A 72,089-nucleotide genomic window follows, 5' to 3' on the forward strand; every position below is an offset into this window, starting at 1 on the left:
GGATTCAAAGATGATGTTAATGTTGTTTAGTTATCTTGTATTTATGGGGATTTATGGGTCACATGACTAATTCATAGACTATATAGAAAGAAGCCAGAAACATCCTCAGACACCACCCCGATGAAGGCAACGTAGTCAACAATGTTAGGTGAATGAAGTGTGGTATGCTGGAGAAGAGTTTAATTTTGAGTTGGGAAAAGGATGCAAATATAGAAATATGATGGGTAAAATGTTATGTATGGTTTGTAAAGCTACAAAGTGTAAAATTTGTCTTGACCACACCAACGTGCTTCGCTTTGCTTGTATTCGAATGCTAGTGAGCTTGTCATGTAGGGAGCCATCAGATATACAGTTGTGTTTTAAAAGACCCGAAGGACTTTCTGTGATCTGGACAAACGCTTTTAAAGTTGCCCATCAAGAATAATTGAGTTATTTCAAATACATGTACATGGGCCCACAGGCCCTGTAACTGCTATTTGATCAGACTGTCTTCTAAATACCTGTGAGAAGATTTCTGTTGGGATTTCAACGTGGTATGATTTAATACACACTTTAAATTTGCAGTGTTAGTGAACCATACAACAACAGCTTTCTCTTCCTTTAACAGGACTGAAAAACATCATCAAAAGAAACAGAATTACAGTGTGGCGCATGTTGCCAGTGGAACCTACTGATGAAGCTTTAAGATTCCCTGGACATATAGGGAGCCAATCTGGCCTTGATACTAATCATCAATTCTAATAACATTCAGTTATTTCGGTCCTCAGGCACATCTCTGCAAAGCAAACAAATAAAACATCTTCAGACACAATTACCAAGCACTTGAAATGAGGCAAATCACACGGTGCTTCACTGGATCGCAGAGGCTCAATGAGCACAATCAACTGTTTATTGAAGGACACATTGCTGGAACTGAGGGGACAAGGTTGTTCGCATGGACACACTGGGTGATGTTGAATGGTTTTTCTTCTTGCATGTATCACAGAATAGACGGTGAGCAGAGAAGAGGTGACGGGGAAAATATCTGATGGTTTTATTTGGTGAGTGTTTGGGATGTCTGCTGCTTGAACTTGACTCGTGGCATCAGAGATTGCATATAGCCACCTCAGCAGCAGTCTAACTATGTAATGGTTGTACTTTAGTGTTGAATTAGAATCAAGGAGACCTGCTGACAGTGAGCTCTGTGGCTCGTCCTGAGTCACTGGGACATGGTTTTCCAGAAAGAAATGTTGTGTTTGTTTTTCAAAGCGGTAGATGTAGATGTAAATATCACTTGAAAGAAGTGGGGAAAATATGTTGTTTTGTGATGTGTGTAAGACATTGCTTTTTGGGTAAAATGTTTGGCTTCCTTTTCTCTCTTGACACCCAGAGCAGTATCAAAGCTTACTTCAGCTGCCAAGATTCCCAAGATGATCAGGTGTGCCTTCGATCCCTGATGGGCCGTAAAGTTAGCATGCACGAGGTGACTGATGACCTAGTTGCACAACATGTTTCATGCCAGTGGTGCACAATAATTTGAGATCTGTTTGCTAATAACCAATGCAACAATAGTGAAAACCCAATGTAGCAGTGATGTGGGCTGTCTGATCACTACAGTCTGCCAACACATTTAATGCACCATCAGTAATATACTGTATGTAAAGTGTTGCTTTCAAGTCCCTGAAAAGGCAAGGCAGGTTTATTTGTATAGCACAGTTCAACAGCAGGGTGATTCAAAGTGCTTTACATAAAACAGAAAAGCAACAAAGGGCAATATAAAAAGACATTTAAAAACAAGAAAGAAAAGAGTTCAATAAAAACCAGATGCAACAGGAGAGGAAGCTTCAAATCATTAAACTCCCCCCTGCACTCAAAACAGTGTTTGCCTGGCTTAATGTTGGTTTACCTTGCTGAGCTTGTTGTCCCTGTTTTTAGCTGTATTTATGTCTATTTCAGTGTAAGTACATTGAGAGCAACAAGAAACTGCAGTCAGTTCCTTGGATGTCTGAGCTGTGCACAGTTTGACACTAGAGGGCTGTTTTCACATTCATCCGCTGAGGGGGAAGCTTCTCTGTGCTCACCTCGAATCTCAGTTTGACACTTGTGTACGAGTGGGATTTTGTGACGTCACAGTTTGGAAGCCAGTCGTGGTCCAGTACACAGCTTACACAAGTATGATGTGGAAACTCCAGTGCACATACACTAAGACTGGACATTTCAGTAAAATAGGAGATATCTTGTATTAAGCAGATAAAACTTTGAAATGAACAATATTTGCATATTCATAGATTGTGGATTTTTGAACAAAGGAGAAGGAGTAGATGTAATTTTAAGAATTTGTAGCAAGGTAATTTAACTTCTTTGTGGAAAAACCATATGAGACACAAAATATTATCCAAAACAAGCATTTTTACGTCTTAAAACATGTCTGGAGGGGATCTTTAAGTATTTCTCTATTGCATGTGTTCACCACTAAATAAGCAATAATCAAGTAAACTCAGCTCATCTGCTTCACCAGGACTGTGTGGATGCATGTGCACATGGTTTGGCGCTTGCTTCCTCACTTGCACTAATAAGCCCTCAGGATGTGTGTTCTACTTTTGTTGGTATAAGCCTCAGGACCAGAAACAGAAATTAAAACTGTTCGAATGTTGATATACAGTTGTATGCAAAAGTTTAGGAACCCCTGACAATTTCCATGATTTTCATTTATAAATATTTGGGTGTTTGGATCAGCAATTTCATTTTGATCTATCAAATAACTGAAGGACACAGTAATATTTCAGTAGTGAAATGAGGTTTATTGGATTAACAGAAAATGTGCAATATGCATCAAAACGAAATTAGACAGGTGCATAAATTTGGGCACCCTTGTCATTTTGTTGACTTGAATACCTGTAACTACTTAGCACTGATTAATTGGAACACACAATTGGTTTGGTGAGCTCATTAAGCCTTGAACTTCATAGACAGGTGCATCCAATCATGAGAAAAGGTATTTAAGGTGGCCAATTGAAAGTTGTTGTTCTCTTTGACTCTCCTCTGAAGAGTGGCAACATGGGGGCCTCAAAACAACTCTCAAATGACCTGAAAAAAAGATTGTTCTACATTATGGTTTAGGGGAGGCTACAAAAGTTATCGCAGAAATATAAGCTGTCAGTGTCCACTGTGAGGAACATAGTGAGGAAATGGAGGACCACAGGCACAGTTCTTGTTAAGGCCAGAAGTGGCAGGCCACATAAAATATTGGAGAGGCAAAGGCGAAGGATGGTGAGAACGGTCAAAAACAGCCCACAGACCACCTCCAAAGACCTACAACATCAACTTGCTGCAGATGGTGTCACTGTGCATCGTTCAACAATTCAGCGCACTTTGCACAAGGAGAAGCTGTATGGGAGAGTGATGCGAAAGAAGCCTTTTCTGCACACATGCCACAAACGGAGTCGCTTGAGGTACGCAAACACACATTTGGACAAGCCAGCTTCATTTTGGAATAAGGTGCTGTGGACTGATGAAACAAAGATTGAGTTATTTGGTCATAACAAGGGGCGTTATGCATGGCGGCAAAAGAACACAACGTTCCAAGAAAAACACTTGCTACCCACAGTAAAATTTGGTGGAGGTTCCATCATGCTGTGGGGTTGTGTGGCCAGTGCCGGTACTGGGAATCTGGTTAAAGTTGAGGGTCGCATGGATTCCACTCAATATCAGCAGATTCTTGAGAATAATGTTGAGGAATCAGTCACAAAGTTGAAGTTACGCCGGGGCTGGATATTTCAACAAGACAACGACCCAAAACACTGCTCAAAATCTCCTCTGGCCTTTATGCAGAGGAACAAGTACAATGTTCTGGAATGGCCATCCCAGTCCCCAGACCTGAATATCATTGAACATCTGTGGGGTGATTTGAAGCGGGCTGTCCATGCTCGGCAATCATCAGACCTAACTGAACTGGAGATGTTTTGTAAGGAGGAATGGTCCAAAATACATTCATCCAGAATCCAGACACTCATTACAGGCTATAGGAAGCGTCTAGAGGCTGTTATTTCTGCTAAAGGAGGCTCTACTAAATATTGATGTGATTTTTCTGTTGGGGTGCCCAAATTTATGCACCTGTCTAATTTCGTTTTGATGCATATTTCACATTTTCTGTTAATCCAATAAATCTCATTTCACTACTGAAATGTCCTTCAGTTATTTGATAGATCAAAATGAAATTGCTGATCCAAACACCCAAATATTTATAAATGAAAATCATGGAAATTGTCAGGGGTTCCTAAACTTTTGCATACAACTGTATATCACTGTGCTGAATGATACTCCTCTGTATCTATCCAGGCTTGTCTTTAGCTCGTACAGAAGGATTTCATGCAGGGACGGTTCATTAAAGCCTTAGTAACAGTAATATTTGTTTTATTATTATCATATTTATATTTGAAAAGTTATTAGAACCCATTCAGAAGCCAGAGCAAGTAAAACACTCTAATGAAATTCATCCAAAATGTTTGCGAGGCGAAAACATACAAAATATAGTGGATATATTTTACATCGTCCCTGCGGTGTTCAAAATAAACCAGAGTGAACGCCAGGTGAAAAGTACAGCAAAGGAGGAGGAAGCCATTTCATGCTCTCCACCTTCTGTGATAACACATATCACACACTGACCTGTGAAGGGGCTTCTTGGCAACGAGCTGGGCAGCTCCCCCGGAGGATTTACTGTTACTGGCTGTAATGATGGTCACTGGTATCAGACATGATGGTGGGCATTACCACAGAGTCAGGGCACCTGATGATAATGAAGCAGAGACACAGTGAGACGTGATACAAGGAGAAATAGAAGGGAATGTAACATGTCAAATAAGAGGGAAAGGAACACCGATAGAGAGGGATTCAATGAGAACACGAGGGAGAGGACAGAGTAGGTGAAAGAAAGTAGAGAGGCTGAACAAAAGGAAGAGGAAAGAGGAGAATGAGCTTGCCAAGCACTTCATGCAGGCCAGTATCCTAGAAATTTCATTGATACTGGACAACTCTGCACCTCACAAGTTGCATCTAGTGCCAGTGTTCAGTGTCCTTTATGCAGAGAGCTAGAAATTAAGGCTGTGGAGGTCGGGGAGGTGAATAGGTGTGTAGTGAATCTGAATGTCATGCAGGAGACCAGAGATGTCTCAATATGGACCAGGAATGAATGTTTGCCTTTTTATTAACCCTGACTGTGGTTGTTCACAGATTGTGGAAAGCAAAACATTTAAAAACACATCCAGCAGACACAGAGCAATATTTGGATGAATTTTTTCATTTGTTGTGTTTGTGTCCACCTGGCAAATAAAAGTCCAATATTCACGTTTTTTGTCTCTAGCCAAACCTGACCACTGATGAAATGTTTAGCTGCATGTCTTCACTCAGCTGCTTGCTATAGAGGTGGTGTCCAGCTAATGATGTGGGCTTTGTAGATAATTGGCAGACTTTCTAGGAAAGACCTGGGGTCTCATTTATAACCGTTGCTTATGCACAAAACAGTAGTTTTTAATAATATCTTCGAATACTCTGCATAGACCTATATCACCAAGTATGATTTTAGTTTCATATAGTTTTTGTGTGTAAAATCGCTGCAGTAAACACGACTGCTGTCAGGCACACAGAGCGTGCTGGTGACACTGTGGTGGCATGCACAAATTCTGCCTTCTCAACCAGCATATTTGGCACCTGCATATATAGATTGTGTAAATTAGCAAAGTCTGGAAATAAAGTGACAGCTCTCGCACAATCGCTACACTCCATATCCTCAATATCAGTCCTAATCATAATGCAGGCCAAGCATAACAAAACCAAAATGTGTTCACCTGTCAGACTTCCACCTTCAAATGATATCCCTGGGTGGGGGATACCGCTGATTGACGCAATCATTTTGACAAGGTGTGACGTAATCAGTATGATTGGTGTAAACATATAAATACTGGGTGACACTCGTGCTTAATGCTGCATGATGGATGCGCTGGCATTGGAGAGGACAACGCAAATGGAAGCATTAAGAGGGAACAAGTCTTCAGGGACCACAAAATATTTCCTGACCCATGATGATGACTGGCTAATAGACCTACGGCAATTTAGTTTCCCTAGAGCTGTGCTCTTAGATCTATGTGCTGAACTGGGTCCAGCATTAGACAGACCAACCCGACGGAACCACGCCATCCCGGTACAAATACAAGTAGGCTACTAACCACTCTGGGGTTTCTGGCAACCAGCTGTTACCAGCAGGAGTTAGCCGACAGGTGTGTGTTTGATATGACAACAATATAATGTTTACCTTTCTGCCTGAAGCCCCTTTTGAAAATGATATAATTTAGTTAAATTTGCTGCATTTCCTTTAGTTTGTGACCCCGCTGCTGTAGCCATCAAACAATATGTGCTTTCTGACTTCCACCTCACAAGCACCTTGATTCTGTGTCAGAAAAATGTAGTTTTTTCATCTGTTGTTGCCATGATTCACCGTAAGAAGGCTCATTTATATGCATCAGTATTCATGTGGTGCTTTGCATTGAATGTGGGCATGTAGAGGGCGAGATATGAGACTGATCCACCAGCACACATTTCCAGGTGGACTGTGATTTTATGAGTTTAATAGTGGACGTAAACCATGACAACCTAGAGCTGAGACCAGGAGGCAGAGCTGCAGTCCTACATGCTTCTCTGTGCTTCCTGAGCAGTTACCCACCCAAAACTCCTTAGTGATGCCCCCAACCACTTAAATGAATAAAATCAAAAGTTAACAGAAGAGGAGTTATACATAAAACCTAAACAAAATTACCACAGCTGAACAAAAAAAACAGGAAAATGAAATGTGGACTCTTAAACATCAGATCTCTGTCATCTAAAGCTAGTACTAGTACTAGTGAACAATTTAATATCAGATTATCGTATTGACTTATTTTGTCTTACTGAAACCTGGCTGGGTCATGAAGAATATGTTAGCCTAAATTAATTCACTCTGCCCAGTCATATTAATGTCATGGTTTTGGGTTTTTGTCCTGTTATTTTCTGTTTCATTTTGAAGTGTTCACTTCTCCTCGTGTCTTGTTGTTTTACTTCGTGTCTTTAATTGCTTTTTCCTCAAGTTTTGATTGTTTGCCCCGCCCTAATTAGTTGCACCTGCGTCTCGTCTCCCCTACCGTAGTGTATTTAGTGCATCTGCTCTGCCTCTAAGTCTGCGTTTGGGTCCTATTCCCTCATGTTCCTTGTTTCCCTGCGTGACACCCATACAACAATACGAACTGACCAGCATGGACCCAGCAGACTTTAAATCTCTTGCGGAGGAGTTTAGGGAGGTGACCTCTGGCATTGAGAGACTTGGTACATCCATTAAAGGCTCTGTGGACATTCAGCGCAGACATTTCGTTTATTCTCTAATGGAGAGAACAATTTTGTCTAGGCCCTGGCTCTTGCATTTTCCCATTTTGGCAGAGAATTTAGCAGTCATTGGCCACCTCGAGCAAAGCCTCCAGCATTCACTCCAGTTTGCTATGCCCTCGGGCCATCCACCTGAGATCTTCCGCTTGGCCCTTGAATCCCTCCTCCGGACGGCCTCCACCCACCCTGACCGCGCTCCTGGTCCTTATTCTGAATTTGTATCTGAATTCTCAATTTTTTATCAAGTTTAGTCCTTGGACGTTGATAATAATAGCCTTAGTACTGCATTTATCTCATTATAAGATTCGATTGGCTTCTGTCAGAGTGTACATGAGACAACTCATTGTTTTAACCCTTGACTTTGTTCTGGCATATGGCAATAAAATTTAACATTTAATAGTCTTTCCACAGAAACCTTCTTTATATGACCATTATTTAATAACTTTGAACTCTATGGACTCTCGGGACTACATGCCATTAGGCAGCAACTCCTACACTGATAGTGCTGTAGCTAAATTTAAGGAAGTGATTCCATCTGTATTTAATTCAATGCCATGTCTCAATATAACAGAGGACTCCTATGTTAACTTAAGTCCCTCCCAAATTGATCATCTTGTTGATAGTGCTGCAGGCTCACTGCGAACGACACTCTACTCCCTTTAAAAAATAAGATAATAAAACAAAGAAGATTAGCTCCATGGTATAACCCCGAAACCCACAAACATTGTGAAAACCTGAAAGGAAATGGCATTCCACCAATCTGGAAGAATCTCGTTTAGTCTGGCAAGATAGTCTTAAAAAATATAGGACAGCCCTCCATAATGCCAGAGCAGCTTACTACTCATCATTAATAGAGGAAAATAAGAACAACATCAGGTTTCTTTTCAGCACTGTAGCCAGGCTGACAGAGTCACAGCTCCATTTAGCCATATATTCCTGTAGCCCTCAGTACTAACGATTTCATGAGCTTCTTTAATGATAAAATTTTATATAGAGCCAAAATTCATTATGTCCTGCCCTCAAGTGGCAACGATTTATCCTTAAAGAGAGGAACCTTAGAAACAGCTGTATAACCTGATCTATATTTAGACTGCTTTTCTCCTATCGACCTTCTTCAACTAACTTCAACCTGTCTCTTAGACCCCATCCCAATTAGACTGCTTAAAGAAGTTTTACCCTTAGAGGATTTTCAGTCAGGAATTAGAATTGCATCACAAAATGGACTTGTCTCTATATCTGTCTTGTTAGGTCTTAGTGCTGCATTCAATACTATTGAATGGTGGCTAACAGGGCGACTGTGGCTTAGTGGCAGAGCGGGCATAGCTTCCCTGCACTGGCTCCCTGTAAAATCCAGAATAGAATCAATGTATCATAAAGAGCTCATAGTACCTTATAACCCCACTAGAACTTGTGGTTCCTAGAGTCTCCAAAAGTAGAACAGGAGCCAGAGCCTATAGTTATCAAGCTCCTCTCCTGTGGAATCAGGTCCCAGTTTGGGTTCAGGAGCAGATACCATCTCTACATTTAAGAGTAGGCTTAAGACTTTCCTTTTTGATAAAGCTTATAGTTAGGGCTGGCTCAGGTGAGTCATGAACCATCCCTTAGTTATGCTGCTATAGGCCTAGACTGCCAGGAGACTTCCCATGATGCACCTCTCTCCTCCTCTCCCTCACCACCTGTACGCATTCTTATCTCAACAATGCATAATCCTAACTCGACATCTTCTCTCTCCTGTAGTTTTGTTCTTTCTCCTACATATGATCTCTTTCTTCCTGCTCTCTCTCAATTAAATTTATTTAGGCTTTATTGGCATGGGAAACAAATGTTAACATTGCCAAAGAATGTGTAAAATAAAAACATACATAAACAGAAGAATTGTGTTATTAAAATATATACAGATAAGTAAGATATGATGATAACAACAATAATAATAATAATAATAATAATAATAAGTAGACGTGTACAAAAAGTGAAAACTGAACACTGCAGCATTTTTGTCTGTGTGTGTGGGTCATTCATTGTCCCTCAGGTTGTGGCATGTTGATATGTATTGGGCAGCAAGATGTGCCCTGTCTCCTCCTCTAAGGAGTATTTTTCTTTTTGTGATGGAAAGCAGAGGGTCATCCTTGTCAAGGTGTTCATCTTTATAGATGCTTTTAATCTGCTTCCTGAGCCGATGCCCTCGCTGGACACATATGCATAATTGCTGCACAAAGTATCTTTCCAGATGTAGATGGAATCTTCCTTCTTTTTGTTGTGCGTAGTCAGTGAAGAGGACCTCTGGGTTTTCACGAGTGTCTTCTCCTTGTGTTTCTCTCTAGCTGCACTTGTACATTCAGCATGGTACTGAATCTCCTTGCTCTCTACTCTGAGAGCTGTGCTGTGCTGCCTTCTGATCGGTTTCCATGGCAACGACTTGTTTACTCCAAGGGGAGCTAGGCTAACTATTTACTTTGATAGCTGTTCTAGCCTACAAACACCAGCAAAAATCTGAACTATGTACTGTTTACCAGATATATTAATGTTACCAACAAGAATCCTTTAATTTTTCTTCTTGTCTTTATAAGATACCTCCTCTGTTAGCTTCTTCAGTATAATTTCTCCTTTGGAATGTTGGTAACAGTTAACAGTTGTTAGCTATCTTGACTGTTAGCGAGTTGTTTTGATTTAAGAAATATATCCAAAGATGATATTTCCTCTTCCTCTGTTCTTATTTGATTAATGTAGTTACCTCTTCTTTTGAGTCCTTTCTGAAGATTATTTGAAGGTAATTTTGCAAAATCTTCAAAAATGGTCCAAGTTTGAGATGTATTCAGGAGCTCATCTTTGGTGCAGCTACTCTCATGGAATTATCTCTTTCTTTCTCAGTTTCACATAAACAGAAGAATTGTGATATCAAAATATATACAGATAAGTAAGATAGGATAGTAATAATAATAAATTGTAGACTTGCAGTTAAAATACAAATACAAAAAGTGAAAACATTTCTTTATGAATGTGTGTGTGTGTCTCTCTCTTTCTCGCTCTCTCTCAACCTGACCCGCAGCGGCAGATGGCCGCCCACCCTGAGTCTGGTTCTGCTCGAGGTTTCTGCCTCTTAAACGTTTTTCCTTGCTATTGTCACCAAATGCTTGCTCATGGTGGGATTGGTTGGGTCTCTGTAAATAATATTATAAAGAGTACGGTCTAGACCTGCTCTATAGGAAAAGTGCAGTGCGATAACTTCTGTTATGAATTGGCGCTATATAAATAAAATTGAATTGGACAGCTCAAAATTTGTTGGTCATTACACACTGCATAGACTGTCTCTTACAAAACAGTCAACGTTGGTGTCTTTTTACTCTGACCATGATCTTGCCCTAACCACATAGTATTATACAAGACACTACACAATGCAAATTCAACGTACTTTGGACCCATTCATGTGAGACAACTGTCACAGATTAATCTCGAGTTGTCACTGGTAGCAGAGACTCAAGTCTGCATTGTGGTTCTGTACACTTATTACACTAGGCCTTTTTAAACAGGGATCCCACAATACTGCCGTAAAGAAGACCCGTCATTACGGCAGCTTTGCTTTTTTACACTTAACCAAACAACACTGGCATAATGCTGCCCCAGTGTTCCGGAAGCAAAAGAGGCGTGACGTGTAACACAACAGCGTCGGTGTCTATAGTGTGACGTATAACATACGCGACATTGCTTTCTAAACAATAACAATGGCGGGTGAACTGAGTGTTCAGGTGCTTTTGCTAGCCGTGCACATTTATGTCACACTGCAAATGCAAGCAAAGTTGCTGCTAGCTGTTTTTTAATCCCTCGGTGATGGGTTGCACACATAAAAACGTCATCTAAATGTTACACCCCTGTCCCGTCCTGCTGGGTCCCCCATTTCACATGGGGGCTCTGTTACTTGGTCCGGACCATTACCACGCCGACGTACACCTGTGGTGCGGTGAGTAGACGGAGTCGGCACACCATTTAAACGGTGTCTCAGACGCCGCATACACCGGATGCCCCAATTCAAGCGGCGTGAACGCCTACCTTAACCACATGGTCCATACAAACATAAACAAGTCAAGGGAGCTTGATAAGACGGAGAACTGATGATTGTCATTCAGGCTTACATAAAATCATATTGTGAACACTACTGTCCATGCTGGTAATTAATCGTCAACCAGGAAAGCTAGCATGGCTTTTACCCTGTAGGCCAACAGTGTTGTTTGTTTTGTCAACTGATAATTACATGGTTGCTACTGCTGGCTGATGTACTCCATTTAAACAGTTTTCCCTGCCCTCGCCGTTATGTGTAAAGCGGTGCACCGGTGCACTGAAATGGAGTGTATTGTTTCCTAAACTTAACCTTAAACCTTGGGGTGGCAGTTTTTTGTGACTTTTGACTTTTGTCGGCAGATGTAAGGCTTGTTAGTTTTTTATTTACCTCAACATTCTGAGAGAAGTGTACAGAAATCACAGGAGCGATTGTAACCACCATGTCTGGCACCGACTATCACACCAAACTTAACATCACTTACACCATGTGTCGTGCCAATTGTAATGTTTAGTCAAACACTAAGTGAACCTCTTGACTCTGTCTGCATGAATCATGTGGCTGTAGGCTCAACATAGTTGGAGGAGCTGCCTGTTAAGTGGCTACTGAGTGCACATCATAACTGCATTAGGAAATGTCATAATACACAATTCGTTAAAAAGTTTCATAGTCTGGCTTAAACCTTAAACCTTTGGTTTATATTTGAATTACTGATTGGGCCTTTATTTCATGCGCAGCCGTGCTGAGAACTGACTCATCCTGAGGCTGACGTGATGTTGGTCGATTTGACAGAGTTAAAGAGGATACTGTATCTCTCTCAGTCTTAGTACCACATCATTGTGGAGCTGGATGAATTAAGTTACAATCGGACGGAGTGTTGCGTTCGTTCTCTGAACCTGATCTTCCTGCTCTGGTTTGCCTCATTCTTATCTTACTGCTGTCAATACAGACCACTGTGGAGGCCTGAATTGGGTTAGAGTGACAGTTATGAATAGATCTTGTACTCTGTAAACTATTGACCTGTCTGGATCCACATCTTTAAATAAGGTTTGGTATCACTTAGTGAGTGAGAAATGAATCTTCCACATGAAGAAGAATTGCCTCAAAAAGATCAGGACCTCCAGGTGCTGTTAACATCAATGGAGGTCTGTTAAAGCTTGCTGACAACCAGCGGTCAGAGAGCCGGTAAGCTCCCAAACTACTCACTGCGCTAACACTCCTTTCTTTCAGGGTCTTGAGTCCTTCTATTGTTTCAGGTATGTCTTGCTCTGATTCTTATTTTAGCCAAACAAAACTGAAAGCTGAATTTTACACAAATAATATTTTCTCACTATACACAATATTTACCTAGAAGTTATTTTCTAATACCCCAGACTGTGAGATGACATGAAGTACTACCAATTAAGTATGTCATATGTGTTTGTAACTTACAGAGGTGGAGTACATTAGTACATTCTGTGGAACAAATCCCTCCAGGCTGCTCACATATATTTTGGGCCCCCTGACAAAAGATTACTTGGGGCTCTGAAACAGCAAATATCTATAGAAATAGTTTTTCTGTATTTTAAAAAATTCCAAACAAAATTCAGAAAATCAGTTATTCAGCTCAGTTTAGGTTTGTTCTTGCAGCCTTTATTAATGCACACAGAAAGTGTGAAAAAAAGAAAACACACAAAAATGACATAGCAAGGCAAATGATCCATGGATCGGAAGGGACTGGAATTTGATGAAGGGCACCTTATGGGCATACAGTAGACATCGTTAAATACAGCCTGATGTTCAGGGGGCGGGAAGCCCTTTTTTTTCGTCTTTTTTTTTCTTCCCTGAATCCCCAATTACCAAATGGTGAGAGTTTGGGGGTGGGGGCATCAGGGCCCCAGTTTCATCTGCTTTCATATCTGTCTCTGCTGTCCTCAACATCAAAGGAGACCCGCAGCAGCAGAGCAGAGCTTACCTCCATTCTTTGAGGAGGAACAGAGGTCTTGCTGAGAAGAAGAAGAAAAGGATGTGACTAGTGAGCTATTTCAGCATGACTGATGGGTCCAGGAAAAGGTAGATGGAAAGATGGCCACAATAGGACAGCCTCAGCAGGACACAAAGACATACACCGCAGAGCATGTCAGTCTTAAAATGGGCTTTCATCCTGCATTCAGTTATTTAAAAGGAAATTACACTACTGCACCGACAGACAGGTACGCTAGAATAAGAACATTCTCTTTTGCAATGATATAGTCAAGCTTGTTTAAATGAAACTGTCTAAAAGCAGTTTAAACATGATGATTATTTCTCAAGGCTAATCATTCTAATGAAATAACTTTCTTGAAAGTAGGAATTGTATCTGTCAAAGCATTAAAGGATGATTCCAGCTGATTGGCTTTTATCTTCAGGATCAGAATCAACCCAGATAAGTACATGTATGTTTATATATACAGCAGGAATTTGACTCTGGGACAAATTTCCAGGAGGATACAAAATACAGATATACAGCAAAACGAGATAAGCTAATCAAATGTAAGCAAACTTAGACATATAGCTATTATATACAGGAAAGAGCTGGACAAAAAGTGTATCTAAATACAGGTCCCATTGGTACTGTACAGAGTTGTCGTACAAGTGTCCATGGCAATGCAAAGAATGCTAGAATAAATATTGTATGGATAATAAGTTACTATATATGCATAGGTGGTTTTGATGGAAGAGTATATGTACAGTATGCAGTCTGCTTAGACTTACTGTATATATGACAATGAAAGGATATTACATATACGCTATTGTACAATGTGTATGTTACACTATTAATGCATAAAAATACTCGGTTGTCAGTCTCCATTGTCTTACAAGAAGGTACTTTATTACAGAACTGGTACCAGGAAGCCAACTCCACACATTACATACAGTGTAGTGTCAGCTTGACAACAACCCGTCCACTAGCATAGTTATACCCACGCTGCCATGAGAACAAGGTCATAAAGAGTGGCATTTACAGCTCTTTTTAGCTAAATTGCCTTTTCCTTATCTGAATCGAGGGTCTAAGGATAGACTTTGTTGTATGCTGTACAGATTGTGAAGCCACTTGAGGCAAATTTGTGATTTGTGATATTGGGCTATATAAATAAAATTGACTTGACTTCTTCTCTAAACACCAAAATCCAGTCAGAAATACAGCCGCAAGCGGCAATTCCGGGGTTCAGGCCAACACAGACCGTTAGAAGTTTAAAGCTTTTGATCTGGACTTGGTCAGATGTGGCCTAGAGGTGACAAAAGCAGTGAAATCTCCTCTCTTTTTTGCATTTTCACAAATAGAATGAAGAAAACAAACAATGTCTGATTCGTATTCTGATTTGTGTTATGCCACGCCCATTTTTTTGCATTTGTAGCGCCCCCCAGTGGTTGATTTGAAAGAAACTTTCAGGGTATGTTTCAGGTACTTCTATGGACATATCCTGGAAGTTTTGTGATGACTGTCCCAAACTTTATTGACTTTGGTCTATTTATGTGGTGAGCCACGCCCCTTTGGAAGTTCATTGGTCAATATCTTGAAAACCAAATAAGATATCAACAAGCTTTATACAACTTTTATTAAGCGTCATCCAATGATGGTCCACTTTGGGGCTTGAACCCCTAACCAGTTTCCAAGCATATCTCAAGAAATTGAGACACCCCAAGGTCTTCTAATCTTTATGACTGGACAGTCTGTACCTTCTCCTGTACCCCTTTTGAGTTATTCAACAGATGATTTAACAGTGATTCAGCAATTTCACATAGACATTTCAGTCATTTTCTACCACAACTATAATATCTGTATAATATGATTTAGTATTGCAGGGTTACTGGTTTTAGACCTCTACTGTTTGTGAGTGTGATGCCTGAGAAAAGAAACTGCTTGTCTCTGATTGTTTTGGCATACAGTGTTCTGAGTCTACATGAGGGGAGAGGTTGGAACAGTTTATGTCCAGGGTGTGATGGGTCTGCAATGATTATCCCTGCCCATTTCCTGACTTGGGAGGTGTACAATTCCTGGAGAGTGGGCAGGTTGGCACCAGTCATCTTTTCTGGAGACTTAACTGTTCATTGCAGTCTGTTTCTGTCCTGTTTGGTGGCCGATCCAAACCAGACCATCATAGATGTGCAGAGAGCAGACTCACTAACTGCTGGCTCTATGGATGGCAATACCAGCCTTTCGATTGGTTGGTCCACCACTTTGGTCCAGACTGAAATATCTCATCAACTATTGAATTCATTGTCATGAAATTTTGTACAAACATTCATGATCCCCAGAGGATGAATCCTGCAGACTTTGGTGATTCCCTGACTTTTTCTCTAGCGCCACCATGAGGCTGAAATTTGTAATTTTAAGTGTAATGTGAAGATTTCCTCGGCCAACACAGTGCTGTTGAGTATCTCTACAGTTTTGAGTGTGTTCAACCCCAGATTGTAGTGACTGCACCAGAGAGCCAGCTGTTCAACCTCCCGCCTGGTTGCAGACTCATCAGCATCTCAGATGAGGCTGATTACCAGTGGTGGTTCAAGCCCATCTAAACCACATGGTCCAGACTGGGGCCAGCTGTTCTACCGACCAATTAAATCACCTCTGAAACTATAAGCATTCATTCATCTCAGTGTCAGGAGTTTAACAGACGGGTCCCCTGAGGTCCAGTCATTGGTGTAGAGAGAGAAGAGCAGTGGGGAGAACACGCATACCTGGGGGCACCAGTGCTGCCTGCTAGATGTGCCCCCCATGATACCGTAATATTGTACGTACCAAGTTAATTGCTGGGAACACAGTAACATCTCTACAATGAAGTCCAATGGGTCAACAAACACGAGCAGTCAGACGATCAGACAGGTTGTAAACAAACCAACAGTTTATATCCAAACCAATTTTATTTGAACAAACTGAAAGTGAGCACACTTTAAATGTCGCTAATAATCCCTCATTGCACAGGAAAACTGTGTTCAGGACTACTTTAAGTACAGCAGGTCAAAGTTGAAGCACGAAGTAGGTCTGTAAACTGATGGGCGTTTACAGTAGTTCTCTTCAAATAAGTTTGTCTAACATGTAGGTTTGTTTCCAACCTGTCTGATTGTCTGACTGCTTGTGTGCGGCTTATTTTTAGTGATGTCACCGTTTTCTTAGATCTCAGATATTAACTCGATGATAATAATTATTGATAGGAATGGTGGAAAACTACAAAAGGTGTATCAAACCAAAATGATCTTTTCCTATCTTCAAATCAAGCTGATGGTGTCCATAAAATGTATCTTGAGTCAAAAATATGACACATAAGGCACGCAGGTCTCCCCTGATAATACAGCTCCTAAATCTGAAGCTAAGTATTGCTGGGTCATTGCGATTATTTTGCTGTGAAATGAGGAAGCCTCAGTAGCTGTAGGTGGATTATATTCCTTGTGCTTCCCTGCTGGTCTAAAGCAGGGCTCTCTGGAAAATCTATCACTCACCTACACACACCATTAGCATTTAGAGAGGCTGGGATCATCCTGGGATCCACAGCAACACATGCGCACTTGAAGTCCATCAGAGGTCTGACGACTCTCACAGTCACATACAAAAGTAGAAACAGGAGAAACAGCAGACATTTCGGATTAAAATTCTATTTCTGTTGGATGACGAGAATCTCTCACTGAGCAGTTTCATCCTCAGTGTGACAGGAGGAGGAGGCCAGATCAGGGCTGGTTATTGTATAAGTTCTTCAGTCATTCATCTCCTCCTTCTTTGTGACTTGTAAATTAACTTCTCTTTCTTTCATCTCCTTAATATGGAAATGCAGAGCTGCAAGGAGAGAAAAAAACATTACTTGTATAGTGTAAGAAAGGTGTCCTGTTACAGTAACAAGTCATAAAGAGATATTTTGTCTGTACAAAAAAAATGTGAGATGTTTTTCAAAAGGATCACTCTTCATGTTGCAGTACTCTTCACCTCTCCAATCCCCGTTCCCTCATCCATCTCTTTCTCCCCTGTGTGTCTCAGCTCTGTGTTGCATTTGCAGCTTTCCTCCTTCCTCATGGGAGGGGTGTAAACGTCTCGACGCAAGAGGTTAACGGACATCCAGACGTCCAGCTGTGGGTACCTACAGCACAGGTTTTGATTTATACCTGAATGTTGGGATTTCGCCCGTTGATTTCACCACCGCAGTGGTGGATGTACAGTATGTATGTATATGATCAGACCATATCGTACTTTAATTATATTCTGCAAAGAAACTGCGTTTCCATTATTTGATTACGGTGGGCTACACACACACTTATAGAACTGAAGTTTCATCCAGGTAACTTAAAACGTTATTTCACAATGTCCCATTCCTGAAGAGGAGACTATTCAGTTTACCTGCACTGATCCATAAAGAGCTGTGAGTGAGGCGAGCAGAAGGTCGGCAGTGGAATGGCTTTGCTAGATGTGTGTTACTGCAAAGGAGAAGACTTTCTTCAACTTTCTTCATGTTGTTCTCACTCTCTATAATCCTCACTGTCATCAAACACCAGCAGTCCAAGCAGCCAATCGCAGTTCTTGTTGCCTCCACCTGGTGTCTCTGTAGTTTCTGTAGCCCAAACATGTAGTTACATTTTTTAAGAGGTTCACATCCGGTATAGCGTAACCTCAAATAAAAAAACAGGATGCCAAAACTGTAAGACTAAATGAACAAAGTAAGCAACCTAACTAACGGTAGCTATGTTCCTCTCACTCTAAACAGCATAAATACTGTTAATTCTTCAACACATATACATTTCAGAAATGTAAATTTGAAAAAAGTAATTGTTTTACTCCCTTCCTTTTTTTAAATGTACTTTTTTTTTACTATGTTTTACTGTTTAAATAAATAAAGTAGCTATATAAATAAAGTGTATTAATATTATTTTTATAATTGTTAAAAGAATCTCAGCATCACTATTGGTAACATTGTTATATGAAATATCACATTATCAAAAAAATGTTTAGAGAGGAGGAAACACTCCAGAATTTGATCATTGAGCTCTCTTTCAGCTAATGGTTATCACAATCAAACCAAACTGAACATCAAGTAATTTTACTTGGTTTGTATATTTGATCACAGAGCTAATTGACTGTCCTCTCCACTAAACCCAGCAGATGACTAGCACCACTCTGTCACCTCCTGCTATTAATAATATGTGCAAATTACACTTAATCACTCGTCATTTAGGTCATCTTCAAATGGAGCTGCACGCTAGCCATCTAAACACATTACATCGTGACACGGCAATTATGTGTTATTTGGGAAGAGAAGGTATAATGGCTGCCTCTCTTTGTGGGAACATCTCTCTTAGCTTCTTATGATCTTTACTGTGAAATACAGTCTGTGTTCTTCCTTTAAACCGAAATGGCCCACTGATTTCCAAGACTTTTGTTTGGGATACAAATTCAAACTTAGTTTCTATCCTACATGATGTCTACTTTTGCAACAACAGAATGTAAACCTATTTGAGGGAAAAAAAGCTTTTGGTATCATTGGTCCACAAGATGTCTACCTCAGTGTCTCTGGAGTAGCTCCAGTGTGTGTTTGGAGCATTATGAACTCTTAAGTGGTATTACCTTATTAACCCCCCCTTTTTTCCCCATCGTTGCTCATTTTCTGTCCTGGACTGATCAGCAAGAGTCACGATCAGTAATTTAGCCCTGTATAACAACCAACAACATTCATTAGGTGACTCATATGCATGCACACACACACACACACATTTGTTTCACTATGCCCGTGGGGGACAGTCATTGACATTTCCCCAGCCCCTGACCCTGACCCTAGCCTTAACCATCACAACTAAGGGCCTAACCTTAACCCTGACCTTAACCTAACTGTAATTTCTGTCCCCACGGTGACACAAGTCCCCACGGGTTAGTGTGCACTCATGTTAAAGTCCCCACCGGGATATAAGAACATGAAACACACACACACACACACTTTCAAATAAGGTGCTTACTGTATATGGTCAGTCTTCAGGGGTCCTATTTGCCTTATTCAGGGTGCCCTTGATTTATTTTCCCTTGTGATTGTCTTCAGAACAGACATGTTATCCCATCATTTATCTTATCTTACCTTCATCCCTTTTCTTTTTTAAATGTGATGTGTCTTCTGCCTGCATGTATTCCCACATCAGCATCTTACAGTTTTGAAAGACCAGTCTAGTGCTTTTGTACATGTTAATACTTTAACTGACAATGTCTGCTGTTGTAACTAAAACTTTATGGACCAACTGTTGAACAGAATCAGCGTGTATGCTGTGTTTGGTTGAGCAAATGTATATTGTGACTACATTCCATTGTAGTCTGTTGTATCCTAGTAAGCTGTGTTGTAGGTTTATGTGCAGCTCTTAATTTAGTGTACTAACTCGCACAAGATATTAGCTATTGCACATTTGGTCGGAAATGACCCCAAGTGCTATAGACAGGGTCAGGAAATTGAAAAGCACTGAAAGACGGACTAACACATTGTTGGTTTTGGTCTTTTCATAGAATTTCTCGGACCCAAATGGATGAACCACAGGTGTGCAGAGCAGAGAAACAAAGTGGCTGTGTCGCTCCCTATTTACTTACCTTAATGCTGTAGATGAGTTCGATTGTAATGATTACTTCACTCTCTCTGCCTGTACTCCATAACTACTTTAAACCCTAATTGTTACATTTAGTACTATGTTTAAATAGCTTTGTCCCATCAGGAGTAATGACAAAATAGTGCACAAGACAAACATTTTAGCCACTATCTTCAAGCTTTCTACTTTTTGTTTCACAGTGTTCCTGGGCCATGAATGATTACCTTGAACAATATAACTGGAAGAATTAGGCCTATAAAATGTGAATATAGGAACAGAGAATTCTGTGTATTGTTCCTATGGATCATACTTATGGTGGGGATCATACTTACGAAGGGAAAATCAGGCAGTAGGACATAGCACCAACGATACCTTGTGAACCGTCTCTGATAGCGCTTGGAGGCGGGTGGGTTTTTGGCGGAGACACAACCGGGCTGTGAATGGAGAGGAGATGGCAGAGGGAAGTGACTGATCAGGAAGTGAGCTAGGCGGAATGGAAGTAGGTGGCAGGGAAAATGAAGGTTGGAATACTGTGCAGAGGGTTAACCGTAGGCGAAAGCGTAAAAAACAGAGGCAGCAAAATGAAAGTTCACACTCAGAAGAGACTGATAATAAGCGAAATATAGTAGTAACAGGCGATCGAATCGAAGACTACAAAGCAATCATTAAACTGGTTCAAGAAGGTTCCTCATTTGGTGAGTGGAACCCGGGGAGTGCTGCGAAATGGATCACTGTTGATTCTCTGCAGGGACAGTACTCAACAAGGCAAGGCTATCAGATTAAATAAGATCGAAGGTAAGTGATAAAAAGAAGTTCGGGAAGACCCATAAGTGTGCCGACTCAGATTAAAGAAAATGTGGCAGGAGCGTAACTGACTGAAGCAAAACACCTGAAAACCACTCGTAATGGAGAGAAATACGACAGCCTGTCAGTAATGCTGATTTTTGATGAGGAAAGACAATCGTCCAACATATATTGGGGTATATGAGCTACGAGGTCAGGCCTTATAACCCCCCACCATTGAGATGCCAAAAGTATGGACACGTAGCGGCAGTGTGCAAAGGCAAACAAAGTGGGAGATGTGCCAGTGAACACGAATATGGAAAGTGTGAAAGAGGAGCTCAGCTTAAGTGCTGCAACTGTGGAGGGGAACACAGCTCTGCTTACCGGGGGTGCGAGGTCAGAGCAGCAGAAGTACAGCGACTGAAAACTTCTCCAGGGATTACATTTACCGAAGCAGCTAAGAAAGTAGCCGTGCAGACAGACAAATCCAACACTAAGCCAGTTAATACAGAGAGCAACAAAATGATACGGTGTGAAGGATGCAGCAAAGTAAAGCAAGGCACACTGATTGTGGGGAAAAACGAGTTTCTATTGTTCATGGTTGATGTAATAAACTGTTCTGCACAAACAGATAAGAAGACAGAACAGATCAAAATAATAGTTAAATCAGCAGAAACATATCTGGGAATCACGGATCTTGGACAGGAAGTTAAGGAAATGTTAAATGGAGGGACGTCTAGCTCACAATCATGGGGTGGTGGATCATCATGGCATTAACTATATTACAATGGAATGCAAGAAGCCTTATTGCAGATGGTCAGGAATTCAAAAAATTTGTTTCAAATCTAAAAGATAAACCTGATATAATGTGCATACAAGAAACATGGCTGAGACACAGTGGGATTTCATAATACGGGGTTATATACAGCAATTAGGAATGATGGGAAGATTGGGAAAGGTGGTGGTGTGGCAACGTTTGTGTGGGATGGGACGAGGTTTAATCTGATTCATTTAGGGAAAGAACACAAATCAATAGTGGTGAAGATCTGGGCAGGAAAGAATGAATTAGCAATAATTCATTACTATAACCCATGTAATAGGCTGTGCCCTGATACACTGCTCATTGTGGGTTGGCAGCTGCATTGTATGGTGGTGTGGTGTGGAGACTTCAACGCACATAACACACTGTGGGGGAGTAAGAAAACGGAGGCAAATGGTTCAATCACAGAGGAATTCATAGAGAAGGGATTAGTATGTGTGAATGATGGGAGAGGTACTAGGTATAACAGTGCTCTAAACAAGGAAAGTGCAATCAATGAGAGAACATATATCAGACAGGGATGAAGTCAATAAAAGGTTGGTTGCAGTCATCATCCAGTCGGCAGAGGAAACAATAGCGAAGGGTGCAGGGAGCAGAGGTAAGAGTGTACCGCGGTGGCATGAAGACTGTAGGAAAGCTGTAAAAAGAAGGAATGGGGCATTCAGACAGTTAAAAAACATCAGTCATCAGAAACATCAGTACAAAAGATCACAGGCAGTAGTTTGGAGTATAAGAACAACTCAACATACATACTGGAAGCAATATTATAATAGGACAGGGAGAGACACAGCTGTCTGATGTATGGGGAAGGATCAGAAGAATGGGTGGAATTAGGAGAAACTAAATAATACCAGTGTTGCTAAGAAGCAACAAAACAGCAGTCAGCAATGAAAAGGCAGAACTTCTGGCACAAACATCAGCCAAGGTTCACAGTTCAGCAAATGTATCAGTAAGAGCTAGACAGTGTAGGGACAACATTCTTGTTCATTCGCAGAATACAGAATACATAGGTAAATGTTTAAAAAACTACCACAGGAGAACGTTTAGACTTGCCTTTCAGTTGGTTTGAATTAAAGAGGGCCATGTGTCTTAAAGACAAAGCAATCAGCACCAGGAAAAGATGTTTGCTACAGGATGTTAGCTCATATGGCAGACAGCACACTCCTTGTAGTATTAATGTTGTTTAACAACGTTTGGGACAAATTCCAGTTGCATGGAAACAGTCAACCATTGTACCAATTTTGAAACCCGGTAAAGACCCATCAGACCCCTCAAACTGTAGACCAATAGCACTTACTTCACAACTGGGGAAAACTATGGAGCAAAAGGTAACGGAGAGGCTAACACGTTTTCAAGAAAGTGGAATGGAACCCCGCAGGGCAGTCAATGATATCTTTGATCAAGTCGAGAACGGGATAGGGAGGTCGCTGTTTGTGGATGAGGGGTCAAATCTGGGATATATACAGCGGAAACTGCTGGCTGCAGTTGCGGTGGTGGAGCAGTGGGCGAATAAATGGGGTTTAAGTTATCCGTAGCAAAGACACAAGTGATGTGTTTTTCTAGACGCTATAAAGCAATAGCCCTGAAACTATATGGCCAAAGACCTGAGCAGGTGAATGTGATTCACCTTCTTCACTTCTAGGAGTATTGTTTGATGGAAAGCTGACTTGGAGGCAGCACATCGATAAAGTAAAGGACAAGTGTCAAAAGGTCATCACTCTCTTAAGAAGCCTGTCAGGACGAGGTGGGGAGCAACCAGAGCATCATCGGTGAACGTATACCAGGCCCTGGTGAGAGCTACAGTGGATCATGGATGTGTAGCTTATATGTCGGCAGGAGAGAGTCACCTTAATAAGCTGGATGTGGAGCAGGTGCAAGGACTAAGAATATGCAGTGGAGCATTTAAATCCTCTCCAGCAGTTGTTCAACAAGTTGAAATGGGGGAAATGTCATTATGGACACGAAGAGTGAAACTCATGCTGGCACACTGGGTAATCTGCAGGCACACAGTAGCTCTCACCCTGCTAAGGCCTCCTGCTGGACGGGTGGGAGCTCAATGAAACACATTAGAGAAGCTTTGGATGGATAGGAGATATAAAAGCACAAAGTTTAGGTTTATGTAACATACAATACAGTCCAACAGTCCCACCTTCAGCTATTCCTCCCCGGCTATTTTTGATGCCTATAGTAGATTTTATTATGCAACAACTGAGGAAGAAATCTGAACAGGGATCAGCTGGGAGGACAGCACAAACTTACACTGAGCAGCACTTTGCAGATAAGTTGGTGTTATTTCCAGAAGGTTCAAAAGACCCTGAGACTGGACGTGCAGGAGCTGCAGTGTTCATACCACAGTGTGAAGGAGCTGTCAGGAAAAGAACCACTGATCACTGATCAGTATACACAGCTGAGCTCCTAGCTCTTTTGATAGCTTTGCAATGGTTAGAAGAAAACAACACAAATAATGCACTAATTGCATCTGATAGTTGGGCAGCACTCACAAGCATTACATCTGAATTGAAAGTACTTTTTCCGTTATTGTTTTTTTTTTTAATTTTATTTTACTTTTTTGTCTTTATTTGTCTGCCAAGCTACTGTTCCACACTCCAGTCCGGTCGGTGGCGGTAATGCACCTGCAAGCTGGTTGCCAACCGCCAGTCAAATAAAAGAAGAAGAAGAAGTTTGAACCTTTGAGCTTGCCGTCGTCGCCACAGGAAGTCACATTGTTTTCCTCCTTTCTAGAAACGCTACACTAGTACCCTGTTTCATATATTTGGCACACTGAATTTATTTATATCTATTACAGACTTGATAAAACAACATTTTCGCTTTGTTGTTGTTAGCATGTGGGCATTTGTAGCCAGTTAGGGTTGCGTTTGTAACGTTGTGAAAGCAGTAAATAAGCTAGTAGTAAACATACTGGCGCCTTGTCAGCCCTTTTTATTTATTTTACTAGTCTGAAGCTTTTCTTCCAAAATGATGAACTATTCTGACTACGACTCTGATGGTTATTCGTCTAATGAAGATGCAGACTATGTCCCATCAGGTGAGGACTGTAAAAACCTTGTGTTAAATGCAGCGGAACTAAATGCAACTAAATAACTAGCTAACGTTGCAGGAAATATCGCATGGAGGGTTCTAGTGGGTTTAACGTTAAGTGCTTAGGTTAAGTGTTGTAGCAAATACATTTGTCACATGAGATTACTAGCTAACAATAGTTCACCCACAAATGTTACGCACTAAACATGATAAACTAGCTCTAGTGTTACATATTAACCTCTTGACGCGACGTCCTTACTTGCGTTGAGAGACTGTGCTGTGGTGAATCGCTTCTCGGGAAACATACACACCTCGATGATTAAGTCTTCAGCCCACTACAAAAAAATTAGTCTGCTGCTAATTTCGGCTTGAATTTGACTCATCAAGAAGCATTTATTTGAACACATTTTCAATATCTTCGATCAGCTAGTTCACTCTGCTGTACGGTGGTCACCGTTATTTTGCCCTGTCGTTTGTCATATGGTCGTTGATAACCGTTATTAGACTCATTTACACATAGTTTGTGTTACAAACGGTCCTCCCCCAATGCCAGGTTAACATCTCCTGATCAGTTCACTCAACTGCCAGCTATGGTAAATTTGCATGCACATCTGGACAGATTCATACAGTGTTAAAATGGAGTGAAGGCTGATTACTGACAAGATGATATTTGGCCAGTGGGATAAATTAGATGTAGACACTGGCAATGTATGATTGTTTAGTTATGTACACTCAGTGGCCACTATATTAGGTACATCTGTCCAATCTAATGCAATCCAATACCTTCCTAGGCTGTTTGTTAAATTTATTTTATCTCCATCATAATGACAGATTACAAGATCAAGGTGAGGTGAAGTCTATAAGCCTGATATATACCAAACTGAAACCTGCGTTGCTAACACTTAGCGATAGGGTCGAAATCATTATCAAGATAATAGTACAGATATTTTCGACTAGTGATATATATCACATTTGGTAAATGTATGCAAATAATCCAACTGATGTTGAAAGTAAATGAACGGTGTTCCACTGCATTACATGAGATCAAACTTTTTATATGTGTCAAACAAAAAACTCAACACAAATTTGTAGAACAGTAACATGAGATTAGATCATACCATCACTATATGATTTTGCTGAAATTCCATAAACTATAATATTGAATTTTCTCCCAGCCCTATCTGTTAATCAGTTGATATCTGTGTATTCACATCCTATTCTTCTCATTCACACTGCTTCCTGTTCTCTTTCTCCTCAGATGATAACCTCAGCGAGGATGACATTAATGAGTGTGAAAAGGAAGACCCTCTGCACAGGGATGATGATGTGCCACATCCTGACAATGTTAGCAAGAAGAAGAGAAAGAAAAAGGACATCGGTATGAGGTGAGAGGACTTGAAAGATTCGTGGCATGACAGTCAAGGAGAGGACAGTGGATCCAGGACAGAGAAAATGAAGCGAAATCTGGATTTCCTGTACTCTCTGAAGCGGCGTTTCTCAGCCTTGGAATTATGACCCCACATGGAATTGCAGATGATTTCTAAGATTTCTATCATGTTGATATTTTTAATACTCTATATATCAAATGTCAAATATTTTCAAATATTACATCCAGTGTTTTCCACAGAATGGCAGTGTAACTGTGGCGAGGACGGTGACGGGGTGTGTGTAATATTTATCTATTGAAAATATTATATACAGGCTATAATATTTGAAAGAATACATTCATATATTACCCTATTTCTAGTATTTCTTATTTCACCATTTTAATTCTACTTAATTCCTACACACAACAGCAGGTGAGCCACGTGTGGAGGCTTGTTAATGACGTATCGAAACCAACATAGTCCTGAATGACATCAGCACCAACAGGTGCACTTAAAAGCTTTCAAATGATCAGCATTTAACTCACTGTGTGCACGCGGAGCAGAAATTCTCCCTCGTCAGGATGCTTTTCTGCCGCTCGCGGATAGCCCTCTGCTCTGTGTGCTCGTATCACGTGCAGAGAGCGAGAGAGCGGGGCAGAGGGGCTGAGCGAAATGCACTAAAAAAAATAGAAAGTCAATATAGATATTGTGGCGGCCGCCACAAATAAATGAATGTATGGGAAACACTGACATCTATACATAACAACTCTGTAATTGCTGGGGCCACGACAATTTCACTAACTGCAAATAAGGTCACGGGCACGGCAAGTTTGTGAAACCCTGATGTAGAACCATGAAACATTAACCCTCTCCTCTGGAACACTGTTTAATAACAAAAAGGAAATTTGTACATTCGTTTGGATTACAGTCATAATTCCACGTTAGAATGTTTTCACATAAAGGGCTTGACTTGTTAATATAAATTTTGATATTGTCAGATACTAGTCTAACCCCAATAATGAACAAATGAACATTACAAATTATGATATGGTTGTGATCAGAGGCTGATTCCAGCACTGAAATGCCACCCAGTGTCCCCAGTATGACTTGAAATTGTGCAATGAATATTACGCCCCAGGTTTCCCATTTTGTTCTGAATCACTGAACGAGGACAAAGACATGAAAGAAAATTTTACTCCCACATCTTGGATAAAAAGTATTTTAGCAGCAGGCATGTTCAGTGGCTTTTCTTAAATTCTTGACCAGAAATGTCCACCATTTTTATCCAATTAACAACATTCTCTGTACATTTGCATTTAGTACACTATGTTTTATCTTTAATCAAAGATACATAAGAGAAATCTAAGGCTTTTCTGAATAAAAGAAGATGATGCCAATGATGATGACCTTTATTCACCTCCTTGAAAAAATCTACAGAAAGAGGAAGAAAGGAGTACTGAAAGTAGACAAGGAAGAGAATTATGGAGGTGGAGCAGAAGAGGCACAGGAAGCGGTGGAAAAACCCACTGAGGTAGAGAAGGATGATGATGCAAAACAGAAGAAAAAATCAGATGACCTCTGGGCGAGTTTCCTGTCTGACGTTGGATCCAGACCCAAAGACTCCACACCTGCCTCACAGTCAAGTACCGTACAGAAGGTAACTATGTTCTAAACCCAAATGTTAGACTAAGATAGTGCTGTATTTTAAAATGTAAACACTTGGACGGTACCAATTTCTAAACCAAACTTTTTAATGATGCTTTCAGGCAATTGTCCTGTAAAGTCAGAGGGTACCATGTTTCAAAATGAAACATTCACAGGGTACCATGTTCTAAACCCAGATATGTCAGGGTACTTTAAATATATTAAATGGATTAACAATATAGCCCAGATCATCAGAGCATTAATGATCAAACCTGCAGTATTTTCTGTATGTGTCTATAATTTTTGTCTCTCACTTAGATTGATTCTTTTGTTTTTATCCTCAGGATGATTCCTCAGTATTGAAGGTTGCTCATTTGAGTACAGAAACAAAAGCATCAGAACCTGCTAAAGTCACCATCACTAAAGTTTTTGACTTCGCTGGAGAAGAAGTTAGGTATGGCTCTGAATCATCCTCACATTTTGAGACAGTTTGACTCCCTGTGAAAAGATTTGTTTTTTATAAACCACAAAATAGTTTTTTGGAAGAAAGGAAACAAGGGCCATGAACATGTAAAAGCATTTAATTTGTTAAAAAATTAAATCAGAGCTTTCAAGCACACACTTAACTGAAATATAGTGTAGTTGATACATTAGATAAACCTTAGAGTTAATAAAAACATGTATTCATGTTGTCTTGAGTTCCTAACATTCTGTTACTATAATTCTTCATTATCCATTCAGTGCAATCTCCATACTCCACAACATAAACAATCTAAAATTGTCCAGGGAGTTTATAAATGATGTTGATGATTTCAAATTAGATGTCAAACCATTTTCACATTGACCAGTAGGTGGGGCCACACAAACACAAATGCGCAGTCACACAGTCTGGATGAGTAAACACCATGAAAAACAGTTTGCTGGCAGTGCTCTGTTGCTGGGCTTTAGACAGATATGAGTTTAGTTTCATGTGGCTCTCAAGGTGGGTTTGTACAGTCATTCAGCCACTTAATATGTTCAGCCAATCAGAGTTGATGAATATGGATCATAACTGTCCCTGAATTATTATTTATTATTATAAATATATTATTATTATTAGGATATTGTCAATTTTAATTCAATTTTATTTATATAGCGCCAGTTCTTAACAGAAGTTATCTCATTGCACTTTTCCTATAGAGCAGGTCTAGACCGTACTCTTTATAATATTATTTACAGAGACCCAACAAGTCCCACCATGAGCAAGCACTTGGTGACAGTGGCAAGGAAAAACTTCCTTTAAGAGCCAGAAACCTTGGACAGAACCAGACTCAGGGTGGGCGGCCATCCGCCGCTGCCGTGTTAGATTAATTCTTAATCATCATGGACAGAACCTGATGTGAGTGTCTAGACATCTTGTTAGATTCTCCATAATGTGCACACAATAAAAAAGCTTGGCTTTTACTATTTTCACAATAATGATCAATTAAGACCTAACACGGCAGCGGTGGATGGCCGCCCACCTTTGATTCTGGTTCTGTCCAAGGTTTCCTTGCCACGGTCGCCAAGTGCTTGCTCATGGTGGGATTTGTTGGGTCTCTGTAAATAATATTGTAAAGAGTACGGTCTAGACCTGCTCTATAGGAAACAGTATAATTATTACTGTGTAAGAACAAACTGTATATCACACAGACAGCCACGCCCCAGCAGCCAGACAGGATGCTAGTTATGTGGAACAAGTAATGTCCCATCCTAAACGTTTACATCTGAGTGGGCTTTATTCAGAAACCAAATATGATCCTGTGTATAATTCATCTGATTGATTATGCATGAAGCCGTGTGCTCTGTAATTACACAAGCATAAGATTAGTACATGGATGATGGTTGTAACCTATCCCCAGAGCCACAATAAATGCTGCCGGTTTTAATTTGGGATGTAAACATCGTAGACAGTTTTTGTCTGAACATTTATTTTTCAATGAACGTGGCTATTGGCTCCAAATAGTACAATATTTCAAGTAGTATCCAGATGTCCATAACCTGAGCTTGCTGTTGCTCTTGTGTCTTTTCAGTTTATTCTCCTTGGAACTCAGATATCTTTCTCTTGCCTGAGACAAGACTCGCTCTTTCAAAATGTTCATCCTCTTCATCTATGGAGCTGTGTGTTCTATGTAATTATGGCTGCATATAATTAGCATACATAACAGGGAAAGCTTTTTAGAGCCGCCATGATGGATGCAAGTGGTTGTGGAGTCTGTGCAGTGCTGATGATCCCAGAGGATGCAGCAATTGTTCCTCATATACAGTAGATTCCCTATCTAACTCCACAGTAAGACACAGACAGATGTGTGTGTGCGCGCGCGCGTGCGTGTTTGTCCTTATATAGCATGTGTGTATAGGGAGAGGCTGACCTACATCCTGTTTTATTATTTACTTTTTAACACAAAGGTTTAGATGCAGAATGAGCTCAGCTGCTGTGTAGATTAGATATGTGTTGATGGACTTTGTTCTTTTATCATGGCTTCTGGATAAAAAGGATGTCATTTTTGTGTATTAGTATTTATACATTTGTTAGGCAAAGGGCACATTAATCAACATTGTAAGATGCCAAGGTTAACCAAGATTGGTGAATTGTCATTTGCCAAATACATGATTTTTTATTTGTTTACCAGTCCAGAAAAGTGTAAGTGACCCTAAATCATTTTTGAACTACAACTGTGCTTGCAATTGGGCTCTAAATATTTTGGGAATCTGTTTTTCTTTGGGCCCTCTGCAGTCTACTCAGACAAAGCACAGAGAATCTTTTGAGCAAACATACCCACTCAAATCCGAACTGAGTGTACAGAAAATAAACGATCTAAGAGCCAATATGTTCGATCCACCAGAAACAGGAGCCTAATTTGTCTGTGTGTCTGTGTCATATTCAATTCAATTAAATTTATTTATATAGCGCCAATTCATAATAGAAGTTATCTTATTGCATTTTTCCTAAAGAGCAGGTCTAGACCGTCCTCTTTAATATTATTCACAGAGACCCAACAAATCCCACCATGAGCAAGCACTTGGCGACAGTGGCAAGGAAAAACTTCCTTTAAGAGGCAGAAACCTTGGACAGAACCAGACTCAATGGTGGGCGGCCATCCACCGCTGCCGTGGTTTTGAGAGAGGGGGGGGAGAGGGAGGGATGGATGGAGAGAGAGAGAATGCAAATTCCACCTAGAATTTTAAAATAGCAATAATGTAATGCTAGTTGTAATATTAATAAGATAATAATAATAGGAATGATAGTCATAGGAATAATAATGACAATAATAGTAACAAGGCCAATAACAACAACTGTAGTAGCAGTTGTCAAGCAGGAACACGGGGGCTGCAGGTGGCCCACAACCACAAATCCAGTCTCTGCAGCTCCGGAGAGAAGAAAGAGGTGCATCATGGGAAATCTTCCAGCAGTCTAGACCTATAGCAGCATGATTAAGGGATTGTTCAGGACTCACCCAAGCCAGCCCTAACTACAAGTTTTATCAAAGAGGAAAGTCTTAAGCCTACTCTAAAATGTGGAGATGGTGTCTGCCTCCCAGACCCAAACTGGTACCTGATTCCACAGGAGAAGAGCTTGATAACTGAAGGCTCTGGCTCCAATTCTACTTTTGTAGACTCTAGGTAATAAGGTACTATGAGCTCTTTAAGATACGATGGTGCCTGACCATTAAGAGCTTTGTAGGAGAAAGATTTTAAATTCTATTCTGGATTTTACAAGCCAGTGCAGAGAAGCTAATATTGGAGAACTATGATCTCTTTCCTAGTTCTTGTCAGTACACGTGCCGCAGCATTCTGGATCAACTGGAGAGTCTTAAGGGACTTATTGGGGCAGCCTGATAATAAGGAATTGCAATAGTCCAGCCTAGAAGTAACAAATGCATGGACTAGTTTTTCAGCATCATTTTGGGACAGGATGTGCCTGATTTTTTGCAATTTTACGTAAGTGAAAGAAGGCAGTCCTTGAAGTTTGTTTCATGTGGGAGTTAAAGGATAAATCCTGATCAAAGATAACTCTGAGGTTCCTTACAGTGGTGCTGGAGGCCAGGGCAATGCCATCTAGAGCAACTATATCTTTAGATAATGTGTCTCGGAGGTGTTTGGGGCCAAGTACAATAACTTCAGTTTTGTCAGAGTTTAACATCAGAAAATTGCAGGTCATCCATGTTTTTATGTCCTTAAGGTATGCTTGAAGTTTAGTTAACTGGTTAGTTTCATCTGGCTTGATTGATAGATATAATTGGGTATCATCCGCATAACAATGAAAGTTTATGGAGTTTTTCCTAATAATATTGCCTAGAATAAGCATATATAAGGTGAATAGAATCGGTCCAAGCACAAAACCTTGTGGAACTCCGTGACTAATTTTGGCGTGCACGGAGGACTCACCATTAACATGTACAAACTGAGATTGATCTGATAGATAGGATTTAAACCAGCTTGGTGCGGTCAAGCACAGCACTAATATCTAACAAGACAAGTACAGAGACCATCAGTCCATTGTCTGATTCAATTAAAAGTTAATTTGCTAGTGCTGTGTCTGTGCTATGATGCACTCTAAATCCAGACTGAAAATCCTCAAATAAACTATTGTTATTTAGAAAGTCACACAGCTGATTGGCGACTGCTTTCTTAAGGATCTTAGAGAGAAACGGAAGGTTAGATATAGGTCTATAGTTGGCCGAAACCCCTGGATCAAGAGTGGGCTTTTTAAGAAGAGGTTTAATTACAGCTACTTTAAAGGACTGTGATACATAGCCTGTTAATAAAGACAGATTGGTCATATCCAGTAAAGAAGTTCTAACTAAAAGTAAAACAGTTTAGTTGGAATGGGGTCTAAGAGACAGGTTAATGGCTTAGATGAATTAATCGTTAAAGTTAGTTGAAGAAGGTCAATAGGAGCAAAGCAGTCAAAAATATATATCAGGTTTTACAGTTGTTTCTAAAGGTCCTGTGTTTGAAGATAAATTGGTACCTGTTGAGGGTAGGATGTGATTCATTTTTTCTCTAATCGTTAAAATTTTATCATTAAAGAAGCTCATGAAGTCGTTACTACTGAGGGCTATAGGAATACATGGCTCGATGCTGACTTTCTGTCATGGAAAAGAAACCTGGGGTTGTTTTTATTTTCCTCTATTAATGATGAGTAGTAGTTTCTTCCTGTCAGTTTTGGTGATGTTTGCTTTAATTTGGGTTTGGGGGTTATACCATGGAGCTAACCTTCTTTGTTTTATTATCTTCTTTTTTAGAGGGGCTACGATAGAATCGAGTGTCATTCGCAGTGAGCCTGCAGCACTATCAACAAGATGGTCAATTTGGGAGGGGCTGCAATTTGCATAGGAGTCCTCTGTTATATTGAGATATAGCACCGAATTAAATGCAGATGGGATCGCTTCCTTAAATGTAGCTACAGCACTATCAGATAGACTCGAGCCTAATCTAGAGTAGAGTTTTTGCCTAATGTCATGTAGTCCAGTAATAGGAGTTCAAAAGTTATTAAATAATGGTCCGATAATGAAGGATTCTGTGGAAAGATTATTAAATGTTCAATTTCAATGCCATATACCAGAACAAGGTATAGATAATAGAGATAAATGCAGTGCTAAGGCTATTGTTTTCAACGTCCCCATGAATATTGAAATAACCTACAATAATTACTTTATCTGTTTTAAGGACTAAACTTGATAAAAACTCTGTGTTTTCCAGGCTGGTTGTGAAAGACTAAGAAGAAGGTTTTCGAATGAGTTATAATTTAGTTTAGGTTTAGGGTTGATTAATAGGCTTGAGTCGAAGATGGCTGCAACTCCACCTCCTCGGCTGGTGCCTCGAGGAATGTGACTAGGCGGACTGGAGTCATTTAGGCTAACATATTCCTCATGACCCAGCCGGGTTTCAGTAAGACAAAATAAGTCAATATGATATTCTGATACTAAATTGTTCACCAGTACAGCTTTAGATGACAGAGATCTGATGTTTAAGAGTCCACATTTAATTCTCCTGTTTTGTTGTGCTATTTCAGCGTTTTTATGTATAACTCCTCTTCTGTTAACTTTTGATTGAATTAATTTAAGTTGTCGGGGGGCAGACACCGTCACTAAGGAGTTTTGGATGGGTAACTGCTCTGGAAGGACAGAGAAGCATGTAGGACTGTAACTCTGCCTCCTGGTCTCAACGCTGACTTGTCATGGTTTAGGTCCACTAATAAACTCGGCCAGATTTCGAGATATGAGAGCTGCTCCATCCAAAGTGGGATGCATGCCGTCTCTCCTAATCAGACCAGGTCTTCCCCATAAAGTCCGCCAATTATCTACAAAGCCCACATCGTTTGCTGGACACCACCTCGACAGCCAGCGGTGGAATGAAGACATGCGGCTAAACATGTCATCACTGGTCAGGTTTGGCAGGGGCCCAGAGAAAACTACGTGATCCGACTCAACATTTACTTTGGTGACCTCCGATTGGCGTGATCTATATATATATGTGTGTGTGTGTGTGTGTGTATACAGTGTTGTGAAAAAGTGTTTGCCCCCTTCCTGATTTCTTTTTTTTTTTTGCATGTTTGTAATATAATTAGATAATCAAAAATGGCGGGAAAAGCAAACAAAGACAGAACGTAAAACTACACAAGACACATGAGGCAGCACAATACAAAATAAAAAAAGAAATATCTCAACACAAACCCAAAACCGACCGAAATGACAGATTAAACCACCCAACAGTATGGAAAGTAGTTAAAATTGTCTCATTACATTAGTAACAATAAACTTAATAAAACAACAAGGTAACGCTTTAAATTACAGCCCGCAATGTGCAGCGTAATTACTCCAGAGTTACTGTGTAATCTTAAATTTCTTATTTTTTTGCATGTTTGTCACGCTTAAATGTTTCAGATCATCAAACAAATTTAAATAGTAGTCAGAGATAACACAAGTAAACACAAAATGCAGTTTTTAAATGAAGGTTGTTATTATTATGGGAAAACAAAACCCAAACCTACATGGCCCTGTGTGAAAAAGTGATTGCCCCCTAAACCTAATAACTGATTTGGCCACCCTTAGCAGCAACAACTGCAATCATGTAATATATAAATGTGTATATATATGTGCATGTGTGTGTGTATATATATCTGTATATGTGTATTTATATGTATGTGTATGTATATGTGTATTTATATGTATGTGTATGTATATGTGTATATATGCATATATGTATGTATATATATACATGTAATGTTATATGTAGTGTGAAGCGCTTTCAGTGGTCAGAAGACCACTATACAAATACAGTCCATTTACCATAAATGTGTGTGTACATATATATATATCTATGTATTTATACACACATGTATACATACACACACATATACTGTATGTTATTGTACATACATACGTGTGTGTGTATATGTATGTGTTTATATATATACATATATGTATATATGTATGTGTGTATGTATGTATATGTATATATGTATGTGTGTATATGTATATATGTGTATTTATGTTTATATATATATATATTTGTGTGTGTATATGCATATTCATGTACAAATGTTTATATGTGTGTATATATCTACATATATGTGTACGTATATATGTGTACATATATGTACGTGTATATATGTATTTATATTTGTGTATGTATATATATATTTGTGTGTGTATATAAATATACATATATATATTTGTATGTATATATATATTTGCTTCAATCTTTCAGCATTGTAATATTTAGTTTGCAGTAATTTGACAAAAATTTATATACGTATATATGTCATTTAGAGCATAATAGGATACTAAAATTCTACCTGGAATCTAATGTTTTTAAAAAAAGAATATGTTTATACCTACCTGTGAGGAATCTAATCTAAAATTCTCATTAGATTTTAAATTGTCTGCCTGTTAAGCACACAAGCATACCTACTGAGATTAAGAGAAGGACATATTTTTTTTACTAGTTTTTACAAAGTGCTGTATAAAAGAGTGAAAATAATGACATAGTATGAGTTATGCACAACAGTTAACATACAAATCAAGCAAACAACCAAAAATCAAACAAACAATACAAAAATCAGTAACTCATTGAAACCAGATAAATTATGGCTTTTTTTTCTTTTAAATGTAGTCACACCAGTTGGATGGATACAATGCAAAGTCTGTATGTATGTTTACTGGAGAACCTGTGTCAAGAATGTATAATGTGTCCATATGCCGTGTAAGTGATTAATGTGTCAGATTAAAAAAAAAAAATTATACACACAAAAGCAACAAAAGTAAAATACACAACAAAAACGAAACAGAAGTCCCCAGATTCCAGCAAGCACCTCGCAGCTTTGTTGCTCAGCTTTCCCGACCTATGCACCTGACCTCTATCAGGTCAAAATGCTCTCCTTCAAAATGTCTCTTTTTTGACCTGTTTTCATTTACCAATAGGTTTTCAGTGTTTCCTGGTAAACACATTTTTGGTGAAAGGCTAATATCACCACCATATACTAGCTGTGTCAAACTGCTCCATAGACATACTGTAGCAGTTCCTATCCATCTGCCCTTATTTTTCCAATAAGAGTTTAGCACACTGTGTCTGTCTCCCTCTATCAGGGTGAATAAAGAGGTATCAGCAGACTCCAGAGAAGCTAAAAGTTATCTAAAGAGCCAGAACACCAAACAGGAGGAGAATGGAGACGATGAAAAGAGGTCATCACCCAGCCGACCACCTCTTCCTGGCCCCAGGTACACACACACACACACACACACCTTTACACATAGCATTCAACCCCCACACCAGCATATACAAATTATATTGGCTATACAAATTATTATATTGGCTAACTAATATATGGCACTGCAAGTTGTCTTGGTGACAGGCTTGCTGCCACAAACGAGCTCCAGTGTTGCCTGAGTCATTACATTTAAAGTTTCAGTGGTAGTAACTTTACAGAGATGGCCTATGTAGTGATGTGGATATTTAGTATTGTCTTGTTGAGTAGACTATTTGAAGTTAAACTCTATTCATCCTGCACTGTGTTTTTGCCATCCTAACTATGTGTGTGTGTGTACTTGTACTTGCTACATAGTGAGAACTGAAACTTGTTTTTTACCTACAGAGTGAGGACATTTTTGGAAAGTGAGGACATTTTGGCCGGTCGTCACAACTTTTAAGGGCTGTTTGAAGGTTTTGACTTGGTTTTAAGGGATAGGTTAGAATTAGGTTATTGTTAGGGTTAGGGTAAGGTTTAGGGTTAGGCATTTAGTTGTGATGGTTAGGGTAAGGCTAGGGAATGCATTATGTCAATAACGGCCCTCAAAAAGATAGAAGTACAAAGATTTGTGTGTGTGTGTGATGGCACTTTACAGGGAAATAAATTTTGTACTTGAGCTTTCATTCAGACATCAATGAGCAATGTAATGGAATTTACCTTCATATGTACTGTGTGTGTGTGTGCTTTTTCCTTACCTATTTTAATACCTTTTGTTGCCATGGCATAAAGTAATTTGGTGATGTGCACATCTTCCCTCCAAAACCCCAGACAGGAAACAGGAAATCATCTTCCAACAGACAGGAAGTACAGTGTGTCCACAAGCTATTTTCCTATTTATCACTGTGTGTGTGTGTGTGTGTGTGTGTGTGTGTGTGTGTGTGTGTGTGTGTGTGTGTGTGTGTGTGTGTGTGTGTGTGTGTGAAGCAAAACAGGAAAGAGCCATCAGCACCACTCCCTCATTAGCCTTGTGCGCGCACAGACACACAGACAGACACACACACACACACACAGAGGTTTTGGTTACTGTGAAATGAAAATGAAGAAATCAGAGCAGCAGATCCTCCTTCCAGTGTTTCAAAATGCGTTAATTAAAATTAAATATGGAGTGGAGCTTCTTTTTAATGTTGTGGTGCAAAATTGTAAAATGATTGTCAGCCTCTCATTCACAGTGAAAGATACTTACATGACTTTTTAACAGGGTGTCTGTAGGTCCTTATAAAGACTTAAATGCAATTTTATTTAGTTGCTGTTAACTTACATTTATTATTAAATATTTTTTCTTTTACAACAGAATCAGAAGTTTTGATATATCATGTGAAACCCAACATTTAAGGAATAGTACAACATTTTCTTCTTCTGAGAGTGAGGTGTTCAGATGGATATCAATCTCATGTCCGTGTGTTAAATATGGAGCTGGAGTGAGGATGTTGTTAGTCTAGCTTAGCATAGAGACTGGAAGTAGGGGGGAAAAGCCTGGCTCTGTACAAAGTTCAAAACTACACCTACCAACACCTCTAAAGCTCATATCTCTTTTGTTTAATCCATACTAGTAGTGTAACAGTACTCAAAATTCACAGTTTGGTATGTACCTTGGTACATTTTCGGTACAGTAGGGAAAACAAAAAAAAGGTGGAAAATTTATTTTGTAAAATGTAAACATTCAATAGTGGCTCATTGGCCATAATTCTTACTGTAACAGTAAAAGCACTCAAATACTGGCATATTGTCAATAAGAAAAAATAAATAACACAAAAATAAAAACAAAACAAATAAAAAACACAAATGTCAGTAATGCTCCATCGTAAGACTCTGACCTGTTAATTCCTGAACAACTGCAGCTTGTGCTTGTTTATGCAGGGCAGGCATAACGGACTAACTAAAATGCACAACTGAAGGCACATTGTAGCAGAGCTCAAGCACTTTGACCATATGCTTGAATTCTGTATTTTCTGTGACCGAGTATGGTCTCATATCTGCAGTGATAAACACTTTGATAGCGTTAGTTTATTGCTTTGGCACGGTCTGAATCTGCAGTGAGAGGCTGCCTGAACGCTGTGGGGAGAAGGACTCACCTTCCAGTCTGTTTTTGTCTCGTTCCGCTAATTTACACATAAATGTCATGTTTTAAGTGTATCCAGAGACATACCCTGCTTCAGTTGAACAATGTCGGCATGCAGTTTGACACTTATCGTTGTCCTGTTTTTGCTGTAACAAATCGGAAAACCATAATGCTTCCATCCAGTGGATTTAAATGTCATGGGAGGATCCTCCAGCTCTGGTCTCTCATTTGTGTTTGCCATTCGGAGGCAGCGACACTACATGAGCTTGACTTACCTGGCTAACCGGGCTAAGCCGACTAGCATGCTACAGCTGATCGATAGACAACAACTGGTGTGCTGCCAAAACGTTCCGGGTAAAACTCGCACTCTAGAATTTCTGTTCCACGCACAAGAGTAGTGGACATAAATAGACTATTTTGACAGTAATTGTTTGGGTCACAGGATGTACCGAATCAAGGAAGTCATACCAAACGTTTTGTACAGAACGGTTCAGGATGAATACACATACCGTTACTTACCTAATTCATACACAAACAGAAATGTAAAAACGGCAAGTTGTGGTTCTAGAGGGCGGATGGATAAACTGTTCAAAAAATAGTTCCAGCACGTAACTGTCCCTAAAATCATGTCATTTTTACATTTCTGTTTATGTATGTCTTATACTTATTATAAATAAAACCGCTTTAGAGGTGTGGTAGGTGTATTTTTGTGCATTGGACAGAGCCAGGCTAGCTGTTTCCCCCTGCTTCCAGTCTTTATGCTAAGCTACGCTAACCACATCCTGACTCCAACTCCAAACTTAACACACAGACGTGAGATGGATATCCATCAACTTTTCATCTCACTCCCAGAAAGAAAATCAATAAACATGTTCCCCAAAATGTTGACCTACTCCTTTAATGTTATATAGATGTCTTATATAATGTTTAGCTCTCTGTCAGACCTAATGTATTAAACTGTATATGTCCAGCTGCTCCTAACTGCAGGGAAAAGGCCTGTTGCATGTATCAGAAATCAGAAATAATTTTATTGATCCCCGAGGGGAAACTCTTTTGTTACAGCTGCTCACTGTCACGTCAGTGCACACAGGAATAGAAGTTCTAAGCAAATCAAATATAATACACTATAATACAGGCAAGATAAGTTAAGTACAAAGTGGATATAAGTATAAAATTAAAATAAGTGTAAAGTACAAAGTGGATTTACCGCTTGATGATAAGTATGTACGGTATAATAATACAATGTAATAAATATGCAATTTACTAGAAGTCCAGACTTGACATTTGACATTGTTTGGTTGTACAGTGTTCAAAAAGTAACAAGCCAGAATGCCCGTAAAATAGTACCACTAACTTGGTTTTAAAAAGGTTTTTCACTTTTCCAAAAAAATATTTGTGACATGATGGTACACAAAATTTCACTAGAATGAATGGAAAAAATTATTTTGAGGAGCAAAAGCAGACAAAGCTAAACTCTAAATTAAGTGTTTGTATTTTCTTCTATGCACAATGCAAATTCCTCCTAGATTTTTAAAATAGTAATAATGTAATGGTAGTGGTAGTATTTATATTAATAAAGTAATAATAATAGGAATGATAGTCATAAGAATAATAATGCCAAGCTAGCTGTTAGCCCTCAGGTTAGCATCAACTTCATCCCTGGAGGAAAACTTCCCGACCACGGTCTTAAAGCTGCAGGAACGGTTAACACTATGCTTAAGTTACCTCATTAAGCAGATCATATGTTTATAAAAAATATTTAAAATACTAGTCATAGTGATAAACTTCTCTTATTAGCTTTTTACTCGCAAAACTTTTATTGCACTTTTAGTAACAAGATTTTACTCACCAAGGGGAGGGGGGGCTTTTAAATCATGATGCTACGATGGATACGATGATAGAGGCGATGGACGATGGCATCATTCATCGGCGCAACCCTGCTTTCCATATTCTAAGTCGCCGTTCACTGCAGCAGTTGCTATAAAATATTGAAAACTGCTAAAAATGCCAATGACAGCGCAAGTTCCTACTACTGAATTACTTGGTATTGTCATTGGTCTGCCTGTAATAATCTCATGAGGTGTAAGTTTGTGCTTTCTGATGGGTGTGGGCTTCATTGACATTTGGGCTAAAGGCAACAGCATTTTCCATTTCAGGCCTGTTTCAGCACACAGTTTGTCTTTCAACTAGCCCTGCAGACAGTGAGTGGTATGGACAAATAACTCTTTCATGTGTTCAAAGTGGACCTGGAGACCTGATTTCTTCCATCTGCGTTCTGCTCTTCTGCATTTCCTTTTACAGCTTCAAATATAGTCATTTAACCATGGCTGTTTTCTAGTCTTTGAGTTTGGTCTATTTTTCAGAGGAACTATGAGGTCTAAGATTGAAGAACACAGGTAGTTAAAATAATCAACCAAATAGTTGGTGTTGGAGGAATCAGGAAACACACTGCCAGGAGAATTGAACAGTGTACAGAATTTTGAGGCACTATGCTCATTAAGGACGCATGTGTACTTAGAGAGGGATAAGACAGTGTTAGCAGCCTGTAATTCACAGTTAAAAACAATTTATAGGTGATCGGATACAAACATGTTTTCCACAGATGGAGTTTTCAGGCCCAAAGTAAAGATAAGGTGTGGCCACGGGAATGAGTTTGGCCAGACACATGTTGTTGTAAGTTAAGAGATAGTGATATTTAAAAAATCAGCAGCAAGGGCATTAGGAGTCATCAACATGAATATTAAAATCACCACAAAGAACAATTCTATCATAATTTAAAGCAAGACTGGATAAATACTCAGGGAGTTCCAACAAGAAGGAGCCAGCTGTTTAAACATGAGCACTTCGAAGGAGGAAAATTATTGCACGCTATGAGGTTACACTTTAAATGCTTCCTATAAACAGTAACAAGGCCCCCACCTCGACCACAAACCCTAGGGCTGTTAAAGCAGTCATAATCTGGAGGGCACAATTCAGCCAGCTGACTGTGATCACCAGGACATAACCAGGATTCTGTTAAGAACATAAAAGCTAAATTAGTAGAAGAGATAAAATAATTTAAAATAAACATTTTATTTTAAATGATATTAAAAGAGAGAAGGATTTTAAAAGAGAGCTTGAGAAGAGCCATATTAAAAAGTCTGTGCTGGGTCAGATTTGAGGTTGAGAGTGGAGGTAGGGTTCTGGCCCGGATCTTTATTAAGTTATTATTGCTGTGTCAGCTGTGTCTGTTTTGTATTAAGGACCTATGCAAAATTACTACAGGAATTTTAAAAGTAGCACTAGAGGGACCCAGGCTCCAAATAGCAGCACTATGATCAGTCCGTAAGGGGGAGTTAGTGACAGCAGAGGGTGTGTGGTTGTTTATGGTGGGCAGACAAGAGAAAGAAGAAGAGCGAGGGGAGACAGGTGAGGTAAATAGTCAACTACATGAGGAGGACACCACAGCGTGTTTGGGTGAAGACCATCTCGTGCAAACAAGGAATAACAATCCTAGAATAAGTTAAAATTCTGAATAAAACCAACATCATGGGTGGTGCACACAGACTGGAGCCAGGTATGAAGGCTGAGGATCCTGCTAAAACGGCCAAATCCATGGCCCAGTGTAGGAATTGGACCCGAAATAAAAGCATGCTTTCTGGTGCTGTTGAGCAGGTCAAAGAGGGGGATGAAGTCTGCTTTCGTCAGCTCCGATTGCTAACAAGCGATGCCATTGGTGCCGATATGGGCTATGATTTTCGTGATAGTCGTCAGGAGTGCAGCCAGAAGTCCGGGGAGCATTTCGAGGATGTCGGGGGTCGTAGCTCCGGGAAAACAGTGTGTGATCGCAGTAACAAAGCAGATATTCCTTACTATGGAATCTCCAACTATCAGCGTAGTTGGGGGATGAGAGGAGGCAGAGTTGATGATCGTGGAGACCGCTGAGTTCCATGGGATAGTTGTGGCCAGGGACTGCTGCAGCGAGGGGGCAGCGTCCTTAGCAGAGGTGTTCTCTGCTGTCTCAGGACAAATGAGACCTCCAGAGCTTCTCCTGATCACGGCCTCTTTCAGTAACTTGCGGCAAGAGGAGGAGGAAGACTTGACCGCTGGAAAAAGGGAGCGTCCTTACAGTGGAGGAAAGTCCTGCGTATCCAGGATGTCAAACCTGTTGGCCAGCGGGAGGTCCCGATGTGAAGGTGGAGGAGGTAGGTGCTTTGCACCATGTCTGTCCTTACAGGCTACAGTCCAGTGCTCCAGTTGACGTGGAGTCGAACTCACCGGAGCCTTCTCACCACCCCCGCCGACGAGTGAGCTAGCAGCAGTGGAGGCAGTCCGGTAAACCACTTCGAGTTGACAGCCAGCTTAAAATCACTTAAGATCCATACGTCCGATGACTGAAAACTTTTACCAAGTTAAAACATATAGTTAAAACATATAGTGGCCATACAGTGGCCAGGAAAACCGTGTAGCGTAGAAAAAATGGCTTAAAAACTCAATAAAATGTCAGTTTATGATGGTTTAAGACGAAGCTTCTGGCTGGTACACAAAAATGTCATCACCCGTCTCTCTCGGCTGTTGTGATGCATGTGGGCACAAACAACCTTAAGATGCAGCAATTGGAGAAACTCGAAGATGATTTTGTCTTCCTCATGGACAGTGTTTTGAACACTAATAAACAGTGCAATAAACTGTAGCTGTCATTCCTATGATTACTAATTTATTAATATTAACACTACAATTACTATTCTACTATTAAAAAATGGGGGTGGGGGGGCAATGCAAAGATCACGTAGAATTTTTTTTTATATATATATATATATAGTAGAATAGTAATTGTAGTGTTAATATTATTGAATTAGTAATAATAGGAATGACACCTATAGGAAGAATAAAGTGGAATAGGAATTTTATAGTGCCCACTCACAAAAAACACACACACTTGATCCAATTATCTCAAACGTTCTAAATATACAGTTACAGTTACATCCATTGTAGATGTTACCATCTCAGACCACCTGCACATTTTTTAATATGACCTGGCTCCCTAAGCACAACAATGCAGTCAGAACCACAAGTAAGCGTTTTATCCTAACAGGCAGGACATTCTCTGTGTCTCTTGACAACTTCAAAACTTGAAATTTTAACATTTGTTGTGGGGTTCCACAAGGCTCAATTCTAGTCCCATTACTGTTTAATCTCTATATGCTGCCACTTGGCTCCATCATACAGAAGCACAATGTATTTTACCATTCATATGCTGACGATACACAATTATACAATAACCTAAACCCCATAAAATCAACTGTATCAGTGACATCAGACACTGGATGACCAAAAGCTTTCTGCAGTTTTTGCTTTCTGCAGTCTTTCTGCAAACACAAGACTGAGGTCCTTGTGGTAGGCGCTAGAGGTCAGAGACAGGAGATCCACTCCAAACTGATCTCGCTGTCTCTGAAACCCAGTGAGCAGGTTAGAAATCTAGGTGTTATCTTGGATTCAGAACTAAACTTCACAAGCCACATTACAAGTAGTATAACTAGAATAGCATTTGCCAGCATTAAGAAATATTTCCAAAGTCAAATCCATCTTATAATTATGCAACATTCTCTGTTGTGCAATATTCTTTGTTTAATACTGCTGTGCAATATACTCTTTTCAGTTTAAAATTCCCTATTTATTGATATTTATTCATACTTCTATTACTACTGTGCAATATCCACCTTCTCATAATCATCTTAATAAGCTACACTTAACAGTACATGTTACTTATATTATTACATTGTATTATTATATCATACATACTTATCATCAACCGGTAAATCCACTTTGTACTTTGCACTTATTTTAATTTTATACTTATATCCACTTTGTACTTAATTTATCTTGCCTGTATTATAGTGTATTATATTTTGATTCGTTTAGTACTTCTATTCCTGTGTGCACTGACGTGACAGTGAGCAGCTGTAACAAAAGAGTTTCCCCTCGAGGATCAATAAAGTATTTCTGATTCTGATCTTGTCTCAGTCAGATGCTTAAAAACTGGTTCATGCATTTATCTCCTCCAGGCTAGACTACTGTAATGCCCTTCTTGCTCGACTCCTCATAAAGACTGTGGGACGGCTCCAGCTCATTCAAAATGCTGCAGCCGGAGTCCTCACAAGGACAAGAAAAACTGAACATATTACTCATATACTTGGATGGCTTCCGATAAAATACAGAATTGATTTCAAAATATTGCTCACTGTTTACAAATGATCTAGCTTCTAAATACATCTCTGATCTGCTCACTCCTTACAAACCCTCCAGAGCCCTCAGACCATCAGACACTGGTCTCCTAACTGTACCCAAGATGTATCACAACTGTCATCTTCTAAAAGCAAACCTACCTGTTCTCGCCAGCCTATGACTAGCTAGTGCTTCCATCTCTCTCTCTCTCTCTCTCTCTCTCTCTCTCTCTCTCTCTCTCTCTTTGGGTATATGTGGGTGGGTTTGTTTATGTTGGTGGGCAGGCAGGGGATGATTTTATGAATTTGTTTTCCTTGTAATATGTATTTAACTATGTATTCATGTCTTATTTTATTTTGTTCATATTTGTTGTGTGTGAAGCACATTGAGCTTTCGTTGTATGAAATGTGCTATATAAATAAATTTGACTTGATTTGGCTTGTTCTTGAAATAGCTGATACTGAACAGGGCTCGACATTGCCATTGGCAACCATTTTGAGAAATTGGCAACACATTCTTGGCCTTTGCCACTGATGGAAACCACTTTGCGAATTCAAGCTTTGAAATCAAAAGCAGGATCTGCGATTCTCCCAGTCTTTATTTTTCTCTCCACCCATGCCTACTTGCACACATCCGAAGAAAAAACACTTCAAAGAGACGCAGCGTAGCTTACCGTAGCCTGCAGCTGCACTTCTCGAGACACCCAGGGACACGCACAGGGTGCCAACACCTGGCAGCACATCAAAAAAGGCCGTCGTTTGTTAGATCACCCACCCTTAAAGCCCGGATCCGTCTTCTCTTCACTTTATAAGGTGACTAAAAATGGCAACCAAAAGCTGATGCCTGCTGAAATACATCTCTGTCATACACAAAGTGTAACTCCATGTTTTTCATACATGTTCACTGTGATGAATACATTTGTCACAGTTGGCATTAGTGATGTGCTGCTGTTGGTACTGTGTGCGTTGGAATAATTCCTGTTTTGTTCATGTGATATTTAAATGGTCATTTTGATTGAGAAGACTGTGATTGAATAGTACGGACTTAGAACAGGAACATTAGCAATATCCTTCATTATGAAGTTTATGCCATGTCTAGCAGAACCGTGCTTCAGCTTCTGTCAGCTTAAGTGTGGGTCTTTAGTGTGTCACCTAAAGGTTCCCCCTCTTGTGTTAGCAGTGCCAAGCGGCCGGCTGGCATGACGAGTATCCTGAGTCGTATTGGGGGAAAGAAACAGAAGATGAGCACGCTGGAAAAATCTAAGATGGATTGGGATGCTTTCAAATCAGAGGAGGGCATCACTGAGGAGCTGGCCATCCACAACAGAGGCAGAGAGGGGTAAGAGATTGTCAGTGTGTGGTGGTGGGGGTCAGAGGCAGTTTGATGCTAGAAATGACTAAATCTTTCACCTGTTTGGTGTTTCTCACTGAAATATATTGCCTGGGTGAAAACCTACTGAATCCTAAAACATGTGTTGCTTTTTAGCTGGAAGCAATTATTGCTTCCCCTAAACAGCAACTGGACTTAAGTCTAGCATTTAGCATTGGTGGATTCAAATGTCAATTCATTTCTCACAATCAGTGTTCATGACATAAAACTGAGTGTGTTCAGAATCAGAATCAGAATCAGAAATACTTTATTGATCCCCGTAGGGAAACTCTTTAAGCTCTACATGTGTTCTCAGGAGAACACATGTAGTTGTTTGAATAGTTTTAGATAACAAAGTTCAAAACCTATTAAACTCAAAAATATAAAGAAATCACTCCAACCACTACCTTGAGTTACCCACTGAAAATGAAAGCCCAAGTGTGTTGGGACTAGTAAAGATTGTAGACTGAATATGGTCATTTTCCAGATAAGGGAGAAAGGGATACCAATTTTCATCCAAATCTGTCTATTAATGTCACTTCAAGTGAACTGACCAATCCTAAGCTCTGCCTGCCCTTATATAGATAGCCAATTTTAGCTTATTACAGATAAATCAGTATCAGTGTATATGTTGGCTGAAACGTAACAAGAAAATGTAGTACAAAAATGCCAAAGATATGTTTTGAAAAGGTGTTTTTGCGTTCAGTCTGTTGAAATAAATAATGGCTTAAAGACTTTTTCTAGCTTGCATCACATAGAGAGAAACAAAAGATTATTGGCAAATGAAAGATAAATGAATGTATATTAATGTCGTTGGGAACTTTAACTATCAAGAATTAATTTGATGTTCATAATATAGGCTTGTCCACACTACCTGATTTAATGTTTATTATAGTTCGGCGTAGTTAATTATAGTTTGCTCAGTACACATCATGGTCACAATTCTTTAATAACCACATTTATGGAATTCTTAGCAAAAACTAATCTCAGTTGATATTGTTATCAGATTTTTAAAACTAAAATAATAATAAATAAATAATAATAAAACTTTATTTACAGAGCACTTATCAAAACAAAGTACAAAGTGCTTCACAACAAGAGAAATAAAATACCACAGTGAATGATGAAATATAAAGAAACAAAATACATAAAATACACAAAAGCAATAAAATAAGCAGCCAGTTCAGGTAAGATCAGGATCTGCTTTCAGATAAAAATGTGTTTTGAGACGAGACTCAAACGAAGACTCTGACTCAGACAGCCTGATGTCTTCAGGCAAGTTGTTCCAAAGCTCTGTCCCCCTTAGTTTCCATCCTGGACTCAGGAACAGACAGGAGACCCCTGCCCGAAGATCTCAGACTACGTGAAGGTTCATCAGGGGTTACAAGGTCTAAAATATAATCTGGAGCCATGAAGAGCCTTAAAAGTAATCAACAAGATCTTAAAATCAGTCCTGAAACCAACAGGGAGCCGATGTAAAGAGGCTGAACCAGCTGTGATGTGGTCGCACCTCTGGGTCCTGGTTTACAGCCGAGCAGCAGACATTTTTATCTTTACACTTGTATCCCATCTGTTCACCAATAGGCTTTGACTACTGCATAAGTTATATTTAGTTTTAGGCTATATCCCACTGTGGGTGGGAAACACTGCTTCAGAGGATTGGAAGCAGAGGAAAACTGGCAAACCCAACCAGTCTTTGGACACAAAATGTAGATATTCCAACATTTTGTAGTTATTTGCTAACTATGGAGCCACATACCCAAGAATGCAGTCAGTCTGTTCATCCACTGCTTTATTCCTGTCCACATTTCCAAATGTGTCTCTTACATCTGTTGTTTTGGAAATGTACCAAAGCATACAATAGATTTGACTGATTTTAGGGTGTCATTTGGGGCTGAATTAGACAGGGATATTAGCCTTAGTGTCTAAGTGTCTAGTTACCAGCTGAAAGATAGGAAAAGTATCTCACCCTGTTTACAGAAAAAGGGATCGACGTGTAGGTTGGGAACACGGGTACACATTTGAGCGCGCCCCCCCAACCCTAGACTGGATTGTATCAGCATTTGTGTCCAAAATATCCAACACATGTACTGAGAAATTCGGCTCTCAAATGTTACACATTCTGAAGAAGTTGTACGTTATCAGTCTTATAGAGAAAAAAACTTTTTTTCAACATTTTATACAGTGGATCTTTGTATTTTTTATTCTTAAATGTTACAGAGAACCTACAGCTGTTAGTTTTTTCCTATAGCTTATTAATTTACTATGCAAATTGGTGACTATTCCATCCCATACAGCTTTTTGTAAAGTCAATAATCACAAATTGCCGACATGGCAACAGGAAACTTACACAGCAGTGTTTAATGAAGCTCGGCCGAGCAGACAATGATATCAGCAGTACAAGGTGAAACCAGTGCAGTGCCGGTACCAAGTCTTAGTCTCCACCTGATCAACAATATTTAGCCCTTTGCTATTCTGATGATGTCTATAGTGTCCTTCCTACAAGGCTATACTCTTCTAGCCTAAATATGTGTACTCTTCCTATTGGACAGCGAACTGTAAATCTCACCTGAAGTCACGTTGAAGTCAAACGTGGCGCATTCTACAGGGAGTTCAGTATGTATCTCTTTCTGTGTCTAAGACAAGAGCACTATCAGTGACCTTGGGGTTGCCTAGGTAACGACCCCATCTTCCTGCCCAACTGCTGGCCTTCCCAGACAGAAGAGACAGTTAGAGAGACAGTGAGGTGAGCTACTGTGCAGGGGCTTCGAGGCAAGCTCCCTTCTCAGGGTTGCAAGTGACTCCTACGTGATTCCTCGTAGTGACCTGTGACCTGCTTCTCCCCTGTTGCCTACATATCTGACTATGGCCCCTTAAGGAAATTTCCACAACACAATGGAAAACAGAGCTTTTAATTATGAAGTAGCAGCTGGAAAGTAAGAGTGTAAATGCAGGGAGACATTGTTCCATATGAGCAAGAATCGTGCTTTAGTCAGGATGGATGGAGGGAGGGAGCCAGTGGACTGGCTACCCCAGGGAAATATCACGAGTCTGTGCTGTATGCACTCTGTTAGCTCCTTCATTGTCATTCTGTGCCCCTCTCTCTCTCTCTCACACACACACACACACACACACACACACACACACAGGCTCTAATACCGTAATTAACATGTACTACCTTCCAACCAAGCAGAAGGAAGGGGGCTAATTTAAAAATACTCAGACACAACAGACTCAAATCATTCTACACACACACGCACACACACACACACACACACACCTTTGTACTTATACCTGTGAGGACCTCATTGACATAATGTGTTCCCTAGAACCTTTGCAGTTGTGAGGACCGGCCAAAATGTCCTCACTTTCCAAAATTGTCCTCACTCTAGGCCTGTCACAATAACTACTGTTGTTGGACAATAATATTGTCCCAGAAAAAAGACCATTTTATGCCACTGATATAATGATAATAGCATAATAATGCAAGTACAACCTTTCAAAGAGCAATTACCTTTGAAGCTGCCTGAGCCCCGCCCATGGTGAAACTCAGACACAGAGAGCAGACGACGAGAGGACAGAAGCAGCGAGACCAGAAATGACAGGGGGCATTACCTCGATCATTTTTGCTGACCTCGATAAATCGATATAGTAATTATCGTGACAGGCCTACCTCACTCTGTTGGTTCAAAACGTGTTCCTGTCCTCATTATGTAGAAAGTACAAGTACAAACACACACACACACACACACACACACACTGCAGGAAAAGTTGTGTAACTGCTTCCTGTGCTGAAGTGGAAGAAGTGGAGAGAGATGTGGTTTAGTGCTGGGAAAGTCTGTGTGTGATGAGCACATTGCATCTATACTGTTTGTCCTTAATTGTATTTTCAGTGTGTGTATTTGTACTTTTTATGATAAAAGTAGGTCTAATTTTCTCTTTGTGTGTGTGTGTGTGTGTATAGGTATGTGGAGCGGAAGAACTTCTTGGAGCGTGTCGACCACCGCCAGTTTGAGTTAGAAAAAGCAGTGCGACTGAGCAACATGAAACAATGACACAGACTGACAGCACACACACACACACACACACAGAGTGGAACAGATGTTAAGGCTTCCTGTATCTTGCTTTCTCTCTCTAATGACAGAGTTGCTATTCCCCAAGTAAAATGAGTTGGTGCTGTGGCTTGAGTCTATTTCAGGATGGGGATATTAATAGGCTGAGATTTGTGGAATGGTTGTTGAGTGTTCCTGTACTTCCATCTTTGTGAGGACCAATTAGAGTTTCAAACCTTTACAGTGAGGACATTTTGTCCTACTTCCTCAAAGGGGCTGATTTAGGACTACGACTTAGTCGTAGAGTAATTCTGGTTTATTACAACTTTTGTCTTATTTTTGTAGTTTTGACCATTATTTCTATCCATAATTATAACATCGTACTCACCAAGTTTAGTATCTGGATACATTGTCTGGATCAGAGAAAACACGTTAATTCAGGTGTAAATGCATGTAGAACACCTTGCAGTTGGAATGTATTGGATCTCAGCCAAGTGTAAATGACATCTATACAGTGTGACAACATCCTGAGGAAACAAACCCCCCCCCAACAAGTTGAAAGGTCACCTATAACTTCGCCTCTTCCTGCTACCTCAAACTGCCCATCAAAAAGCTACAGATGGTACCGTCCTCTGCAAAAGAAAACTGTTTCAGCAGTGTCATATTGTTTGTACTAATGATCGAGTCAGGAGAGTTCCATGTCTGTCAAAGGTTTAGAAATACTCCAAGCAATAGTCACCTAACATTATGGAAAAAACCCTGCCCATACACTACATTATGTAGTGCTGATGGTTAAAGCCCCCATGTGTAGGTTTTGAAACTTTCTGGCTTTTTCCTCAAAAAGACATTAAAGGTTCAATATGTCCTTGTGTGTCAAATGTTTGGTTAGATTTATGACATTTTTGGGTAGATTTTTCATTGTTTCAGTGTTCGACCAATATAGTTTTTTTAGGTCGTTAATGATGTTTTTGGGTTGGAAAAAACGATAGTTGATGTAATGCCTTTAAATTCGAACATTTTCATACTTTGTAAACCATCGTGGGACACTGAAACACCTTGCTGACCACTGAAATTATGATAACATGTATTCATGCATTCAGGTGAAAAGCTTTCTGTGGACCCTGTACAGAGCACTGTAATGCTGATCAATACCACAGTAGAAGTGTAATAAATCAAACTGCGTCTTATCCATCATATCAGCGGAGGACCACGAGCAGATGTGATGGCTGATATCGGCCTGTCCCTCAGGTGGTGCTTTGTCCTGGTTATGAACTAATATGAAGACAAAGACAGAAGAACAGTGGGGAGAGGAGGATTGATACGAAAAAGGAGAGATATGAGAGGGGGATTTGATGTATTATTACTGTACTGTGGCGTTTTGATACAGTTCTCTGTTTCTTCATGTAAAAATTAAACATCCAATAAACACAAACTGATCACTTTAAGTCTGCTGGTTAATTTATTTTTGATTATTGAGATGTCAAAACTGTTCTCTAAAGTAGGTTGTGAAGAGCTTCCACATTGATCATTGTTCTTCTATCACCCCTGTTGGAATTCTACTGCTGATTGCTCAAATCACCTGCTTTATTTTGTTGTTACTGTATCACAGAACAGTGTTCTTTGTATAGCACCATTATTTTGTAATATGGCATGATGGTCCATAACAACCCAAACCCACAAATTAAAGCAAACATCACAAAAACTTTAAGGAAATGGCGTTCCACCAATCTGTAAGAATCTCGTTTAGTCTGGCAAGATAGTCTTAAAACATAGGAAGGCCCTCCGTAATGCCAGCGCAGCTTACTACTCATCATTAATAGAGGATGGTTTCATTAAACAAACTGTGTTGTGGATTTATCATATAACCAGCATGTGTATTAGAACATATAAGGTGTGAATCAATGAATTAGACCATATAATGTATGAAAGCATTAAAGTTTTTGTTTTGTTTTTTAAATACAGTCGAAACACCCTGAGACAAGAATGATCAGTTTTTTCCTGGCTTCATTAGAATGAGATCATGGAAAGTTTTTGGAACTTTCCAGAGCCCAGTTTTAGTGTCACAAAACTGATCTGAACTGGCTTTGACCGGAAAAATCAGGTTCCTTCCTGGCATATGACACCGTTGTTTCTTGGAAAAGTTGAATTATTCTTAGAAAAATAGGTGGAGAATTCACCAGAGAAGGAGGGATGTTTTGGGGCAATAAAAAACCCGGGTTTATCTCTTAATAAACTATTGCATTGAACTCTGATCTTCTCTAGTGACTTATTTCGAGTGTCTCCAGTTTTTATTCACCTGATCTATTGGGAAAGTGGTGGAAAAGGAAGCCAGACTCATTCTTCGGCCCAGGTGTGGACTTCTGTGATCCGATATGAATTGGTGAGCCAGCCAGGAGGTGGATTGTCTGCATATCAGACCAGTGGCTACAATAAATCAGAGGTAAGCAGAGCCTTTTTTTCTTTCTGCAAATTTTGAATGTGTGTGCAGTGGTCCCAGTCCGCTCACATGAGAAAAATCAGAACGACTCTTTAAAAGAACCTAGTTTAAAGTTATTGGACACATAAATAAGAAAAAGCACGAAAAAACAGTTAAAACTTTGAAAACACTCACTAAAACAACACTGTGTATGAAGTAAAATCACTGGCGGGATAAGAGTTTAATGCAAATTTATGTTGCAGATACCGTCTTTCATCTCTGTAGCGTTTCAGCTGTGGGCTGAAGTGTTCCAGTTAGGAAAGAGATGGGCAATGAGCTGATTTGTGAAGAATAGAGAAGTTGTTGCACGTGACACTAAGGAGCCTTTGAGACGATGACAGTAAAATAGTTGCAAGTTGCTAAGGAGCCTACAGGACAGTGGCAAGGTTGTTGCGTGCACTGCAGAGGGGCCTATGGGGCAGCGGCACTGGCCAGAAGAGTGTATATATGTAAGCAGTTAACTGTGTAAATAGTAAATCGGAGGTACATGCATTAAAATCTTAAAACTGTGTTTAGCTTAATTTTACATATTTTAGTGAGTTGATGGATAAGGGGAATAGTAGTGAAGACGAGGTGATATTACTAGAGCATATTACAGATAAAGGAGCTGTAGAGAGAGTAAGAACACGCTTTTAGTTGGAACAAACCTACTATGATAAAGACGGCATAAAGCATTGGCAAGACAGCAGGAAATACTGTAATCAGAAGCTTTGGTAAATCACTAAAATAGTTAATTTGTCCCTAGTACAAAAGAAGTTTCTTGACATACTGTGGAAGGAAACAATATAATATATAATAATAATGTAATAAGGAAAAAGGGCTATATGGGGGCAAAAATGGTAAAAGGAGGTGGTGCGGCTGCGACCAATGCCATTGGTAATAAGACAACACCCAGATCATAAAAAGCAGATTCAGTTGTAACTCTGCATGAAAAAGTGGCATGAACGAACATCAGGAAAGCTACGATGGCCACAAGAAAACCAAAGTAATGGCTTAGTGGCAGAGCGGGTTGTCCACCAATCAGAAGGTTGGCAGTTCGATCCCGGATTGATCCTCGCTTCCTCGAGACAATGATCCACAAATTGCTGTACTGGTGTGTGAATGATTAGTTACTTTCTTTGGACATGAATGTGATAGTGTGAAGTATCATTTACAATGTACAGGAAAGCAAGTGTGCTAGGGAGAGAGAAGTGTTAGGGTGGTTCAGATAGGTAGCATACAGATACTGGCACTGATGAGAGATGAAAAAGACAAGGGAAAGAAAAAGAGTTAAAAGAACAACAACCCACTGCAGAGGAGGAGAATGATGAGTTAAGTGTACACACAGTGGGAGGCACATCTGATGAGGAGCGTTCCATAGGGGAGTATCAACAGGACTGTAAAGTCTTGGAAGAGACATTTTGTGCCCTCTAAAGGCCAACATTATGTGCACACAAGATGGCCTCTACATAGACTTTCCTGAACACTCACTGGCAAGAATGGTGCCAGTACAGACACAACAGGAAACCACCAACCAAGTCCAACCTTCATATACTGGCTTCAATTGATGCCAAAGTCAAGATTGCTCCAGGAATGGCAAATGTGGAAGCCATGGGTAGAAACCCAGATGGAAGAAGCTGTCAAGTTCCAATCATCGCAATCATGTATGATGAACAGCAGGAGCATAAAGACTGACGAATGCTGAGAGGTGCTGGCGAACAGAAGATTGTATTACATTATCAGCCAAAATGTGTACGTAGGGCCACAAGAAGAAGCTGTAACACTCCCATCAGAGTTGCAGGAATGGTTCCAAGTCCACAACTCCACCCCACATCACATTACTAGTAGCAAAAGGACATGAGTCTCATGAACTTGGCCCAATGGTGAAAGTAGCATTGCAAGCACAAGAATGGAAGCTGACCAGCAACAAGTACATTCACACCTCCTCAGACAAACAGTACCTTAGAATATCATTAAGGGCATGTGATGAGGGAAAGGCAGGAAAAGTTTTAGTAAACACAAGAGCACCAACACAGATGCCATTAATGATAGAACATGAAACTCTGCTAAATCAAGTACCACAACAAGTGTGGTCAAGACACAAGACAGCTGTTGTCATAGTTCTGGGGTTTTGCCCTGTTTCATGTTTTATTTTGTAGTGTTCTCCTCTCCTCGTGTGTCTTGTGTTTTACTTCCTGTCTTTGTTTGCTTTCCCTCCAGTTTAGATAGTTGGCCCTGCCTTGATTAATTGCACCTGTGTCTCGTTGTCTCCCCTACCTAAGTGTATTTAGTCCAGGTTTTTTCCTTTGTTTAGTGTCAGTTGGTCGTTTGCATTTGCACATGGTTTCCCTTCTTTTCAGTTTGGCCTTTTCTTCTGTTCATTGTTGACCTTGGCATGGTTTTTTGGATTTTGAACCTTGCCTGCTCCTTGTCGGATTTGTTTGCCTTTGTCTTGGACTGCCTTCCCGATTTGGACCTCTGCCTGCCTGACTATCCATGTAAGCCTTCCCTTGTAATAAATTTGCTAAACTGCCTCTGCTCTGCCTTGAAGTCTGTGTTTGGGTCCTATTCCCTTGTGTTCCCTGTTTCCCTGCGTGACACTCATACAACAAAACGAACAGACCATGGACCCAATGACTCCCAGGAGCTCCAGGAGGTAAATTCTGTTTTGGAGAGACTGCACTTGTCCATAGCAGGCTCTACAGACATTGAAAACAGGCTGGTTGCTTATTCCTTAATGGAGAAAGAAAATCAACTTGATTCCTGGCCTGCCAGTCATCAGCCTGCACCCCGGCCATCTAGTTTCCAGCAGATATCCCTGCATGCCTACTTCCTGCGTGCTAGTCTCCAGTCTGCACCTCAGCCCGTTCCTGTCTTGGCACCTTCTGGGAAAACCCCCAGAAGGAAGCATGGCTCCCGCCGTTGTCATTCATCACAGCTGCCCAGCATCCCAGAGCCTTCAGCAGTCCTACCTGGTCCCCAGTCGGCAGCCTGGCCAACACCAGTTCCTGCGCTGCCGCGGCCCCCTGAGCTCCCTGTTGGACCACAACAGCCGTCTGAACTCCCTGCTGGATCGCAGCAGCCCCCTGCTCCGGTTGGGCCGCAACCATATGAACTTGCTGTGCTGCAGCACTCTCCTGTTCCACCAGAGCAGCAGGCTCCTGGTTCTCTGGCATCACTGGTTCCGCTGGCTCCTCTACCAGTCTCTCCGTCGCCAGCTTCCAGTCCTGCTGCCCTGTCAAAAGACCCTGATCTTGTTCTCAAGCCACATTGCCGGCCTTCACCGTCTGCCTCCTGTGACCTTCGGCCTGCGCCGCCGGCATTCCGCCAGACATCCAGATGGTTTTGGTCTTTGTCAGCCGTCTTTAGTCCGGCCTCTGGAGGGGTTTTGCCTTTGTTGGGGACCTCACAAGTTGCTCCGTACGTCTGGTCATCACTCGGATCTACTCAGCCCTTCAGCCCTGCCTCCTGGGCGCCCCCCTGACTTGCTCTGCTCTTCTATTCAGCCCTCGGGCCATCTGCCTGAGGTTCCCAGCTCTGCACCTGTCCAGCCCTCGGGCCGTCTGCCTGAGGTTCCCTACCTGTCCAGCCCCTCAAGGACAGTCTTCTTTCACCTATGTAACATTGCAAAAATCAGACACATCCTGTCTCAAAATGATGCTGAAAAACTAGTCCATGCATTTGTTACTTCTAGGCTGAATTATTGCAATTCCTTATTATCAGGCTGCCTGAATAAGTCCCTTAAGACACTCCAGTTGATCCAGAATGCTGCAGCACATGAACTGACAAGAACTAGGAAAAGAGATCCTATTTCTCCAATATTAGCGTCTCTGCACCGGCTCCTTTTTAAAATCCAGAATATAATTGATGTATCTTAAAGAGCTCATAGTACCTTATAACCCCACTAGGACACTGCACTCCACGAATGCAAGGTTTCTTGTGGTTCCTAGAGTCTCCAAAAGTAGAATGGGAGCCAGAGCCTTCAGTTATCAAGCTCCTCTCCTGTGGAATCAGGTCCCAGTTTGGGTTCAGGAGGCAGACATCATCGCCACATTTAAGAGTAGGCTCAAGACTTTCCTCTTTAATAACGCTTATAGTTAGGGTTGGCTTGGGTGATTCCCTGAACCATCCCTTAGTTATGCTGCTATAGGCCAAGACTGCTGGGAGACATGATGCACCTCTCTCCTCCTCTCCATCTATCCCATTAATGCATGTTACAAATTCAACATCTTCTCGCTCCTGTAGTTTTGCTCTCTCTCCTCTCTCCTTCTGTCTCTTTCAGCAGGTACTTCTGCCTCCGAAGCTGTAGAGTCTGGATCTATGTTTGCGGGCCACCTACTGCTCCCATGTTACTGCTTCACAACTGCTACTACAATTATTATTATTAGTCTTATTATTATTTTATTAATATTACTATTATTGTAAATCCCAATGTGGAATATGCATTGTTCTACTGTATGATCTCTTTCCTCCTGTTCACTCACTCACACAGACACACAGACACAGCATGGTTGCTGCAGATGGCTGCCCAGCTTGAGCCTATAGATTTTGCTTGAGGTTTCTGCCTGTTAAAGGGAAGTTTTTCCTTGCCTCCGTTGCCAAGTGCTTGCTCTTGGTGGGAATTGTTGGGTCTCTGTAAATAATATAAGAGTATGGTTAAGACCTGCTCTATATGAGAAGTGCAATGAGATAACTTCTGTTATGAATTGGCGCTATATAAATAAAATTGAATTGAATGGTCACATTCGTGCACCTAAAGGGCCTTACCAAGGGGTTTAGTATAATGTGTATCAGTGTAGTTGTCCATAAAAACAATGTTGAAAAATTCAATTTAGTAGTAGTTTGACAAAATGATCTTATTAACTTTTTCCAGGGTTTTCAACAGCATCTCATGGTCCATTATCAAATTGAAGTTGAACTACATGACAACTGAGCCAGTTAGGACTGAACTTCTACTGTTAAATTTCAGGGACATCAAACATCTACGCCCTGGAAAGAAAACTGAAAAGACAAGTCCAAATCCTAAAGGTCCCCTATGAAGTTTTCTTGTAACCTAAAAATGTTTATATTCATCAAACAAACATGTTAAATGCATTTTGCTCCTCAAACATTTGCAAAGCCGTTTTTGTTATATCCATGTTTAGTGTCAAGCAATCCTTTTCTCCTGCCTTTTGATGGTGCATTGCTACATTCCTTTTTGCGTTACAGGCACCAACTCTCTATTGATGGAATAGTCTGAAACCAACGGCAGAAATGTATATTGCGTCGCCTGCATGCTTATGTGTGCGTATATGTGTCCTCGTACACGAGATACAAACAAGCAGGGACCCACTTATCAAAACATTTATCTGACGATTGAAAAATGCAAATTTAGAAAATGTTAGAAATGTTCCCAATTTACTATTTTATCAATTCTATTTTTAAATGGAAAATAAAACTGATAAATGTTACATGGACCATTTATAAACACCCAACCTCATCCTTGATTTTTTTGGCCCAACACAATCCCTTCCAGTATAGCATATTCTGCTTTGCATTCAACAATCTAAAATATTCTGAAATTTCACAATAGTGTATACAGTATGTTCCACGGTATTTGTTTAGTTGTACTCTAGGGTGTCAGTTTAGGAAATCCAGAGCTATTTACCAACAGTACTTCCTCTGGTGACTTATGAAGATGGTAAAATGCTTTATGTATCTTGAATAAAGATAGTTTAAAGACAGAAGTGCTCCAGACAGTAGCCTAAAAACAGCTTGTGATTCACTACTAAACCCTACCTTCCACACACACACACCACACAGACAGTCTGAAACAGCACTTATATCGTCATAGGACGCTAAAACTCCACTACAATCAGAATGTTTCAGCATAGGCAGTTCACCATAATGGTTTCCCATAGACAACCAGTGCAGTTTGAGGTAATCTCTAATGATGATCAATCAATCAAGTGCAATATGTCAGAGGTGGACCACAATGACTGGATCAGATTAGAATTTACTGATAGGATATCAGCCCTTTACATCAACAAACTGATGTTTTTAACCTCAGTTTCTCCTCTCATGTTTTATTTTATTGACATGATAGCCAGAGGGCTCATCATTTTAACATAGAGCTGGTACTGTAATTACTTATAGACATGTGATATCTTAACCATCACTAAATCTCTCATATGCACCCTGCTGCACTGCAGTGGAACTGGATTTGAGTCTCATTAAGACCTTCAGTCATGAGGGATTGTTTTTATTCTGCATACAATTTCCTTGATAGTGTAAAAGACATGCATCAAATAAAAAATGCATCTCATTATCTTATTATTTCTATTAGTAATAATAACATTGTTCTCCTCAAGTTAATAACTAAGATCTGGGAACACGACATACAAACATGAGTCAGCTGAGAGTTCGGATGTTCCTGCACTTCTATCTATGTGGGGCAAACAAAACAATGTTGAATATTACTGCCACTCTTTTGAATATAGAGCCTCTAAATGAACAGTTACTGTCACTGAATGAATAAACTGGGCACAGTTCAATTTAAGCACTGCCATATTTTGCCAGATTCTAAATAATGAAAATATAAATCTATATTCTCCCCTGCTCTCCCAAAAACGTCAGAATATCCTCTCTTCAGCAAAAAGAAAACATACATAAGCCACCCCCAATTCTCCCCCATATAATTTAGAATTGTCGTACTGTCCTGAATTCATCAGGTATCATAAATGTATGTAGTATAAATGCAGTTATTTTGACTCTCTGATACCAACTAACTTTACCATCTCCCCCCTTCTGAAACCTATGCCCTTGATTGGTTGTGTAGACAGTTCAGGGTTTGTCTGTTGAATGCTCTGAGATTTGCTGGCTCTGCCTTGACATTTGGTACAAAACCAAAATGTAGCCAAGCTGCAGCAGCTGCATTCTTTTCTAGTGACAAACTTCACCGTTTGTGTCCTCCCTAATCTAATCTAATCTAATCTAATCTAATCTAATCTAATCTAAGGAGAAGGACACACATTGCTATTGTCTAAAACAATAACATACAAAATATAACATACATATGTTCCTGCAACCCTAGATGGATGTGGGCATGCATGTGGGACATTTAAGTGTGCGAGGTGTGTGGGTGAAAATAGCTGCTGTTATTTAAACCACAGCAGGGAGTCTGATTGTGTTCCTGCAGAAAACACACACACATACACACAAAGAAGAGTCAGTGTGGCAGCGGAGGCTCAACTGTACCGCACATCATCCTGACAATCCATCCATTCCATCTATTCCAATCATTTTAATGACCTACTGATTTCAAACAACTCTCTGTTATCAGAGGTGTGTTTATAAATTATGATTATTATGATTTTTGTCAGTGTCACTGTGTTAAAATGATCATATCTGGGCCACATTGTTAAAATGAGCAGAAACATGCAACTGAATAACTTCTGATAATGACTGCACAAACAGCTGCTCATCAGAAGAGGCAATACAGAGACCGCATAGCCCAGGATATTTAGACTGTAGACGCTGTTCTAGGCATATTAATATTACAGCTAACCATTTTGCAAATCATGTTACTGTGTTTTAGAAATAATAATGTAACTTTGACAAAAATGAATGCAGACTTGATATTTACTGTGATGGAAGAAAAAATTCAAATTTCCAGAGTTTGCAAATAAGTTTTCAAATGGTAAGGGAAAGAATGGATAGCTCTGGTGCCGGGAGAGGCAGAGCGTCTCTCTAGAAGTCTCACTGGCCTGTATGGATGTTCTCTAATATTTAAATCGTTTGTGACAACTTGTTCTTCTTTCATAATAGTATACTCTATAGATAGTATAGGCTATATATTAATGTAGTTGTATAGAGAGCTATAGGCTTAGAGTAGTGTACAGTGTACTAACAGGGATGTAAACCACTCAAATTTCCAAAATATGGCAGCATGATTTGCAAAATAGTCGTCTGCAGGCTAATTTTAAGTATGAATGATGTGTAGTGAATGGGCTAAAACATGCCTTTAAAGGCTTGTTCCAAACAAATGCTCCAGGCGTTACCGTGCTGTGGGTTGTTAAAGTGCGTTGTAAACTGTAGGAATGACTAGTCCTTGTAGTGAGGCGGTCTCTTTAAGGCTGGACGGGTTCTTCCCTGGGGAAGGACGGCAACAGACAGCGGCAAAGGCGGTGCTCTCCTCCCGGAGCCAACGCTACAGAGCCGTCAGCATAACGGTGGAAGTCGCTTGAGCTCCCGAATCATCGCTGCGTCGTTTACTAGCTTTTATTGAAGCATTTCTAAAGGGGTCCGTGAAGGCACCCGCGGCAGAAGAGCCGCGCGGCGGAGGGAGAGGGACAGACAGCCGGGTCTGCCGGACACTCAGGCGGCCGCACTGCTGTCGCAAAGCTTTGCTTTCGCTGCAGGCACATTTTCTACACCTAAACCCAGCGACTGCCAGACCACTTTCTACAGCTGCATGTCTGCCTTTCCTATAGAGTCCGCCATGGGATCGATGACGGAGGACTGACACTTGGGGAGCCGTGAAGAAAACCTCGTTCTGTGGGAAAAGTAGCATCTGGAAAAAAGACCGCCGTGCGTTTTACAGCCAGGAGCCAAGGAGAGAGACAGCACCAGCAAAATGTCTGTCCCTGTAAGTATGTCCGTCCTGAGGCTCAGGAAATACTTTTACAGCTTGTCTGCTTTCCTGCCCTTCACTGTTCCATGGCAGCCGTTTAGAGACGAGGCTGAACACGTTAGCTAAGTGACAGCTCTTCAGTCCAGCACACACCCAGTTCTACACCGCGCACCGCATCTTACAATGGCAACTGTCAGTGGAATCTGCTGGAAGAGCCCGCTGACGGATATGGTGTAGGAGTAGCTGTACAGCTCTGCTCGTTAGGAGAGGGACATTAATGTGACAGTGTTGTGAGTGCTCTCTGGTTTAAGGCCCCATGCTGGCTCTGTAGTGCCCGTATCGCTATTCTCCGCAGGCCCGGCCTGTCAACACAGTTAGGCAGCTGATTACTGCGTGTGTGTGTTCTAGGGATGGACTTGTGTCTATGTTGCTTTTGCACAGTCTCAGATGTCTTAGTGCAGGTGAGGCTGTTGGTAACGGTCTTCAACAAGCTTGTGTTGTCCTTTATCACATTCCGGAGGATCTGTTTCACAAACTCAGCCTGGAGGGTCTAATAGCAAGCTGTGTGTGTGTGTGTGTGTGTGTGTGTGTGTGTGTGTGTGTGAGAGCCCTGTGTACTCAGCTACACCACAAATGGAAAAGGGCTTACATTTATTAGCCTATATTCGTTCCATTATTAGGAATGCACAGTAGTGACAGTGATGATTTCCACTGTCTTTGTGGTTGATAATAATAATATACTTCATCTCTTCAGAGCACCATATGCTTTCAGAGTTTACCTGTTGAGCTGTAGCTGTCGTGCTGTATGCACAAGCAGATGTGCACTCCATAGAACACTGCTTTGTCCAGATTCATTGCTAATACTAGTTTTCCATTAGGATTTCAAAGTGAATTCACAAGTGTCTGCATTTTTGTGCTTACATTTTTTTTTTTGAAGCTTTTAAAGCTTTCTTGGAATATGCTGTCAGTATTTGTAAAATTAACAGGAAAATATGTGGGGCGGCATGGCTCAGGAGGTAGAGCGGTCGTCTAGTAATGGTAAGGTTGCTGGTTTGATCCCCGGCTCCTCCAGAGAGTGTCCTTGAGCAAGACAATGAACCCCTCACCGCTCCTGATGAGCGGTGAATGTTGTAAAGGTCGATAGACTAGAAAAGCGCCATATAAATGCAGTCCGTTTACCATGTGCTCCTTCCAATCATTGCCCGTTTGTTTGGTGGAGTCTGCATGTCCTCCCCGTGTTACCGTGGGTTCTCTCCGGGTTCTCTGGCTTCCTCCCACCGTCCAAAGACATGCATGTGTAGGTTAATTGATAACTCTAAATTGCCCGTATTGAATGAATGTGAGAGTGAATGGTTGTCTGTCCTTGTCTGTGTCTGTGTTAGCCCTGCGACGAGTTGGCCACTGTCCAGGGTGTACCCTGCCTAAGGCCCAAAGTCACTGGGATAGGCTCCAGTCACCCGCGACCCCTAACGGGACCAAGCGGTAGAAAATGGATGGATGGATTTATTTCACATAAGCTGGCCAAAATGATGAACACTGTATCATACATGCAATATGCTGTCCTGACTTTGTTGGCCTACTAATCCAAATGTACTATTTACTCCTGTTGAAGTAGTGCTTGTTAAAAACTACTGTTTCCAGCTGTTGAGTAGTAAAGCCAGAGCTTTAGTGTTTTAAGTTGTAGTTCTGATAATGGCCCAGTAGATGCAGACTCTAAGAAAACATCCAATGGACTGCAAAAAAAACACAACTTCTTTTTTAAAATGACTTCTTCTAATGTGTGTCTTGGTGGTGATTTTGAGAGTTGTTGCTCCATGTAGTAGATATTAAGGCTTAACAGGTATGTTTTGAGGTGTTTGGTTGATTGACAGCTGTCTCGGTGGGTTAGGAGGTGATGATGAAACTGATGCCCTTAAAGTGTATTGGATTTGGTGTGTGTGTGTGTGTGTGTGTGTGTGTATGGATGTTTTCACTATAAAAAGAGAGAGACAGTGGAAGTTACCCCATTGCCACAACCTAAATTTGATCAAAGAATCCAAATTGAATGAATAGAGTCCATTTACTCTATTTATACAATGAGTTCTACAAAGCTTAGCTTCTAATTTCACTCCAGCATTAGTTGTGTGGCAATAGAATGTAAAGTGTGCTGATAGGTCATTGAATTGGACAAGAAATAGGGATGCCCTGATCAGGCTTTTTGGACCTGAGACTGATCACTGATTTAATGTCATGAGAATCAGCTGATCTGATACTGATCACAGATTGGTTCCTGATTTTTTTACAGAAAGCCTCTGAATAAGAGACCCTGTATATGTGTTTCTTTAATGTTTTTTAGCCACACGAGCCATTCCACCATTTTGGTCCAGACTGAAATATCTCAACAACTTTTGGATAGATTGCTATGAAATTATGACACACACATTCATGGTCTCCACAGGATGAATTATAATAACTTTGGTGATCCCTTAAATAAGCCTCACAGAGCCACTAACATGGCTGTAGACTCTTAGTCTTGATTTGACAGACCCCCATCATCTGTAATGACTATCAGCTAATAGTCAATACACTTTGCCAATATGTACAGTGTCTTAAATTTAAAATTTTTATGCCAAAAAATGCAGTTGTCAGTCATGTCCAGATGGAAATCCTCTGTAAAAGTAAACTTAAAACTATAGTAACCTTTGAGTGAGCCTAACACTGTTGTGAAATACTAATTACCTAACTAGGGCTGTCACGATATCAGATTGTGGTGTGTGTGTGTGTGTGTGTGTGTGTGTGTGTGTGTATGTGTATGCACATGCACACTGTATTTGCTCAATGAGTTGGAGAAAGGAAGTGCATTGTGAAGTCTATTTGCTGTGTGTCTACTCCAAATGTTCATATACTGCTCAGTTATTCTGTCAGCTTGTTCTATCGCTGTTATTGACATCATTAGTGACATCACCACACCTGTAGAATCAGCCAGTGACCTCCTAGTTTCCACAGCAACCGTTCCCATGATCCCTCTGACCTGGCCAATGTCACATTTATCTGCGTCGTCTCTGCCCACGCGCACACATACCCACTCTCTCTCACAGCTGTGCTTTCCATGACGTCCGTGAGCATGGCAGGTTTGTTTCTAGAAACAGAGTGTGTGTGTCTGTGTGTTTGAAGCATGTTAAACTGAGCTTGTCTTGATATGCTGATCACACAGGAAAAAAACAGGATGTGTTTGAATTTTAGACAGGGATGATTCTCTGTTTGATTGCTCTGCTTCTGTGTCGAGCAAAACCTAGCAGACTGTGGCTGGAGGCTTTTCTAGTGTGTATTATTCTTTTCCACACACTTACATGTGGCATGTGGCATGTGGCATCAGAGAGCAGGGAAGGGTCAGATATACGTAGAATTTGAAGAGTAGCCTGATTTTCACAAGCTGAGAGCAGGACACAAGGTGTATGTACATTATACATGCACACAGACACATTAATAATGTGCATGTACATAATTCACATTGGACATTGGAAGATTTGACACCTGAAGCTCACTATTACTGTATCTTGTCATCTACATTTTACATTAAATCATTACACTGATGGAAAACTTGCAGTCAGAAGCACCTGTAACATGAAATAGCTTAACCAAATGTACAAACCTATAGCTCCAACCTGAAAATCAGATGAGCAGAAGAAGATATGAAATATTGTTTATGAAATATTGTTGTGTATCTGACACATTGAAATGACAGCTGTAGCCTACTGACTTTTGCACCTTATTTTCCACGAGCTACTTAGACCAAATACTGGAGGTTCTGATTCAGAACTATTATGATGATAAGCTTAAATTATTGATATGATATGCATCAAAGTTATACTAGGAGATTCCAACTCTTAATGCTGATAACACACAGATAATCGTTGTCTGAGTACAGACAATGGGTTGCAGAGAGCACTTTAATCAAACACTAGCCAAAGGTTTAATTTCGGCCTATTGTTAAGTTACTAATGGTGTTAATGTTAATTAGCTACAGCTGATATAATCTGTTGTCAGTGATGTTTGTCACTAAAGTCGACTGGTGCTTCCCTCCACTGCCACCCGAAGGAACAGTTTCGCCGTTGAACCCGCCGACAGTGCGGACCCGGCCACATCAGTATCCGAGCCAGAGAGGACTCCCACATATGTTAAAGAGTCATGAACAACCTTAAAAGGGTATAAGTCATAAATTAAGTCCAGAGCCGACTGATTAACTGGGAAGAGCAGGCTCTTTGTGAGGTTAATTTTATATCCTGAGACATCACCAAAGTTTGAGATAACATCCAGAACGCTGGGAATGGTAGTATGGGGCTCTAAATAAAAAGTAGGAGGTCATCTGCATACAAAGATAGTTTATGTAACTGCCCTCCTCTACGTATACCTATCATTCTGATGCTGGCCCTCAGGGAGACAGCCAAAGGTATTATGGCAATATTGAAGAGGAGGGGACTCAAAGGGCAGCCCTTCTGAGTTCCCTTTTGTAGGGGGATGTATTGGGACATTATCCTGTTTCTATAGACTGATGCCTGTGGCGGTGAGTACAGCACTTTTATCCAGGAGATAAATTATGGGCCAAATAAAAATTTTTCCAGTGCTGAAAAAAGATATTTGAATTCAGTACGATTGAAAGCTTTGTGGGCATCTAGAGATAGAAATGCTTCCAAAGCCTTGATCGTCATAGATGTATAAAGAATGTTAAATAGCTGGTGCAAATTGGCACATCATTGTCTGCCTGTGATAAAGCCTGACTGGTCCGTGTGAATTATTGTAGGCATAACAGATTCTAGCCGAAAAGCTAGGGCTTTAGTAGGGATTTTATAGTCACATCCTAGTAAACTCACAGGACAATAGGACACATTTATGTGTCCTTATCCTTTTTCAGGACGACAGATATCATGGCCTGAGACATGGTTGGGAGAAGCAACCCCTGTTGGAGTGCTTTGGTGTAGGCGTAACAGATTAAAGGTGACATTTTCTGCAAGATTTTATAATAAAATTTGCTTGGGAAGCCGGTGGGACCAGGGGCATTACTGTTTTTCATAGATTTTGATGGCTGATAAATCTCTGCCACCGAGAGGGGTTTGTCAAGGTCTGCTATGTTCTGCATCCACTTTTGGTGTCTCAAGGGTGACAAGGAACTGAGAAGTTGAAGACTTCTCCTTCGCTTCTGAAGAGTACAGTTCCTCATAGAACCTCCTAAAGAGGTCATTAATCAGTGGAAAGATCACATGTGGGTGTTTCAATTGCAGATATTAGACTGGAGGCTGCAGATTGCCTCAATTGATGGCAGAGAAGTTTACTTGCTCACTCCCCATGTTCATAATATTTCTGCCTGGATTTTAAGTGGATGTCTACTGCACTGTCGGATGTGAGATTGTCAAATTATGTCTGCAGTAAGATCCTTTCCTTATAAAGATCTCCAGACGGTGCACTCTTATGGCTTCGATTGATATTATTTAGGAGGCTAATAAGCTCGGTTAGACATGCAGAGAAAAAAGTCTATTTGTTCTGATATAAAAGTACTAAGTTCTTGTCCGACAAAAATCACGGATTAAATCGAATTAAGTGGTAAGAGGTAAAGCCCTATCTAGAAAACAGAGAGACATCACCACTGGGCTATGGTCAGAAATTGCAGTACCCTCATAGTAGATTTGTGTATCAGGAGGAATCCAGAAGATTGTCCAAAAGATAGAAGTCTATTCTTGAATATGACTAGTGCACTGGGGGGGAAAAAAGGAAAATTGTTTAGTTTGAGGGTTTGTGAATCTCCAGGGGTCTGTTACCCCATAAGCCTGGAGGAAATCATTAATAACGTGGGCTGATTTGGAGAGAGGACCAACTGGAGCCTTGGAGTGGCCCAGAATGGGGTTGAGGACACAGTTAAACTCCCCCCCTAGTATGAGTTGATGAGTGTTCAAAGCCAGAAGTTGAGCAAAGAAGTCACTAAATAAATAAGCATCATCCCAATTAGGTTTATGAACACAAGCTATGACCACTGGCGTATTAAAAAGCACTCCTTGTATAATCACAAAACGTCCATTTTTATCAGATATTACCTTACATTCAATAAAACTGTACATCCCTCTGTATTAAAATAGCAGAACCTCTGCTCTTACCATTAAATTTAGATTGGAATATCTGTGTAAAACCTCCCCTCTTAAGCCTAGAATGGTCACTGTTACGCAGATGCGTTTCCTGAAGATAAACTATATTGGACTTAAGCTTTCTTAGGTGTGAGAATATTTTACTGGATGGTTAAGACCTTTTGGGTTGAGGCTAAGAAATTTGGTTGTTCTGCGCGACCTTGCTTCCAAATCTTTGTTTTTCTCCTCAAGACGCTGTATTTCCGTCTTCATCTGGTTAACTTTGCGCACAAGAGTGATGATTGAGTCGGAGTGATTAGTAGTTAGGAATTACAGCGTATGGAGGAGGAAGAGGTCGCCACAGCTGAGAGTCAAGCACCACCAGCTGGTGAGGATAGTGGCACAGAGCTTCCCTGTGCCATGGACAACTGGTGGTGCTGCTGCGGTAAATGTGCACCAATGGAAACAGAAGTGGAGTCGCTGTGCGTTAACCAAAGCTTTGGGACACATATGGACAGGGAGTGCTTGAGACATTCAGAATCCCAAAAAAAAACAACCAAAGCCAGCGGGGCGAAACGGATGTCTGAGCATAGAGTAAGTGCAATAGCGACAGTGTTTTGTTACTATCACCACAATGTTACAGTGTAAAAACATACAATGCAGATTTTTTATGATGCACACACTGCAAGATTTGAAAATAATGGCTCATCACACACTACAGGATATTATTAAGATTGTCATGCCAGAGGGAAACAATGCTCCACCTCACGTGTTCTCATGGGGAAGCAGATGTAAACAATATGGAGACTGCCATTGTGCGATAACTTGCTGTAGTATTGCTTTGCAGTGAGAAAAAACAAAAGCAGAAGGCACGAGTCTGGATGAGAAAATGGTTGGGGAGACACGGTCAACACAGGTTGTCTATTCTTCAGCAAGAACTAGAGGTTTAATATCTGTCAACAGTAGTATGCTAGCTAACATTAGCCTCAAGAGCTAGTATGTTTTCCATTGCTTGGCAACACCGTCAGCTGCTCTGACATGTCTCTCTTATTGGCTACTGTGGTGCCGCTCGGAAAGTACTGACGTAATCATCCAAATTTGAACTCCTAAATATCAAACACGTTTGATGTTATAGGGGCGGCTCCAATTAGTCTGCAAGCAGTTTGGGAGGTTTAAGACTGGATCTGTAAACCCCTCACATTACCAGATAATCTGGGCCTAACATCGGTATCAACCAAAGTCCCAGACCAGATTTCTCCTCAGATTGTTGGGACGGGGGAATTGGGGATAAATTGGCCCAAATCTCTTGTATCCTGAGCCCGGCTTTAGATATAACACATGTGCTTAAGATCAACCCACTTGCTCAGTCTGTAATCTGCTCACTCATTTACTTACATAAGGACATAGGGCAAAGACAGAGTACACTGGATTCAAAAGGTTTGACTGAAACCTTTTCTATGATAGAACACTCCTGGACGAATGAGGGACTACACCGTCTTACTGGATTCAAAACACACTTAAAAATACCTCCTGGCCCCGACAGAGCCAGCTCACTCCAGAGGGTTTGGGGTTAGGCTCTGGGAGGGGCCATAGTTATCTTCAGCACCCTCCTAAGGGTCTGGGCGCAGCCCAAAGAAGATTAGCCCAAATAAATTGAGTGACTTGCAGGCCCAACCCAGCTGACCTCTGCCAGAGCCCTAGTACACCCGCAGTGACATGGATGGTGCCCAGAGGTGCCAACTTCAGTGTTGTTATAACCCTTATTTGGTGTCTCCCCCTTTTTTTTTACTTTGTTTGCTCAGTCTTCCCTCTCTCTTCTGTCTTTTCTCTATCAGTTATACATACACACATATACATATACACTCTTATACACACACACGTGTGCCGTGCATAATCACTCTACTCTTTGCAACTATAACTGGCTTGCATATTATTATTATTGTTATATCTTTTATTTTATTTTATTTATTTATCTTTTTTGGTTTAGTTTAGTTTAGTTTTCTCATGTTTCCTCTGATTGAATGTAAACCTTTTCCTCCATCTATTTCAGTGTATTGAATGTCTCTACCCCTGCTGGTGTTTATGTACTGTCCTTTTGCACCAATAAAAAGAAAAGAAAAAAGAAAAAGATAAAATGTACAGTTGTATGCAAAAGTTTAGGAACCCCTGACAATTTCCATGATTTTCATTTATAAATATTTGGGTGTTTGGATCAGCAATTTCATTTTGATCTATCAAATAACTGAAGGACACAGTAATATTTCAGTAGTGAAATGAGGTTTATTGGATTAACAGAAAATGTGCAATATGCATCAAAACGAAATTAGACAGGTGCATAAATTTGGGCACCCTTGTCATTTTGTTGATTTGAATACCTGTAACTACTTAGCACTGATTAATTGGAACACACAATTGGTTTGGTGAGCTCATTAAGCCTTGAACTTCATAGACAGGTGCATCCAATCATGAGAAAAGGTATTTAAGGTGGCCAATTGAAAGTTGTTGTTCTCTTTGACTCTCCTCTGAAGAGTGGCAACATGGGGGCCTCAAAACAACTCTCAAATGACCTGAAAAAAAAGATTGTTCTACATTATGGTTTAGGGGGAGGCTACAAAAAGTTATCGCAGAAATATAAGCTGTCAGTGTCCACTGTGAGGAACATAGTGAGGAAATGGAGGACCACAGGCACAGTTCTTGTTAAGGCCAGAAGTGGCAGGCCACATAAAATATTGGAGAGGCGAAGGATGGTGAGAACGGTCAAAAACAGCCCACAGACCACCTCCAAAGACCTACAACATCAACTTGCTGCAGATGGTGTCACTGTGCATCGTTCAACAACTCAGCGCACTTTGCACAAGGAGAAGCTGTATGGGAGAGTGATGCGAAAGAAGCCTTTTCTGCACACATGCCACAAACGGAGTCGCTTGAGGTACGCAAACACACATTTGGACAAGCCAGCTTCATTTTGGAATAAGGTGCTGTGGACTGATGAAACAAAGTTTCAAAGATTGAGTTATTTGGTCATAACAAGGGGCGTTATGCATGGCGGCAAAAGAACACAACGTTCCAAGAAAAACACTTGCTACCCACAGTAAAATTTGGTGGAGGTTCCATCATGCTGTGGGGTTGTGTGGCCAGTGCCGGTACTGGGAATCTGGTTAAAGTTGAGGGTCGCATGGATTCCACTCAATATCAGCAGATTCTTGAGAATAATGTTGAGGAATCAGTCACAAAGTTGAAGTTACGCCGGGCTGGATATTTCAACAAGACAACGACCCAAAACACTGCTCAAAATCTCCTCTGGCCTTTATGCAGAGGAACAAGTACAATGTTCTGGAATGGCCATCCCAGTCCCCAGACCTGAATATCATTGAACATCTGTGGGGTGATTTGAAGCGGGCTGTCCATGCTCGGCAATCATCAGACCTAACTGAACTGGAGATGTTTTGTAAGGAGGAATGGTCCAAAATACATTCATCCAGAATCCAGACACTCATTACAGGCTATAGGAAGCGTCTAGAGGCTGTTATTTCTGCTAAAGGAGGCTCTACTAAATATTGATGTGATTTTTCTGTTGGGGTGCCCAAATTTATGCACCTGTCTAATTTCGTTTTGATGCATATTTCACATTTTCTGTTAATCCAATAAATCTCATTTCACTACTGAAATATTACTGTGTCCTTCAGTTATTTGATAGATCAAAATGAAATTGCTGATCCAAACACCCAAATATTTATAAATGAAAATCATGGAAATTGTCAGGGGTTCCTAAACTTTTGCATACAACTGTATATTAATCTAGTATTGAGCTAATACTGTTTCAACAGAGTCAAAATAGTGAATGGTGTGTCGATTATTTAAAGCAACATGTCCACTGTAGAGTGTGTTAGATGACAGTGCTTGTCGTGCTGAGTGTGTGTTTTTTCCTGTTTTGCCTCCGTGTATGTGATCCAGTGTCTGAAATTAACTTTTTTGACTTACCGGCCAATGTGACCGGTAGATGAAAAAATCAAGCATTTTTTTTACCGGCCAAAATAATAAATTGCCTTTTTGTGTCACATATACATTCGTTTCAGTACATTTCATTGAAATAATAAGGTATTATGTTGAATACAAACTTAAGGAAGAGGCCAGAGCAAATTTTGAAGCAAAATTATTTTAATATGTTGATCAACGGTTAATCATTTCAAGCCTGAATACAACTCAAGAAGTCTTGATCTTAAAATTCTTTTGAAGTATTTGCTATTAAATGTACTTAAGGATCATAAACGTAATAACACAGGACTTTCAGAGGACAGAATCAGCGTGCCCGTAAATCACACCAGTGACACACAGCAGAGGCTCTCAGCATACTTTATTACATGACTATTTTGGTGCAAACATTTACCCACCAGTGTGGTGGATAGCCTTCGGAGATTTACTCGCCCAACGGAAAATCTACCCGAATTTGGCCCTTGGCAGGTGTTAATTTCGGAGCCTGGTGTGATTTCTAAAGGGACGCATGGATACATAAATTCAGTTTTATAATTTAATGAAGGCAAAAGTGTTTTTACATTTATGCATCTCATTTTATATGCATGCAGGGCATATATATATATATATATAAATACATACATAAAACCGTGTGTGTGTGGTGTGTGTGTGTTCATTCATGCTAGTTGATAGTGGTTATTTACAATGCTAAATGTTGTGTCAAAGTGTTGTGCTGTCCATACATGTTATTTGTGTGTTTGTCCTCATCTAAGACACACACACATACACAGACACAAACACCATCCTGTAGTAGGATAGGTGGGGTTTCCTGAGGCTATGTACAGGGACTG

At 40.4% G+C, this 72,089-nt stretch overlaps 2 protein-coding genes and 1 long non-coding RNA gene across 6 annotated transcripts in view; 2 read left to right on the forward strand and 1 right to left on the reverse strand.

Moving 5' to 3' along the window:
- Positions 1-14,498: 14,498 nt before the first annotated feature.
- On the reverse strand, positions 14,499-25,644 carry LOC122875021. The gene is made up of 5 exons (XR_006377727.1): positions 24,880-25,644; positions 20,332-20,433; positions 17,784-17,994; positions 17,376-17,526; positions 14,499-17,228 (listed from the first exon to the last, which is right to left on the reverse strand). It is a non-coding gene; the product is annotated as an uncharacterized LOC122875021 (long non-coding RNA).
- Positions 24,283-51,553, forward strand: cfdp1 (craniofacial development protein 1). Of its 3 annotated transcripts, none has more exons than XM_044193705.1 (7): positions 24,285-24,648; positions 25,900-26,026; positions 27,446-27,665; positions 27,997-28,106; positions 36,265-36,396; positions 45,865-46,026; positions 50,021-51,553. In XM_044193705.1, exons 1-7 carry the CDS (start codon positions 24,579-24,581, stop codon positions 50,109-50,111), a joined length of 912 nt encoding a protein of 303 aa, XP_044049640.1. In that variant the 5' UTR covers positions 24,285-24,578; the 3' UTR covers positions 50,112-51,553. The 3 variants fall into 3 exon arrangements, with proteins under 3 accessions (XP_044049643.1, XP_044049640.1, XP_044049641.1); XM_044193706.1 differs by having other exon boundaries at positions 45,868-46,026; XM_044193708.1 differs by lacking the exon at positions 45,865-46,026 and having other exon boundaries at positions 24,283-24,648.
- Positions 51,554-60,685: 9,132 nt separating this feature from the next.
- Positions 60,686-72,089, forward strand: part of bcar1 (BCAR1 scaffold protein, Cas family member) — a 141,288-nt gene continuing 129,884 nt past the window's right edge. For both annotated transcript variants that reach the window (XM_044192502.1, XM_044192505.1), the window contains exon 1: positions 60,686-61,189. In XM_044192502.1, coding sequence (XP_044048437.1) covers positions 61,178-61,189 — 12 coding nt within the window. In that variant the 5' untranslated portion in view covers positions 60,686-61,177. The remainder of the gene's footprint in view (positions 61,190-72,089) is intronic.

Source organism: Siniperca chuatsi, linkage group LG4 (assembly GCF_020085105.1).
Source record: "Siniperca chuatsi isolate FFG_IHB_CAS linkage group LG4, ASM2008510v1, whole genome shotgun sequence".
Taxonomy (NCBI): Eukaryota; Metazoa; Chordata; class Actinopteri; order Centrarchiformes; family Sinipercidae; genus Siniperca; species Siniperca chuatsi.

What these genes read in the sequence shown, in the direction of transcription:
- cfdp1 (XM_044193705.1), top strand. Translation starts at nt 24,579, where the DNA reads ATGATGAACTATTCTGACTACGACTCTGATGGTTATTCGTCTAATGAA. An exon ending in TTCGCTGGAGAAGAAGTTAG is followed by an intron (nt 28,107 to 36,264) that starts GTATGGCTCTGA and finishes TCCCTCTATCAG; the next exon opens with GGTGAATAAAGAGGTATCAG. An exon ending in CCACCTCTTCCTGGCCCCAG is followed by an intron (nt 36,397 to 45,864) that starts GTACACACACAC and finishes CTCTTGTGTTAG; the next exon opens with CAGTGCCAAGCGGCCGGCTG.